This window comes from Telmatherina bonti (genome assembly GCF_933228915.1).
Source record: "Telmatherina bonti genome assembly, chromosome: 23".
NCBI lineage: Eukaryota > Metazoa > Chordata > Actinopteri > Atheriniformes > Telmatherinidae > Telmatherina > Telmatherina bonti.
Genome location: NC_136632.1, coordinates 13431611 through 13503699, shown reverse-complemented (window position 1 = coordinate 13503699; position 72089 = coordinate 13431611). Strand labels below are relative to the sequence as shown.

At 39.3% G+C, this 72089-nt stretch overlaps 1 protein-coding gene across 2 annotated transcripts; it reads left to right on the top strand.

The window, feature by feature from the left end:
• Positions 1–16394: 16394 nt before the first annotated feature.
• On the top strand, positions 16395–40055 carry mdfic (MyoD family inhibitor domain containing). Of its 2 annotated transcripts, none has more exons than XM_079262962.1 (5): positions 16395–16572; positions 16873–17043; positions 18745–18855; positions 32421–32813; positions 38141–40055. In XM_079262962.1, the coding sequence occupies exons 2-5, from the start codon at positions 16956–16958 to the stop codon at positions 38389–38391; spliced, it is 843 nt and encodes a 280-aa protein (XP_079119088.1). In that variant the 5' UTR covers positions 16395–16572; positions 16873–16955; the 3' UTR covers positions 38392–40055. The 2 variants fall into 2 exon arrangements, with proteins under 2 accessions (XP_079119088.1, XP_079119089.1); XM_079262963.1 differs by having other exon boundaries at positions 16840–17043.
• The last annotated feature ends 32034 nt before the right edge of the window (positions 40056–72089 follow it).

Here is a 72089-nt window from a genome sequence, read left to right as displayed (position 1 = left end):
GTTTTATTGATGTGAAGGCTAATTTCCAGATCCAGTCTTTGTGTTGCAGCTCAGGTGTTTCTGTGTGTGTTGGAGCAGATGTGGGTGCAAGTGAGTCCCCTCCTGTGCAGCCAGGAGTAAGAAAACTTTTAGAGAGCATGTCAGTCATCTAAAAAGCCTTTCAGAAATAGAGGAAGGAGGCCAGCATTTAACAATTTAACACTGTTAAATTGTTGGAGTATATAAGCACATATACATATCTATATCTATATATATCTATATATATATCTATATATATCTATCTATATATATATAAATATATATATCTATATATCTATATATAGATATATATAGATATATATATATAATCTTCAACCCTTCTTTCTTCTTTCATTTAATAGTACAAATCTAATTTGTCTTTGCATGCGATTGGCCATATTTTGTGCTCATCAAACTGAAGTCCTGCCTGTGCTCTCAACAGATGTGAGGAGGAGAGGCTGACAATTCCAGTCTTCTCTGTTTTTCTCCTAAAATCCACTTCATTCATAAATGGCAGTTTACTATTATGGGAAAAAAAATTACTCTGGACAAAAATCCAATGCTGCTTGATGTACAAATGCTATTTTAAACTTAGATAAAAACACCTTTTACTTCAGCAATCTGTGGTTTTTCACTTTATTTTATATTTTCACTTTGTTTTATATAATCCTGTAAAGCTGACAGACAAAATACCATGTAAATACATGCCTTTGTGTTAAGTAAAGTACTCAACAAGTACTCAAGTCCATTTGAGTATATCTTCCCACATACTGTCTCCTTTTTCTCATATTGAGAGTACAGGCTTATTTCTTTTATGGCTTGTTTCTAAAAGAAGACATTAAATAATGGGACTATTTTGATGAGTAGTTTTTTTTTTTCGCTAAATAATTTCACCTCAACATTTAACTGTGCATCATCCTACCTGTGTCTCAAGCAACAAACCCTGCAGCAGAACATTCCAATACTTGTGGACAAGCACCATTATCACCGTCTAAACCAGACATCCGTCACAGGAAGTCTGCTTCCAGCTCACTGCCTATTTGATGTTTTTAAACAATTTATATTTGTTATCATATCAAAGAGGAGGCATGTGACTATCAAACACTGCGAGCGCAGGCTCTTGGCCGAGGGGCCCTCTCAACCAGCCACACCGCATTCCTTATTCTTTTTTATCTCTCTTGGTTTTTTGACTAATGTCAGTAACAGCTACCGGTAATAAAATGCTTGTTAGAGTTTGCGCCGTTGCCTCGCAGCGTCGGCTTTGATACATTGTCAGGCCATTTGCCAGTGTTTCCTGATTACCTCGCCCGCCAACTGCATGTTTATTGATTGGGAGTTAATAAAGCGAGGGGCCTCCGCTTATTTCGTCTTCGCCCGCTTTCCGAAAGGTGAAGCTTCCTTTTGATGTGGAGGCAATATATTGTCAGGCAACATAAATGCATGTGTTGTCATGTCAGCTTTGCTCCGAGCCCCCCCCCTGTTTGCATTGAGCATGCGGCGCTGCGCGGAGGCACATTGTGATGGCTCTTATTGTCATTGTTGGGGAATGAAAAGGTGCGAGCGAAAAACAAATGGTGCCAATTACTTACATTTCCTGCAGGCGGTCTGGGTGACTCTGTTTTGCTGTCTGTAATGTTGACATGTGATGCTGCAATATATCTTTGCATCTGTCTTTATGTGTTAATGCTTTTATGTCTGTGTGTGTGTAGGATCATCACAGAGCACCTGTCATCTCTGGATCTGTTTATCTCCTGGTTTCCATAGCATAACCCCCCCCCCCATAATCTTTCTATACTGTCCATCCCCTTGACAGTCAGTATGGTGATTCCATCGCTTACCAGCTGATTGTCTTTTGTCTTCTGTCCTTTCTCGCATCTCCCTCTGCTGTGTATTCTGTTTCCTTCCCCAGATGCAGACTGGCTTGGATGGTTTTCTGTCTCCTCCTCTAGCTGACTCTTACCAACCCCCCCCACCCGCCCATGGCCCGAACTCCGCCGAGCCGCCAGTCATGTCAAATCAAAATAACACCTTTAAAAAATTCAGTCAACATTACCCCTACAAACAGCGAGGGCCTCCTTGTTGTCTATTCATGTATGCAGGTGTACAATGTATCATGGAGGAGATGCACTCTGAGCGCGAGGCAGCCAGACATGGTAGTTCTATCAAAATTTGATGTATTCATTCATAGTCACTAGTAAACTCTGTTTGTTTGCAGATAAGCGGGCTGTTTACCAGGGGCCGGGCCGACAGGAAAGCAGGCAGGCACATGCAGATCAGTTTCTTATCGGACAAGAGGTGGCCCCGCACCTGCTGGCCGTGCAACCCCTGCTGGGTCCCTGGTGGAACGCAAGCCGTGGAATACAACAATGTGGCCTTGTCCTTCTGCCATCTTCCTGTTTATCTTGATGTGTGCGTGTATTTATGTGTGCACTGCAGAGGCAAACACCATATGTGCTTGGCTTAAGAATTGGCCTTCATCTTCTTCATTCATTCCCCCCTATCTCCTCTTTCTTTTTCTTTTTCTTTTTTTTTGTGCAGTAGCCTATTTACATCCTTGTTTGGTGTCACTTTCTCGGGTTCAAACCAAAGCGCTGTAGCCTCAGGCTGGACCCAAGGCTTGTGTATCATTGTGTTTGCTGATCACTTTCACCGCATATCATTCTTTATTTATTTGTTATGATAAAAAAAGACCCGGTTGTGCTTGTATAGGCAATCTAAAATAATAAGTAAATAGAGCGTACTTAAGCTTGCTTTCCTGTTTTTTATTTTTCTTCTACTTCACCCTTCTCCTTGTTCACTTCATGTCATCCCCTCCTCATCCTCAATCTCACCCCCATTTCAAAGTACCAACATCCTGTTCTTTGGAGTGAACCCAAAAATTCAACATGCCAAAATGCATTAAGAACATGAAAACATTTCTGTTTACAACATCAAGGTTGTGTCAATTAAAGCTGATAAATTATTCACACATTTATCTTGCCCCACCATGCTGAGGGAATTTTTAATCAAGCCTCCTATTTGCTTTAAATTAGCACTTTCAAGTGTGTATTCGTGTAAAATCCCTGGTATCATTAAAGATTTATCAGCTGAAAATCTGTTCAGGACGGTTTTGCTGTTAATTGGCAAAGAGGCGAGCAGTGGTTTTTACACTCATCTGCAACAAGTGCCACTGTGCTGGGTGGATGCAGCGTACAAACAGAAGCATCATGCAAATTGTTTTTGGTCAACAAGCCACATCTTTATTTATTATTATGTCAATGTCAGTGGATGTGACTTTTCTTGCTCTTATTTGTGGTTTCCATCAGAGCCTATTCATCAACTTTCTGTGCAATGCATGCGTTAAACTTTGTTCTCCATTTGGCTCAGTGTTAAATAAATGTAAATTGAAGTTACTTGGAAAAATCTCTGCAGGCATATTGACAGAATACCCTCTCCCTGTAGCAGAGAATTTCTTTTTTTTCTCTTGCATGCTACCATGAATTGATAGTGTTTGTGTTTTCTGAGACCTCCCGCATTGATACCTCTACCTGTGCTTTGTGCGTTTGCATTCAAGTCTTTATTTATGTGTCAGTTTTATGATCTCTGGTAAATCTATAACGCGGGGGCTCCAAAGCTCTAGTAAACAATGTGGGCTTTAGAAATCTGAAATACAAGCCCCAACATCACGTCACTAAAAGATCCAGCAACCCTAGAGTACATCAAAGTAACACTGAACTGTCCACAATCATTGTGGACAAAAGGAGAAATCATACATAAAACTTGATTTGACAAAAATACATTTGAGGCTAAATAGCAATTTGATTATAGAATTTTTTTAAACCAATATCAGTTTTTAAACATGCAAAACAGTTGTGTAAATTAAAATTTCCATCGAAAACAGAAAAAAATAGTCTCCAATAGTACTAAAAAAGGTTACCAGAGTTCAAGTTGGAGCTTTTGCAGTACAGTTATTAGCTAAAACATGTGTAAAAAAAAATCTAATTCCATAAAACTAATATCTATGAAAGGTCTGCCATTGAGACAGCAGTTCTTTATGTTAATCTCTAAACTTTCACACGAAAAGTAAATGAATGAAGCCATAGTAAAGCCTATCTTATCTACCTACAGGGCAAAAACAACCAGGGAGAAAGCCTCTAAATGTCTGCTGTACCTTGAGGAACTCCTTAGGCCTCATAACTTTCAGAGTCTCTTGAACTGTTTGTTTTATAAAAAAAGAAATCCCTTTTTTTTAACTGTCAGTAGCATTGCACTGCATAGTATTTCTCTTCCTTTTTGTTTTTGTAGAGTGGGTTGGTGTTGTTAGAGGTGTGGTTGTTGCAGCAAGTGGAGTATCCTTATTCCCTTCATCAACAAGGATTCATAGACTTCGTTTTCTCTTCACTTTTGCTGAATCATTCTTCTAACATAACTATTTTCTAGCTTACTTTGTCCTCTTCTACCTCCAGTGATGTTTGTCATCCTACTGTGTTGCTGCTTAACTCTTGTCGGAAACCCTTTCTGGAAAAAAAAAACCAAAACAACCAAAACAAAATAAATCTCTTCCCCTGTCTGCTCATTTGAGCATCACCAGATTATCTTAAAAACATTAAATAAACACCTGTTTGAACCTTTTTCCAAGTCTGAGTCTACATTCTTAAGTGAAAAATCAAAGTAAATACTTGATAACTTCTCAGAAATTAAGACATAAAATGCTTCTGCGCCAATATATTCCATGAGAAATATCTACAAATTAGCTAAAGGGAAACTAAAGACTTTATTTAGAATTTGAAGTAGGAGTAACGCATCAGTATTTTTATGAGTCCTTTGCTACTTATTTGAACACACATAAGTTAAAACTGCATCTGACGTTTAACTTGATCTCAGTTGTTTTGACTCAAATGACCACTTAAGGTGTGAGTATGTAAAAGCTGAAATTATTTTTTATGGACAACACATTATCACTGGATCAGAGCAAAACCATCTTGAAGCATTGAACAAAGTTTTCGTCAAACCGGTCAAAGTAATATAATTCAAGTAGCATTTAAGAATAAATCAACTGGTATAATAGCATGCTACTCTTGACCAGATGGCAACCACATGTCTGTCTAAGGTTTCTGGGAGGTTAGACTGAAGTCAAAGAGCAGATATGCAATCCACACGCAAGCCCAGCTGGCTTAGTTTCTTCCTATACTGTAAAAAAACAAAATTTCACACACCTTTCTCCCTTTTTTCTTTCCCCCTCTTTCTTCTCATAAAAGTTAAATATCCCTCAGCAACAGATTGGAGGAAATGGTGGCACAGCCCTTTCCATTATCCTCTTCACATTTGTGAGCGGTGTTTTTGGGCATGTTTGAAGCATTTTGAAGCCATATCACAGATGACATGTTGTGTGAATATTTTCATACAGCTCTCCTTTGTAATGCAAATGGCCGTGACTCTGTCAATAAGTAAGGCAGACGCATGCCGAATGGATAGCCTGAAACTTTAGTTGGTGCACAGTTTTGACTGCTGTGAAAGATTGTAATGTTAACTGCTTGTGATGGTGAGGGGTGGGGGGAGTTTGTTTTAGGGCTTCACTGATTCTACTCAACCACACTCGCACATGATTTACAAATAGACTCCCATGCACACACATACACACACATGTCTTGTGGGTTCTCACGTTTGTGCTTCACTGATCCCTTTCACAACTAAACCCCCCAACATATACACATGCTCATTCACACACTGCGCTTGCAGGCCTCCCCATTGCCCAAAGAACCTGCAGCACATCTGTCTACACCGCGTACCCTCCTCCTCCTACTGCTGCTGCTCCTGCTCTGCTCGTCTAACCACGGCCAGGTGTTTGCCCGTAGCCGCACAGCTCTTCATCTCCAGGCTGCCAGACCGATGCTGATGTAATTGCTCTCTCCGCTGATCCATGAAAACAGAGGGAACAGAGAGGCAGAATATAAAAAAAAAAAAAAAAAGCAGAGAAACGACTGAGAGAGACGTTCTGTGTTGCAAAGCCAGAAAAAAAATAAAAGGCTGGAAGTCTGTGACATGCATGCACAGTGGTGTAGGTGGTGAGGAAGGATCATGTGCGACTATTTTATAGAGGGTGGAGTGTGAAGCTCTCTGTGTGTGTTTATAAGAAGGTCAGGGATAAGGTGGGTGTCAAAGCAGCCATGATTTTTGTACAAGTCTGTTTCCAGGTGTGCCATCTTCACACGCCTCTCTCGAACGAGACAAAGCAAGCTGCCCTGACAGAGTATGTTGTGTTATTAGAGCGCATGTTGTGACGGTGATGTCAATTAATGTATTCATGATATTTATATATTTAAATATATTTATAAGGGGTTAAACCCACAGGGGAAGGTTGCTTCCATTTTCCTAATGACATGCAAATGGGGTGTAATGTTGTGTTCCATTTCAGGCCTTTGCCTGTGAGTTGTGTGGTGTTATGGGAATAATCAGTTGGTATGTGATCCTGAAGAAAGGTTGACATGTCATCAGAAATCAGGAATTGTAAACTAAGTTCGAGTTTGGATCTTTCACATAAAAATAAGTTTGTAATTTCACTTCGATATTGTGACTCACATCTGGATACACCTGAAGTGCACACACACAGTCACGGGAGTTTTAATCATCTGTATTACACGGAGTCTGTAATCAAGAATTACAAGTGCATCCAGGCAGTGTATTGCACAAATTATTCATGTTTCTGGATTGATTGTGTATCCTGGAAAGAGCTGGAGGGCTCAAAATGATTCACTTCGACGAAATTATATAAGGATAAAATGAAGTGATAATATTGCATTTTAAATTTCACCTGCCAGCTCCGCAGTATCACACAACAGTAAGTTAATAATGCTATACAGCCACCGCTGCAGATCATTAAAATTTTCCTCAGCAAGGCAGCTAATTCGTCAAGCATATCCTATTTATTTCATCATGAAACAAACAACAGCATTCATTTAATGAGCAGAAATTGCAACACTTAGCTGGGATCCCCTGGAGTTTTGAATCAAGTGTTAGATTAGATTAAGGTTTCCTCCCTATGTGGCTAACCTGTGGCACAGTGATGAGATGATTCTGTATCAAATTAGTGAATCAGAGGGAAAAAGCCTCCTGCTGTTAAAGATCTAATTATTGCAAACACAATAAACAGCTTGATTGTTTTTAATGTCTACCACTTACACACATCATGGAGCTTTATGGAGTCTGAAAGTACTTTTCACTGAGTCATATATCAACTTGTTAAACGTTGCAATTTTTTTCATGGTATTTTTTGTCTTTAAAACTGAGTGACATAAAGTTCATACTGTTTTTTTAAAAAATAGTTTTCTATTACAGTCATATTTATATAAACATATAAAGTGATTTTGTTTCAATACAATGCCTATTAGCACCAGTGAAGGCACTTTTTTTTGGGCGGTAGAGGGTGGGTTTCTAAATTCTGTATTTAGAAACTGATATATTTGCCTCACTTCATAATACATAACCTTACCACAAAAATAACAGAACAGAAGGACTTGATTTGCAGGCCTGTAAATGAAATCCACATGAACAACTCTGACCCTTTCAAATTTATAATGTCTTCTTGAAAATTTAAACTAATCTCAACTTTTCATTGCAAAATGAAGCTGTGCATGCAAAAACAGACAGACAGACATGCAGACTAACCCTAATGCAGCGAGGGAAAGTGGAAAAAAATGACAACAATGACAATGCCAACTGAGGGAGTTTCACCCCCAGTAAACTTAGAGAGCTGCAGGTTTAAACAATGCACCTAGACAACAAATGGATTTTCATAATAATCCAAAAGTCTGTCAAAATTTCCTAAAAAAACACACAATCACCTATAAAAGCCTACTATTCTGCCTACTATTCTGCAGATGGAAAATGAACATGGAGACTTGGAGGTCAAACAGAAGCAACCTGCCATCTTAAATAAATGAGATTAAACATTTGATATCGAAAACTAAAATAATAAACCAAAAACACAGATGCATGATAAATCCATAAACAAAAGCAAACCATAAACATTAAAAGACAAGCTTTGTCTGTGGGACCACCAGCACAAGCCCAGCTGTACGCTAGAGCAAAGAGCTGATAGTCGGTAGAATCAGCTGACCAAACCGGGATGCTAACATCAATGTAGCAGGACAGTTCAGCACAAACTTCACGTGAAAAAGAAAATAAACAAAAAAACACATATTGTGACAATTACTCAGGAGTCTGTCTAGACATGAAACAATATTTATGTGTATTTGTGTTTTTTTTTTTAAAAAAGTGCTTTTCATCATTAGAGTCAGATTTATTGTTGTTCTTCTCTGAGCTAGGCTAGGCTAACTGGGTAGCTCGATGAAGAACACCCCAGTTTTCAGTTTTCTCATTCGACTGTTGCCCAGAAAGAAGCTGAAAGTATATACCAAAATATCCCATTACTTTTGATTAAAAGTCCTAAAATTGTTTGTTTTAAACATGATTTGATCTTTGATAAGCATTAATCTGTAAATTCTGAACACATGCCCACTTGATCCCAAGCTCAGACTTTGTTGAAGAGTTTTGTTCAGTTTTTCCTTCTTTTTCTAATCTACCATGTGGGGATTTGAGGTTCATTTTCTTCTATTCTCAAAAATAAATGGATGTAACATTCAACAGAGCAAAAACTCTGCTCATTCAGCGTGAGTAAATATTTCTCTAGGAATAAATTGATTCTTGATTTTAATTCATGTGTTAACTGTTGAAGTGAGCTTGTGACTTTAGACCGCCTCTTTTGTGTGTCTAACTTTAATTAATTGTCATCACTATCATTGCTGTCCAGCTGATTGGTTTGCTCACCATTTACAGTACCCTCTCTCCAAATCTCATCCTCTCCAGCAACGCTGACATTTGGAGAATTCTTGATTAACATAATTAGACAAGTTTGATGGGAGATTTAGAAAATCCCCCTTTTCTCCCATCCTGACTTGTTTCCATGCATGTCTTGCAATCTTCACTTTAATGCTTTGAGTCCATGGATTAGTGGTGACATTTATAAAGACATATTTAACCACAAGATACTTATAAAGTATTTTCAATCCTGTGTCAGTGTTTACTTTATGGACTACACTATCACTTCGCAATGTGTTTTCCCCCTTTTCACTATGATAATGTTCATAGAAAAAGAAAACCTGAGGAGCAAGAGTGTATTAAGAGACAAAGGGGGAAATAAAGAGACGCAGATCGACTCTGGCATGCTGTTATTTTTTCTATGAAGGAGACCAAGGAGAGCTCCAGTGGTTTATTGATTTTCAGAACTGCTTTGCTCTCATTGTTATCCCAGGGTGCTGAGCACTCTTCATCGGACACACGCAACACCTCAGGCTGTGATCCTTGTCTGAGACATCCCAGCTCTCACAACAGGTCCTTCCCACATCACACAGCCCTGCATCCCATTCATACCCATTCATGCTTATGTCTCAATAGCTTCCACTCGGGAGGTAGCATTCAACCATATGGGAAATATGGGCATAGAGGCGCATACTCACATGTTTGAATTTTATTGTGCATGTGTGCAGGGAATATACTCCTTTACTCCTTTTTCCAGATGAGAGGATTAGAGTGTAATTCCACTGTGTTAAGCGGGGTCTGCTGTGGTTTGGTGGAGGTGCAAGATCACATAAACAAAAAAAAAAAAGATTTTATTTTCACAGATTGACACTTCTCAAACTCAACTTGGATGTTTACCCAGCATGCATTAGCTCATGCTAACAGCAAAAAAAAAAAAAAAAAAAAAAAAAAGAGAAAAATGAAAGCTGCATCACACATCTGTTTTCTGCCTTACTCATCATGCTTTCATCAAATGAGTGAAAATAACAAATCACAGCGCTTTCATAATGTCCACCAGCTCTTTTTCAAACCCGGTCGGTGTGAAATGATGTCAGGGCTTCTGTTCACCTTTAGCTTGGGTTTGTCTTTAATTATTGTCAGGGAGGAACACACAGCCCAGCTCATCAACTGGATAAATATTTGACCGCTATTCCATAAATTGGCATAGGGGGTTTTGTTTTAACGGCGCATTCTGCCCAAGCCACACATCGTGCAGCTGGCGATGCACACTGAATTGCCTCTCTGCAGGTGACTGCAGCCAGTCTCTGCATGAGGTAAATTAAAACTCAAATTTCTGTTCTGAAAAAGAGAGATTTCATACACTTCCTGAATTTGTCCTATTTAATTATAACCTATGTCAAAGCATAATTTAGGAAGCTTAGGCAGGGCATCCAATTAATCAAGAAATAGGTACGTTTGTGGACTGTAAAGGCGCGTGAGCATGTGTGTGTGTGTGTGTATGTGTGTGTGAGAGAGAGAGAGAAAGGATAAGTTTGGGTGCGTGTGTTTGTGGGTGGCTCTGGGTAAATTTGATTTGCCTCAACCCGGGGGGTTTCACTAACAGGACTCAGGGGTACGTGCTGGCACCAAGAAAGCTCAAAGCAGGACAAACAGGGTATGAGGCATCATGCCTTAACAAATAAGGATCCAACTGTGATTTTAGCCAGTGTTGCTTTAGCTTGGCTTATGGTTTATGCTAATGGCAAATCTGGGAAGGATCATAGAAATCCAAACAGTCTTGCATTTTTTGATTATCATTCCACGTTGGACAACAAAGGCAGCAAAGGACGAAAAAGACTCACATCTTCAGCAATCAGAAATGTTACAAATTATGGGAAATACAGCATAGTGTCATTTTTGTGTGATGCAGATGCAATAATAATGTACTGTTCTGAATAAATATGATCCATAAGGGTCAGAATTATTGACTACACAAACATTGCGCCGTATTGTCACAACAATGTAGGTCTGACTGGCATCTGTGTAATGTGAAATAGTGTTTATTCACCTATTATTGCAGTCTCAAGAGGTTTGCCATGGTGCTGAAAATAAAAACTAAGTGGCTAATAAGAAAAAGATATGGTGCTGACAATGTAGGTGAGTGTATCAGCATGTGAGTACTTATGTTTGTCACATTTAGTGGTTTGCATTTAGATTTAAGTTATAACCAGATTTTAACTTTTTCTATTTTTTACAGTTTCAGTTTCCACATATCATCAACATATCAGCATATGGCAGGGCAGTGAGCCTCAGTGATAGGTCGAACGCAGCTGCTGTCTCAGTGGCTTTAGATGATTGTCAATAAAGTTAAATGAATCGCAGATGCCTGTCAGCTTTGATCTCATATTCTTCGATGAGCCGGCGGTAGCCCTCTTGAGCCCTCCAAGGCTGCGGTGCAGGCATCTTCCTAACATGTGGACTTTCAAATCGCCTGGCGCAAGTTGCTGCAATAACCTGCCAAGTTTTGTATTTAATGTCAGTTTTAATCGTCAATCACCGGCTATTCTCTTTCTTTAAGCCGAGGAATACATATTTATGAGGTCTGGTGCTTTTCTGCGAACATTTGCTAATGATTACGGGCAGTCTTCTCACCTGAAACTCAATTCCAGATGTGCAACTTTACAACCACAAAATCCACGCTTCGGCTCCCAAAACTTTTGTTCCATGAGAAACAGGGGTGTGTATTCACATTTAAGCTCAAATCTATTGCAGAAACAGGCTTCATTCTGATCACAGAGAGCCTTTTCTTTAATTAGACCATCGGTTTATTGTATGTCACATTAGTGTTCACTTTGCAACCAGACTGATTTAAACCGCCAAACACAAAGTCGGCTTTCTTTGACAGTTGGACCAATAAAATGCTGAATGTTTTGATCAGACAGGCTCAAAAAATCCTTTTTGCTGCGGGGAAGGAAAAGAAGACTTGCCATCATGCTATTAATCATGTGAGGGCGTCAAGGTTCAGCTGGTGTCACGATCAGCTTCAAAATGCTTTACTTATTAAGTTCTTCTTATTCCGCATGGATTTCTGTGTAAAATCTTTGAAGGTTTGATCAGGTACAGGTGCTGGTTCTTGCTGTTCAAAGCGACACCTCAAACTCTTTTGCCTGGCCATTAAAGTCGAGGCAAGGGCCAACTTCTGCATCCCTATTAGAGCCACAGCCTGCGAAGGCATAAGCTTATTAGAGCTAATTACAAATGGTCAGTCCTGCAGTCATTTCTCATATATATATTTTGGTGTGCAAGCTTATAAAAAGAAGTACCTTCACAATTAATCAAGTATATACAAAGTGAAAACTTTGCTAAAAAGAAAAACAGTGCTGAAATTGGGTTCATACAAGTGTTTTAAACAGTGCTTTGCATTGTAGGGAATAATATTCACTTTTGTTCCAGGACTTATGGATTAATCATATATATTGCTGGAGCAAGTAATTGGTTCTCATAGTGTCACTGTAAGGATAACACACACACAAAGACACACAATTACTTTTGAATTTCAGGTCTGGAACAAAAACGTTGAGACTGCAAAGCATTTATGACTTCATAATGTAGTCATTTTCCCCCTCAACCCCCCCATCCTCCCTTTAACTCCTGCAACTATTAGTAATATGTAAAATGTGGTTTTGCATTATCCTGTTAAACAAGCGTGAATGTTCCCATGAAAGGAGATATTATGAAGGCAGTATATGTTGCTGTAAAATTTCCGAAAACCTTTCTGCATTGATATGGACAAGACTCTTTAACCCCATGTAACACCATACCTTCAGAAAACCTGGCTTTTGTGGCTGATAATTCATTAGACAATGTTGTATTTCATGCCATACTGATTTGCAATACAGATTTGCCTGACATTTCCTCTGTGCCATTCTGGTGCATTCTGGCCCAGAGAAGGTGACACCTCCTCTGGATAATGGTAACATCAATTTATTTATCATTTTTTATCATGCTTCAAGGATTTTTATCACTGATTTGTTAAAATCATAAAGAACCTGTACATATCATCAAAGACCATGCCTTTGTGGATGTTCCTTTTGTTCCAAAATCATGACACTTGTTGACACCAGATGCAATATTACAATTTTTTCATCACTAAATTGGCTCCATCTCAACTCTTTTTTTTGAGTATGTTGGCCTGAAATGTGGAGATACATGTTGGAACTGGCAACAAAAAAGAACTTAAATATCCTGGGCTCATGTTGTGTGAAATGAACAATGATTTAGTGAGCTACTTTTCAATTCTGTGCCACAATGTCTCAACTTATTCTGATTTATAAGTTGGAAGAGTTTACAAGGGGCTTGTTTTTTTTTCACCTTTTAAGGTAATTTGCAGCTGGCTACATCTCTGTATTCTTTATAATAAAAAAAAAAAAGCATATCCTAAAAATATCAGGCCATTGGATGTGTTCCATTCTGTCAGGAAAATACCTTCAAGATAAGCAAGCTACAGTTTAAAATGTCTGGTCTACTGCAACGTGGGAGAGGAAAGACATGGGAGCTTGCAGTTGCATTGTTTGTTTGGGACCAGATTCCCTTTTCTGTCTTTTTTTTTTTTTTTTTTTTTTTTTCCAGGAAAGCAGGATTAGGCTTGTCGGCAGCGTGTGCACCCACTGAGCCGAGCTTCTCTTCGCCACTACACACTCCAGCAATCAGGCAGGCTGCCAAACAAACAGATGAAGTCAACAGAGAGATGCTTCCTAGTGCCTTCTGAGATGTGACTACAGCAGATGCAATGCTGACACCAGCAGTTGACACAGTGTGACAACCCACTGTGTCTACACAGCCAGTTCCACTTTGACTTATTTTGAAAAAAAGAGAGAGGAAAGGAGGGAGCGGGGGTGACACTATGCACATGATCACACACAAGATAATGTTTGTCAGCAGCAACAGCAGCGCCAGTATGTAAGAGAGACAAAGACTGACAAGAGGGGTTGATTTCACGGTGCAGTCATGTTGCATGTAGAGTCCTTGAAAGATTTCCTTTTGACGGGGAGGCGGGGTGCAGAGATTTTGTTCTGATCATCATTCATTCTCTAAGGTGAGTTATGGTCATTACACGGGTCAAAATCCCATTACTTAGATGCAATTTTTAACCACAATTTTTTTGTCATATTGCCCCGTCTGAAAACTCCACATGGCCACCCAGACAGGGATGCTGAAAGCGCTGCATGCCGGTTAATGGAGTTCTTGGTTTTGAGAAGCTCTAGGGGATGGAGAGAGGGAGTATCTGTATCCAGGTAATTACAGTCTGAGGGGGCACAGAGGTCCTCTGTGATTACACATCAGCCCTGTAATGGATTCAACACTTACAGACGTTGAGAGAGAGAGAGAGAAAGAGAGAGAGAGAGAGAGAGAGAAACACATTCCTTACCTTTCCCATCGTGACGGCAGGGGAAGATGGCAAGGTAGGGCGGGGTAGGTAGGTATATCTGCAAGATGGATTATGTGGGGTTTGCCGAGTTCAACATTGACACAGATTCATCGTAAATCATTATGCTGGGGACCCGGAGTGATTTCTGCATTAGGAGCAGAAAATGGAGTTCATCCAGTCAATGAGGGAGGGCATATTTCACATCAATCACCTCCACTCTCATGTTACCAAGGCTTAAATCTCACTTATACTGTTACCAATAGGGTTCAATGGCTATGATGGCAATCAGCCAGATTCTACACGAATGGCACTCCACTGACTATACGGTGGGTAAAGCATGGAGATTTCAGGCTTTTTTATGAAAAGTAAATTAGATGGAAAAATAACAAAACAGATCATGTTTCTGGTCAGTTGGTTGAAATTATAATTCTGCAATTAGTCAGACATCTTAAAAATGGTTAGTATGTGTTGACAAACTTTACAGCTGCTGCGATTTGCTCATATGTAGGCTCAGATCATCACAACTTTAGATACTGGATGTTTCGTATGAGTCCAAGGTGGAGCAAAATGAAAGTTTAACCTTTGCATTTTATCACAGTTTATTGTAATATTTTTTTAGCTTTACTGACACTTTGTATAAAGACACAGTATGTGAACCTCTTTAAAAAGTACTGAGGTGGTTAGCTTTTTTATCGGAAGAAAGCAGGTTTCCTCTTTTCATGACAATGAGGTTAAAGAATATTTAAAACAGTCTCACGCTACAGTGTGTTTCAGTCATGTTGGTTAACGGCACAGAACTCACAAATGTCAGAGTAATGACTTGCAATAATGCTTAAAACATTTGTAGCGGAGCAAATATGTGATGGGAAGGACTTCCAGTGGAGGAATTAAGAGGAAAGGGCCCCAGGGCACTGACATGTAAAAAGCCTTCACACCTTCCTACACAGAGGTTTGACTGAAAGTGACACAAAAGCCACGCCAAAAGCCTTATTTCTGCTGTCTTTGTGGATTTATGTGGTAACTTTAGTCTTACTGGATCTGTATGTTTTTAATCTTTCTTTGCTTTTTTTCATTTGTAACACCTTCTTTGGTTTGCCTAACTGGTTGTTTTAATCAGTCTTAGTTGCTATATTAGCCATTTTTTAATGTTTTCTTAAATCATATCAGTTATTTTTTTTTGTTTTTTTCTTTAGATTTATTTATTTATTTTTTGTTATTTTTAGTTTTTATTGCTTTTTATGACCTATGTTATAAAGTGTGAGGAACTGCACATCTCTTTTAAATATGCCTGTTATTGATTCGAGTAATTTTAAGTTTCTTGATAGCTGTTTTGAGTCATTACACGTTTTTGTGTAGTTTTGTGTAGTTATTTTGAACTATTCTCTGTCACTAGTCACTGTATATGTTCTGAGTTTCAATGAAGTTATTTTGAGCCATTTTGTTTAAGTTGTTGTGATCTCCTCTATTTGTTTTAAGTTATTGTGTATACTTTAATGTTGTTTTGAGTTTCTTTACATTGATTAAAAGTGAGTTTGAGAGTCCCTCAGTGGCTTTAGTCTTCTGTTTTGAGTAATTTTTTGGGGGATTTAAGTCTCTGTACTTTTTTGAGCCATTTTGCACGTTGTTTTAAGTCTCCTTTTAGCTATATATAGAGAATTTATTTCTTTATAGTTTGTTTTTAAGAATTTCTGTTATTGTTTTGAACATTTGTGCAACTATTTAAAAAATTTTTTTTTTACATGTTCATAAACATTTTTGCAGATTAATGCCTTTCTGAAACAATATGTTTCTAATTTTTGGTATACAATGTAAAAGAAAGCTAGTGAATGTCATGATTTGGATGTCACTTTGCCCTCAGTAAGCATTTTAATGTTTACTCCAGTTTGTCCAGTCAGCAACTTTCGGATTACAGTTTAAAACTTTAGAAAGAAAAGGCACAAGTTGACTCAATTCTTTATTTCTTTCAGTTTATTTATCATTGATATTTGGGGGAATATATTCAGTGATGGTTTCCTTTCTCTGAGCTGCCAAAGGAAGCGAAAGGGAGTGAAAAGTGGCTTTACTGGCTGCACTGCAGGAATCCGGATATGATGAAAATGTTTCAGACTCTGCTAGTAAACTACCGCCGCTGAGCGTCGAAGTCGTTGCGAGGATCACATTAATGCTTCTCAACAGTAAAATAACTGGACCAAACAGGACTGGAAAATTGAGACTCAAAGTTTGGGCGAAGTTTTGGACGGTAGTTCACTGTTTCACCCAGTTTCTTTATCTTTCTTTCGAACGTCGCGAGGAAAAGTTTGAAGAATGGGGATAAGTCAGATTTGAAGCAAGGGAGTTGTCATGTTTGGAAGGTAAGTAGCGTTTACATGAACAATATGCCCGCTTTCCCCCCCATGTTTTAATGATAAAGAGGAGGGAGCACGCGCGAGCAAATGAGCTGCATGTGGAGTCTGAAACAAGTTTATGTAAAAAGCGCGTGAAGGGAAATTTCCATGAAGTTTTTTTTTTTTTTTTTTTTTTTCTGGCTCGACGTCACTCATTTCGGCGTGTGAATAAAACAGACCTCTTTCTCAACTTGAGTAATGACTTTGCATGGTTTTTTGCTTTTTGTCTTCAAGCCTGCGTTGGTAATGAGACGTTGGTTTTCACAGCACTGAAGGCTGAGGAAAGGGAGGAACTTCTGCTGTGTTTTTTTCTCTCCTCCCCCCACCCCCCCAAAGAAGACAACTGTCTCATGTCCAAGGAGACTGTCCTCTCTCCAGATGGGCCGGCGGGAAAGGGCCCAGGGCAAGAGACAAGTCCCCTGCTGCCGGCTTCCCAAGGTAAGACATAACAAGACAGGTCACTGGTAGCATTCAATTTACCTGTTTAGTTCAGGTGTGGTGGCATTGAGAAGGTCACAAAAGGGCTTATACCACAGCTTATTGGCTGTATTGGTCAGATTTTTTGTGTGTGACAAGCCAAAGTGTTTGTGTGTGTGTGTACATGACTCATGTGTAGACATGTGAATGTTAATGCAATACATATTTTTCTCTCTTCTGGTGCACTAGTAATGAAACTGAGCTGTTAATACCAGTGACTTACTTATTCTGGAATAACCCATTTTATTTAGACCGTCACATGAGAGAAAAGAGTAAAATGCATTTATCGATTGTTGTCTCAGTGTATATCAGTGTGGGTGGGGAAGTTTCTGCCTTGACTTTTTTAAATTGTACTCATGCGACTTCTAGTATACGCCAGTGTCTGTGCTCTGGTGTTAAGCCTCGATAATGTTTGTGCATTTTCCCCCAATAAAGTCTGAAGAAAACGCCCTGGTGACTGTTAACAGCAACCACAGCCAATTATAGTTTTTAATTAACTTTCTAGCTCGCCCCTAAAATTATCACAGTAAAATAAGCTTACCCCCACACCCGCTTTTTTCATTTTTCTTCAAACAAGCAATGAACCGTTAACCATTCTATTTATACCAAGCATCATTATGGCACTGTCAGAAAATACTGAAGTGGGACAAAGTAAGCAATCCATAAGACTGTTGGATTGTGGATGGATTTTTTTTTTTTTTTTTTTTTTTTTTTGCAGGACTTTCCCAGTCACATGCAGTTCAGACTATATTCCCCCCTTCTTGGGGGACTATGGATGTACTGTGAACAGACCAATTTATTTCTAACTGTTATTACTAAACACTGCTATGCCTCACTCACACAGCACCGCTGCAGCTCCTAGCTGAGATATGTCATATTTATGTAGAATTTTTGGCCCCCACCCAGCTGTTCCACTCCTACATCTGTCACTGCTTACAAACAGGATGATTGTTGCAGCAGAGGAAAGGCTTTGCTACTCATCTTTCTCTAGTTTTTTTTCACCAGTAGCTTCAGTACGGCACTAAAAAATCCTGCACTTCTTGAGTAAACTGCAAGCTCCGAGAGGACATAACCAAACCAGTGAATATGGTCGTTGTTGATGGTTTATTTTCTGAACAAAGCAGCAGTGTGCAATGAGCAAAAAGGAGGACATGGACACGGCTTATAGAGATGAGTGCAAGTGTCTCTCATGTCTTTGCTCAGCTATCAGGTTGTGTTTTTTTTTATTTTTCTTTTTGTTTTTTGTTTTTTGGCCAACATACTTTTTCCAATTTTGATGAATGCAGTCTTTATGGCAAGTAAAAGAAGCTTGGCAGGTAAAGTGCACCCGGGAGCAAAAGGAGAGAAAATGAGATCCAGAGCTCTGGCAATGCCTTTACCTGAACCGCCCCACCATGTTATGCAGCTCGCCAGTGGATTGTTTTTTCTGGCATGAATCGAAATAGCGGCCTCCGCACCCGCAGCTCCTCCAACTGTCCCTGAGATTTTGTCCAATCTGGGAAAACAAATGTGAATTTTAACATCTGCTTTTGAACAAAATTCACATACACATAGAAGAGTTTATTCTGTAAACAACCAAATGTTTTTTTTTTTCACAAGTCACTGTGTATCATCTTTTTATCCAGTAAAGCCATGTTTAACATTCAATTCTTGCAACCCTAGATGCTTGTGACAGCGATTCATCAGGAAGAACATTGTCTCCCAGGAAACCACCCACTGGAGAACAAAGTCACGTGACGGAGGAGAAGCCTAATTATTGCAAGCCTGTAAGAAGTAAGTTTTAACGACCTGGGAAAGCTGTGGGCGGACAGCAGAACATCTTGCTGTTATTTTTAATGATAAACAACAATGTGTCACTTAATTGGAGAGAGTGAAAATGATTAACATGGTTTGCTTGCATGGTCGGATGGAGCTTAACTGCAGCAAGTGATTAGCAATGTTTGATTGAACATTTAAACGGCTATAATTTTGCTGTTGTTTTTTTTTGACAACAGTCCACCTGTCAAGTGTAGCTGTTATTATGACAGCTCCATGCATGAGTCAGGATCAGATGGCCAACGAACATATAAGCTTCACCGTTTTCAATTAAAGCAATATCGAGATAGCAGCGAAGCCTCTTTGGATGCAAATGTAACATTTGTGTTCTTTTATTCTGCCATAAAGACCAGGACATGGCTCATTCGGCCATTTTTTTTTTTTTTTAACTTCTCCTTCCAAAGCCCCAGTTCTGTGTTTTGGAAGTGAGGAAATCCTGTTTGTGGTTCTGGCATTGGCTGTTTTTACACACTGATTGACTTAAGCCGCAGTGTTTTTACACTTTACCAAACATTTACCTATTGGAGAAGAATTGTGCCAGCTGCTGGAGGAATTTCTTCTTCTTTTTTCCTTTTTTTTTTTTTTTTTGAAATATGTAGCTCCAGACTAGTCATATCTTTGACAAAGTTCCCCCTGCTTTAGTCGTGTTAGTTGCAGGTCTGTATAAATACTTGCACAAGAATTCTACCTGGTTCTAATAAATAAACTGCAAGTAACAAAACAAAATGCACTTAAAGCTGTGTGTGTCATCATCCTTAAAGGAGTGGGACTCGTCAACAAGTGCAAATAGCAGCTGATTGCTTCCATAGTAAGGATTGCCCTTTCATTTAACACTTGACGACAGTTCCCTTGTTTGTAAGTTGTTCACTTTTCCAGGGTAACTTTTCCTTCCCTTTTTCTTTACTTTTTTTGGGAAGGGGGTAATAAGCTTAATGATTTGCCAGTGGCTTGTTTACTGAAATAGCATGGAAAAGACATTTAGAGAAAAAGAAAAGAAGTTTTCTGTCAGCAGGTTTTTTTTCCCCTTGCTTGGCAGGTGTGTGGAGTATTGCACTTCTGGAGGGAGGCAAGCTTTGTTTTCATCTCAGAAGATAAGCCCTTGTGACAACAGTTTTGCGTTGTAATTGATGTTGCCTCCCTCCAACATTCACACACTAACTCGTTTTTTTCTTCTTCTCTTTTTGATACCTAAAAACAGAGTGGAAGGCTGGTAGGGGGAGATGAATAACACCTCTTACGGGCATTTGCTAAGTGCTACATTTCTGTTATATTGTTTATCGCCTTATGCAAAAGTCTTGAGCCAACTGTCATTTTGTTGTGTGTGTGTGTTTACATATATGTATGTATATATATGTATATATATATATATATATATATATATATACACACACACACACAGTATATATGAGAGAGAGATATTTACATATAAAATTTATTTTTCTGAAGGATCCAGACTTTTTCTTTGAACAGTGGCTGCTTTTTCACACATTTTCAGTCCAGTTTTTGTACCTGACTTTTTCAGAAGAATATAGTCTTTTTATTTGATCAAGCCACTCAACAATGACCTGTTCATTCAAACACAAAAAGGGCACAGAACTCAAAGGATGAGATGGTAAGATGTCGCATCAGAAACATCTTAGCCACCAGTTAGGAATTGTATCTTTAAGCACGTTTTTATCAAGAAGCTGTCACATAGTCATGTCATTTGTTGCTATTTCTTAAATTGCATTTGCTAAAAAAATAAGTCAGTGCCTCAGTTTGAGAAGCACAAAATTCTATATTTGTCCCCAGCAAAGTAATTCATAAGGAAAAGCGCAAGTGGAGGCCAAATATCAGATGGTCAGAAGCAGATGGGCGATATGTGCAAGTGATGTTTTTAATAAATAGGAATTGTATTCCAGGAAAATAATCTGAAACCAGACATAAGAGATGTAACTGGGTCTTCAGTTAATCCATCCACCAGAAGGGTGGCTGATGAAAGCAATTATTAAAGAGTGACAAAAGAAGTGCACTGAAAAACAGTGGCAACAGGTCTGATGGAGGGATGAATTGTCCTTCGACCTTCACCTTAACCAGGGAGTAGTGTGCAATCATTAAGAAAAGCTATGGAAGGAAAGTCCTTCAAGAAACCCGAAGAACTATTCCTGAAGACTTTTTAAAGTAAATTCCAAGTTTGTTCCAGATGGTTTAGGATGGGATTGAGAATGTAGGTGATCATACTAAATATTTACTTTCAAGCTTGAAAGAATAGTTGGAAATCTGTTATTAAGTATCAGTTTATGCTTGAATCAAATAACTGCACATACGTCCTGTTTTCCTGGCAGTAAATAAACAAATCAGGGGTAACTCAAGATTTTGTGCACTGTGATGGAAGTTTTTCTGCATCTGTGTGTGTATGTGTGTTTGGGGTTAAGTCATTGATGTCAAGTGACTCAGGGACGGCTTAAGATGGCCGATTTATGTCCTCAGCTCTCACGGGCTTACTGTAGTTTTGTTGTGTTGAGGGAACCAGTCTGCTTACTGCTGGAGGTAATTGAGAGCACTCCTCACCACAGAAACAGGAAATCAATAAGAAATCATCTCCCTGCCTACATCTCGGCTCTCGCGTCCCCTTACCCCCGCGTGATGAAAAGCTTATGTACTGTGATTTTCTTTTTCCAAGAGGAAGCCCATTGTGATATTTTGATAACAGTACTGCTGGTGTTTCAGTTCTGATCACATTGTTTTGACAAGTCGTCCACTTTATCACCGGTTCCTCTTGAAACAGGAACAGAAACATGGCGGAGGTTCTATAGCAATGATGATGTTCGTCATGGGGTACGGGATGAGGTTACAGGAAAGCGTAGCCATTACAGTTATGCCTTACTGCTGAAAAAAAAACTTTTCGGGACACACGTTGTTAAATTTGGAAAAAGTGTGATTTGTTTTTGAGACTGCTGTAAATTGTTGGACAGAAAAAGTGCAACTCTGTCCTTCCTGTAAGGACTTGCCAGTAAGAAGTTCCTCTGTAGCTCTGCCATGCCGTGGGAGAACGTTGGGTCTTGTTGAAGGTTGGGTGGCATTCCTCAATAGACTATTCTAGGTTTTTAGACTGCTGAGATCTCCTGTAAATAGATTATTTTCTCTGAAACCTTTAAATCAAAATAAATTCCACTAGCTTGTAAGTTTAATCCTTAACCAATTGGCAAATACTTTTTAAATGTGTCTGTGGTTGATAAAGATGACCTGACTGGCTTCTGAGGAACAGGTCTGTTTCTTTCCTCTTCTTCTTTTTTTCTGTAATCTTAGTGAAACTTTAGTACATTCAGAAGGTCGAATAACATATTTTTTTTTTAAATAAAGGCATTTGTCTGGTCTTTGTGTGAATCTCTGATTTGGTTCTTTGGTGGCACACAGTGGATTTTATTACTGGTGGAAAGAGTTGACCTTTCAGAAGTGAATTTGTGACCCTCCAATAAATGCAGTAAAGGGATTGTTTAATGGGATAGATTCCCCCATGTTCCCTTGTGATGGCAAGAAAATGGAAAAAAAAAATCAAATTTTGTATTCAACATTTTCAATATAGATTGTATTCTAATCTGTGTGTAGAAGAGCAAATTCTACCTTATTTTCCATTTCTGCACTGAAATATGTTCCTGTCATCATTTTTATCCTGTCATTTTTGCCTCATCAGTCTTAAAAAAGAGCTTCAAGTACAACAAGACTTTTACCCCTTATGTCACTTTGCATTTGCCTGGATCTTTTGCCACTCATTAGAACTGCATGCTGATTGTTGTTGTGCAAAATTCATATCTTTAATGTAAAGCATAGACCTGTTATAAACTGGACCATAATTTTCAAGTGATTACTTTGCAGTGGGTCATGGAATCAAAAACTGTATAAATAGGGTGAAATGCTAGTGTAGAGGTTGATTAAAATGGCCATTGTAATTCTACCTCTGTTGTAATTATTTGCTCATTGTCTTGGTGCAGATAGATTTCATATGGGAAATTTGAAGTGTGTTAATTAGCATATTTTACTCAAATTGCCCAAGTCTATTCATTATTAATTTTTTTTTTTTTTTGAAGATACTCAAAATACTTGAGCTGTATGATTAGATATGCATACCTTAATTCATAGACTGCAGTCTTTTAAGTTCATGTTCAATGCAAAGGAACATGTATTGATTCTGATTGCAGCATATTTCTTTTTTCTTTCCTGGGGGACAATTTAAGTTATTTAACACCAGCTGACCTCTGTGGTTGCAGGGTTTTTATTTTTTTTTGTAATAGATATCTAAAACGGTTGAACATGGATTCAGATCTTTTACCTTAATTAAAGAAGTGATAGCATGTAATGGGAGCACTTAAAAGGCTGCTCATATCATATAGTGTGGCAAGCATTGGTGAAGTTGGACAGCTTGGCTCATGCCTGCCACCTCCCCAACTGGAGCCCCACATGACCGTGTCAGTGTCTCTCACAAGCCACTTACAGAGAGGGGGAGAGAAGAGAAATCAACTAGTTCAAATGACAGCAGTGCAGGGGGGATTACTTGGCCCCTAACAGGGTTTTGACACCAACATTAAGGTTAAAACCCTTTTCTATTATGAGATCTCTGCTGATGTTGGCCCTGCTAGCCCTGAACCCCTCAAGCTTCCAACTCCTTGCCCCCTCGGTGTTTGCAGGTTCAGTGCCTCTCTGCTAGGTCATTCTGCGAGGGCCCCCTGATCAGTGGAGGGTGACCAGGGACCAGTGGCTGGCTCTCGTCCAGCTGCACAGACAGCCACAGCTGACACAACCAACCCCTCACTTCTCTTTCAGGCTAGAGCTAAAATCAATACAGGCGTCTCTGTGTTTTAAAAGCCACTCAGAGGCAGACGAGTACCTCTGTCCCAAAGGCTGATCTCGCAGCTTAAGGCTTTGATTGGCATCCTGAAGATGCAAGGCGCTGACCCACAGCTGTCCCATTAGCAGAGGGTTAATGCTGAGATTGATACTGAGCAAATAAAGGAACTAGGTGTGGGGGTATTTTGATAGACTGCCGATCCCCTTTTTGACCCAGAGTCAGACCGTAGCTGTATTTTGGTTTTTACTAAGTGGCCCTACTGCCCAGTCCTCATCTCGGACTTCACTGTTATCGGTATTCATGGATTCTCTACAGATTCAGCATTTTTATGCTTGTTGTTTTCAACCCCCCCCCCCCCCCCCCCCCCTTTCTTTTTTTTCTTAAAAAAGAAAAGAAAATATGCCTGTGCGCATGTCTGTATGCCTGCCTTTGTATTTCAAACAAGCATGCTTCCTGTGGAAGGAGGTTTTGAACCTGGGTGGAATATTTGAGTCATCGATGTAACTGAAACAGAAAATACCCCGTTCCCCTCGTTCCCTCCCTTTTCTTTCCCTGCTGTTCGCTCCTGCTCCGTTGATCTGTTTTTGTTTTGAGTCGTCTGTCAGGCAGAGGGTGGAGCACGTTTTTGGGGTATGAAGCCTGGCAGCTCCCTCAGGCCTGCTCTGAGTCAAGTCATAATTGATCTTTCTAGAAATTGTGGTAGCTAGCTGTGTAAGGACTAAATTTGAGCAAGATGTGCAGCTTTGAAAAAGACTGTAGTCGACTTGTGCTGTCTTTAATCGAAGTATTTCTCTACTGTTGGAAACAGATGAAAAAAAAAAGTGTTTGACAAACCTTAATGCAGAAACGGGCTCATTTCGGAAAGAATACAGCTGTTTAGTGCCATTCTTGTGCAGTCTGATTGCCTTTTGACTTGTGCTGCATTACAAGTGGTGAAATTAACACTGTGCCAACAGTGGAGACCAGAGACTTCTGGTCACCAGAGCCTTTGGGGAAGTGAGGGGTGGGGGGTGAGTACAGATGACTTTCCCTCAAGATGATTCATGTGAGAGAAAATGGCATCTCATAGGGAGATTCAGTAATTTAGATCACAGCCAAACATATTAATCTCAGAGAACGTTTCATTTTTAAAATCAAAGAATAATTGATGACACCCCACCCTACCTTAACACCTTATAACGTCCCACCCACACACCCCTTCTTCCCAGCACACGCACATCTTTCCACTTGTGCTAAGAGGTTCATTTTGTCAAATCAAGCTCTCGTCTTTCAAGATGCCTTTGCCACTGTTAAATGTAATTAAGCAGAACAAGGTCCGAGGGGGTTAATTTTTTTTTTTTTTTTCCCACTCAATCAGCAATCAAATGACTAAATCCCTGACATGCTTCTTCTCTTTGTGTTTGATAGAAGCAGCAGTATTGATGGAAGTGAAAGAAGTGTTGCTTCCCCTGCTGTACATTAAACGAGTCGGATTTGAACAAACGTCACAGCAAATTGAAACAAGGAGGGGAAAGTGCCACTGAAAGCCAGTTGAGGAATATTCCCCGACTGTCCCGCATTGGCGCGAAGAAGCAGACAAAATATGATGTTTCCTGCTTAAATGAGATGCAGAGCCGTCTGATCAGCCCTGACAGGTGACGAGAGTTAATAGAGTTCTGTTGCAGGCTATCACACACACACACACACACACACACACACACACACACACACACACACACACACGCGCGCGCGGCATGTCACTTCTGCTGATGAGGATCCAATATCGGAGCAGGTAATTTAGCTTTCTTCAGTGGTCATCATCATCTGTACATCACCATTTTATCTAGGATAAATACAAAACATTGTGTGGCTGTGTTGGAACTGACAGCACCAGGATTGCTCTGCGATGTCCAAAGTCACCCCCCCACCCACCCCCTCTAGTCTAGGCTGTAGATGAAGCCACTGAGTTTGCATGTCAGCCGCATCCTGGCATAGACATCTAATTTTCTTCTCATATGCCAGTTCATAGTTGATAAGTCACTCCATTTCTACTTTACAGATATCTGCTTGATATTGATATGAATCACATGTTTTTTTTTTTTTTTTTTTGTGATAGGGCACTTGAATGTTGTTGCATTAGTGACTTGTCTAACTAGTCCTCCTGCACGATAAAGAAAGTCCTTGTCTGGGAGTTTAGAAGGTCAGGCTGTAAACGAGGCTTTGATGCACCCAAGGAAAATTTCAATCAGAGCCCTTTTGTAATAACATTCATTGTACTATTTTCCTCTCTCTGTGCATCCCTCTCTTGCTCTCTGCAGCATAATTCCCCTGGTTTTACGTCTATAAATACGGACAGGGAGGATGTATAATTTCTAATGAGAAAATATATCCCTTTGGATTGAAAAGCAGGGGCTGTTCCACGCCGCTGTTTGTTAGGAGGAGAGATGATACCTCAGGCTGTTTTGGAAGCGAGACGTTGAGGAAGAGGAGGAGGAGGAGGAGGAGGGTGGTGCTGTTGGTAAGAGGAGTCGGGCTAGGTCGTTGCACATTTACAAATTAGCATTTCAGTCATGCAGGTGCGTGGCCAGTTAAGCAGAAAATATACATGTTTTTCTAATACTAGGCATGAAAAGGATAAACAAAACACTGACCCTGTTAGTGAGATTAGCATTTCAGAGCTAACTGCTGCTGTGTGCGCTACTTGTTTGTGTTTGGCGCTCCCAATCAGAACTTAAGGTGACACCTCTCCTCCTACATTCCACGCAGCGTTAACTCACAGACTCATCTGGTTGTGTAATAATGGCTATTAGGGGGATGACTACAAGATCTGGATTGTGGCGTTTTATTTGGAGGAAGTGATGTGACATTTGAATCACTGTATGCTGTGTATGATGGGCATTCTAATAAGCCTGAGCAAACACCTTTCGTCTCTCCTCTCTCATTCCCTCTGTCTCAGGGGCATTAATATTAAAAAGAACTGAGCTTTGGTAACACAGATTTTGCGTGATTGTTCAATCTGCTCCTGGCTTTACCTGCAACTCTTCCTGTATTTGTGTGCAAATGAGAATCTCCATACTGCCCTGTTTGACCTTTTTGGTGGTATATCTTCATGTTCTCAACTATTTCAGAGTTCTTGTTTATACAGCTTTGTTTCAGTTGACATGCATGTATGCATATTTCCCCCTGGTAGGTCTACCTGCGCGCACGTGTGTGTGTATGTTTGTGTGTCATGCAGTAGGCCTTTTTCTTCTTTCCTGTCTTCTGGGTACAATTTCCAGTCCCCTCCTGTAGGACCTATTTTCTGTGACAAAAACGAAGGTGTTTATACAGTATATGCAGTTTTACATACAGAGCGATCCCCCCGCACAGCTCTGGTGCAGCTCCTGCTCTCTCCGGGCGCTCTTCTACTCGGTCCCTGTGTGGCGCAGCCACTGAAGACTCTGTGACAAATGGCAATTATATTTGTGTGTTCTTCATGAATCCATCAAACACTGGCCTTTTAAAAATGCTCCCCAGATATTTGAGGCTGTCAGCTACTAGTAGCTGGGACCAAATTGGGATGCTGCTTAGACAGTCAAGAAGCACTCACCCCCTAGTTTCCCCTGTGATGTGTGTGACAGCGTGTGTAGGGGAATACCATGTTTTATTCAACTACAAATGTACACTCTCAACAGTTGTTGATGTGCTAGAAATAGGGCAGTTACAAGTCCAATTTGAAGTGTGTGTGTGTGTATGTCCAGTTCTTCTTCCCGTTCGGCTGTGTGCACTCAGTTATCTTAAGATACCTTCCTGTTTCTACAAGCTTAAGGCACCACTTGTCTTTTTTTTTGTCCCAACTTGCTGTGATCAAATTGTACGACGCTTGTTGTTCTTGGCATTGTGCAGTAGCTATGTGTTTCTGACGCTCTTTCAGGATTTATTAATAGGTTCAGTTATTATTTGTATAAATCCGTGTTATCCTTGGATGTGGAATCAAACTGTTCAGAAACGTCATTAGTGGATGTGCAATACAGAAATATTAATTTTATCCCTATTAAGTTGATTTTAGATGCGCTCCTGACATAATTGTAAGGAAAACGTTAGCATGGAGGGCTCTTTTAAAACGAGTAATAAACCATTTTAGCATTTACTTTCTTTTTGCGACTGTTCATTTACCTCTTATTTTAGAGGAAAATGTAGTTTTTTTTTTTTTGTTGTATTTTTTAGATGAATTGTGATGTTGAAGATTCAGAAATGATGTAGACATTTAAAAAATAAATCTTACTAACTTAATAACACAAAGTTTAGGAATTCAAAAGGTGGAACAGGGAATTGTGGAAGTGCAGCATGTAGACCGTCTATGGCATTACAAAACTGACACAATAGCTATGGAGTCTGGCTGACACCTTCTGCACTAAAGCTAATGTGCTAATCCAGTTCATTTGGAGAATCTGAATGTACAGATGAATTCTGGTCCATCAACAAGCAGTTTGCTTGAAATGAACTGAAAACATGAAGTGGATTAAAGGGTATTGTGGGTTTAATGCAGGGATTTCTGGGTAAACCCAACAAAAATTTTAGCACTTTCAGAGCAAGTTTGGGTTGAGGGAACTAGCTCACAGTCAGAGTTGGAAGAATGTGGTAAAAATTTTAACACCAAGTGAAAATAATTTTCAGTAGATGTGTTTTCTCCTTGTTTTGGGAAAAAAAAGTTGTCCTGCATTAACCAATAGGTAGGCAAGTTTTCTTCTGTGTTGTTTGATATGACAAATATAAGAAACCATGATGCATATTTCCACTATTAAAGTTGCAGAGGTCATTAGCCTTGTAAATGTGGAGCCTTTTCCACATTTGGTTTGAAATCATCCCAATTTAAGATTTCAGGGCAGCTGTTTACATGGGAGATCTATTCCGATCTGGTGTGTGCATACACTAACAATTAAGCCGAATGGTCCTGTATGACATCCGCTGAAAGATGTTTACATCACTGGATTTAAGATGAAGAGGTCTACAGAATGATTGTGATAGTTGTGGAATTTGCAGTACTTTCAAGCAGCAGTTTATAAATCATTGCACTCCTACTGCAAACAGAGGAAAAGCCATAGAGATATTCATTCATTCATTATCCTAACTGCTTAGTCTGATTTAAGGGTCGTGGGGAAGCTGGAGCCTATCCCAGCAGTCTTTGGGCAAAAGGCAGGATACACCCTGGACAACTCGCCAGTCCATCGCACGGCTGCACAGAGTCAAACAACCACTCACGCTCACACTGATTCCGAGGGGCAATTTAGAGTAACCAATCAACCTAACATGCATGTCTTTGGAGGATGGGAGGAAGCCGGAGTACCCGGAGAGAACCCACACATACACAGGGAGAACATGCAAACTCCGCCATCGAGATAGTTTGTATTGACAAATAAACTCTGACGCTGTCTATGGTATTTTTGTTTGCCGCCATATTGCAAAGTAGAAAAACATTGCGCATTTACATCTAGTCAGAGCATGTTCTGTAAGAATGCATCATGGCAGCTATTTGATTCGGTGTTTACGTGATGCCACGATTGGCTTGGGAAAAGGAATATTCTACCCCTGTGAAACAGAAGAAAAATCCTTTCAGTTGGACACTTTTTATACAGAATGAGGCGTATACATGAATCATTTTCATTCCAATAATGCTTTCCAACCGATTGCAGTTGGTATATTTGGCTCCATGTAAAAGTTAGCATGTGATCCTATCAGTGATGTTCACATCTCAAAGCTATAAATACTTAAGATAAGAACTGCAAAGTCATTGTGGGACTGAATACAGGTTACACACTTTCCCATTGCCCTCAGAATCCAGATGTCAGCTGGTGTTTTTTTTGGTTTTGTTTATTTTGTCAGGTCTTTAGCGCCACAGCCTTTATTAAATGAATACCACTGGTATTCTCATGTTTTATGAAATCCTTTAGTTTTTGCATGGACTTGCCCCACGCCTCTAAACTATGTAAATGAATAGAATTTAAATATAAATTCTCAAAACTCCTATTTCTCTAAGATGTTATGATAATGTAATGACTGGTTTCTTTCATTTGTGGAAAAGGGATTCGAATATTTTAGGTGTTAGTCAACCTGTAAACCAATATTTAATTTTAAAGATAAATCACTAAGGTCAGATTATAGTTTTCTCACTAGGCTAAGAGTTCTTGGATGTCCCTGCTTACAAACGCTGCACAATTTCCTCAAATCTTCCCATTTTCCTCTTTTTTTTTTTTTTTCTCATTATCTCTTCATTTGTCTCATGGTGACTGTACAAGTCTGTCATTGCCATCTTTGACAGAATCATCATTATTATGATCAATGATTATGAATATTGCTCCAATGTGTCCATTAATCTTAGTCACCATGTTCATCAGGTTAAAAATAAAGACTGCGACTGCGTAAAGGATATCCAAGGACCTGTCACCGGAGAGCACAACTCTTTGGAGCCGAACCACTTCTTTGGGCTTTGCAGTTTGTCTGAAACCTGAACTGCTGCTTATGTACTCTGGGTTTTTACATGGTGGTTTCTTAATAAGTATTTATACTTTAGTAAATTAAAAGCTTGACTTCCTCAAAAGGAAAGGTAATTATCCCTCCCAGTCTTTTTTGGCCTTTTTATGCACAAATGTCTATATGCTTGTGAGGATCCATGCGGCTGGTTCGCTTGACCTAAATGGGGAAAAATGACTGTTATTATGTTGTTATAATACTACAATTGATTTAAGGAACTGTCATAGTCCAGAGATTTATTTCCTGTGTTTAAGTCACTACATAAGGATTATTATTATTTTTATTTTTATTCTTATCATTATTATACTTTTTTTTCTTTTCCCAAATGGATAGGACTCCATTCACAGTACCCAATAAAGTATGGACACACTTTTCAGTTGGATGGTGTTTAACAGGAAAGTACGTCTAAACATTTGATTTGTACTCTATATGTTAATATTTTTCCCATCAGCCTCTCTAATGCCAGTTTATACATCAACATATGTAAAAATTAGGAATATAGGTAGCTTGTCAAGTCATGTGTGATTCTTGTTTATCACAGTTCTGTCGTTTACTGCCTTTTCCTGACTGGAAAACCAAGAAATCACAATGTTATAGGAAAAAAATGGCAAGGCACGTGTATTAAAAATGGGCGAAAAACAGCTACAGATGTAGTCCATTGTGAACCATCTAGTTAGAAAGCCTCAGTTTCTCCCCACATTGTCATGGGCAGGCTGCGCGGCTTTTGTCTTTTACAGAAGAAAATCCATCAACCTGGCCTTAAATCACTGCATAATGAATTCTAGCGTGTGCTACCCAGTTGTCTAATTCAAATTGCATGGAATCCTGATCCCTCAAGTCTATATTTGTTTATTGAAGCAGCATGCAGAAGCCTGAATGAGGAGAAGGCAAAACCCACTGTGTGTATTTAATTGCTTTGTTTTACATCCACATTCACGTCCGGCCTCTCCCAGGGTGATGTGTTGTTAAAAAGTGCAAGGCCCCGATTCCCACACTCTGCTCTCTTGTTAACAATAATTGCACTTGTTGGTGAGCTGACACAAAGAAAATAGAGATGGAAAGAAATTACCAGCATCATATTAACTTCCTTGTTTGCATCTACTTTGGAAAATATCTTGATTTCTGGACAGCTGTGTAACCTCTAAACAAGTCTGTTTCACTCCACCGCTGTTAAATCCACCAGAATTCAAATCACGGCCGTGAAGGCAACATATAGTCAACGTATTTAAAAAGCGTATTAAATGGTGAAAAGAGAATAAGTGTGGTTCACACAGGGAAACTTTAAAAGAGACGAATAATTCACTAAATCTGGCAGCACATGCACACGGGCTCTGATGCAGAGAGAAGGTAATGCAGGAGTAACTCCCAGTAGAGCTGAATGTGCAGGTGTTCCTCACAGTTAAATGCCACCTCCTTTGCTCACTCACATCCTTTCCCTTCCTTCTTATCAGACAGGTTGCTGTCTCCTGACTTTCTGTGGCTGTCACACACTTAGAAAGACTAGCTGAGGCCATTTCTGAGCTTTCAGAAGAAAAGAAAAAAAAGAAAAAAAAAGATCATTACTGGTGCAGACAGCAGCCATATTCTATATGTACACTATCACAGGGCTCCTTCTTCTTTTTTAGACTGAATTAATCTCACCTCACACTGTCTTAACTTACCAAGGCAATGCTCCCAACACGTCTGTCTGACTACATGGCTGGCTTTTGTGATCTTGTCATGTTTCAGGTTATATGTCTGTGCGCTTCTCCCTGTCGTTCCAGGGTGAAATATTTGCTGTGTGATCGATATTATCATGTTAGAAAACGGTGGCACGATTTGCAGATTTGGCGTAGAAAGGTGTGCCTTCATTTCTGTATTCAGTTTTCAGGAACAGAACATCACAAGCTACAGTGACTTTGTATGTGAACAAAATCCAAGGAGCACAGATAAACTTTAATGAAGAGACTCTGCTGCTCCTCTCTGAAAATACACAGAATAGGAGGTAAGTTAATAAATATACACAAACGAGGAAGTAAGTTATTCAAATAAAAAAAACAACTCATTTTTCTCTTCCTTGCAAATAAATATTTTCAATCCTCTTCATTCACATTCAAATGATGTTTATAATTGTCTAATTGCCACCAATTATGTCATATGATGAAAGGCAGGATATCATAAATATCATAAACACATAAAAATTGTGTCTTTTCTGTGTCTCCCCTCCCAGCTCAACCTCAGTCTGAGTCTGATCTTAAGCTCTCTGAAGCTTCTGAGGGAGACTCTGCCAAGGACCAGAATGGCTTTCGCCATGGCAACGCTGGCACACCCACACTGAATAACAGCAATGGAATCCACCCTGCCGTCGGCGGCGCTGGGGCCACGCGGACTTGCTCCTGTGGTGCCAACATCAGCACGAGTGCTGCGGGAATGTCGGGGCCAGGAACCAGTGCGGCGGCGGCGACGACCGCACCAATGATGGAGCAGCCCCGGAGGCAGCCTCCCACACCCGTGTCGCACAGGGTGCAGCGGAAATTGAGGTCCAGCTTGTCAGTCAACAGCGACAGCAGCAGACGCAGCAAAGGCAGTTCCACAGGCTCACAGAAACCTCCTTTGCCAGAGGGTGAGTATCCACACACAAGGGAGCGATGATTGTAAGTAAAAGAGAGGAAAGCAAAAGAACACTCAGTTGCATCCTAACTTTGCTAACATGTAAATGGTGGCTTGCATGCCTCCATCTCTTCATCTCATCTACTTAAAAAGCATGGATTCATTTCAGCTGCTCTTGCAGTGGCTCAAGCTGCATGATTGAGTCAGGGCTATTTGCACAGTAATTTGTTCATCAGTTGTCAAAAACACCTCATAACACTTAGAGCAAATTTAACTTGTCGAGCAATTTACTCATTCCTGCTCCGATACGAAGAGCGCGGCAGATCAATCTTTTTAAAATGCCAAGCATTTCTTCGTTGTAGAAAATGAGTCATTCTGCTCTGTCCAGTACTTTTTAATGTAACTGGACACTGTTAAAAAAATTTTTTTGACTTATTTGTATTTGTTCTGAGAAATCTGAACAGCATCAAACAAAGTATTCTGAAGAGGCATTAGTGAAAGAACATAAGAAATTGATAATAAATTCTTGCCTTCTCTCACCTTTTAATGATGGCTGTGCATGACCTCACATATTTATCACTCCTGCCAAGCAAATGACATCTTATCTGTCTCCTGTGGCTTTTATTTTGCTTAACAATAAGTCAGACGGCTTCCCTTGCCATGCAGGGAAGCCGTCACTTTGTCAGGTGCGAGGCCGAGGTGAGTCCAGTAATGAAGGCGGCGGGCCGGTCCTCTTCCAACGGGGAGAGAGGTGCGACCGTCTAACGAGGCCTGAGAGCACGGGGTGCCTATTATAAGTCGTGACCAGCCTTCTTTGGGCCCCTCATGGCCCCTCACACCTCTCTGGGCCCTTTTTGGCGCTCCCTACATCCCGTCAGCAACACCTTGGCCCTCATTAACAGGGTCCTGCTGTCTCTCTCCTCCAACTACTGTACTCCATGGCTGTGGATTTATTTATGGACTTGTGTTCTCTTTCTTTAAAGAAGTAAGGCCGTCCCTGCTTATTCATTCAACCCAAGGTCTTTGGTGTTTTATCTCATTATGTGGCTTTTTTACGCCACATTTGCATGGAAAATAAGTAATTTCATGCGTTTCTCTTCCTTTTTTTTTTTAATCTTCAAAAGATCACCACAGTCAGGTGGAGATCAGGTTTAATGGAAGGGAAAAGTGGGAAAGCTGCATTTTTATTTGACCACGCTTGCAATGTGCACACAAACAAAACAAAAAACCCTTGCACACAACCACAGCATCTTGCAGGTAAAAGGGGGAATGCACCCACCAGAGATGCTCTACATGCATCATCTTTTCAATGTCTTAATTGGTAAAGAACAGAATAGAGCGCAGAAAAATAAAACAGCAACAGCTCAACAAGTCTCATTATGGCTTTTGTGTTGCTTATGTGAAGATGCAAGAGCTCTCAGAATCAATATGTTCGCTCTCGACTATTTATTTCCCCTCGGAAAACAGCCAAGCTGTTGTGTTTGAATGTTTACACGGATTAACATAATCTGTTTGCCTGTGAAATTAGCCTCCTAAACAGCCCCCTGATCACAGGAAATAAAAGGCGTTAGCAGAAGCTAGCTCTGGGGAATCTGTTGCTCTGTGTTTTTCTTGGCACACGCTGTTGGCACCAGGGCAAATCTGCAATAACACGGTAGCTTTTGTGGAGTAATTTACCACACTGCTTTTCTGTGGCAGTGTGGGCTGTCTTAGCTCCTGCCAACCACTTTGTGTCTTTTTGTTAATTGCATTTAATCACTTCAGACCTTCAAGCTGCTTCAGCCACATTTATAGATTTTTATTTTTTTTTCCCTGGGTTTCAGCGCAGTTTTAAGCCCTTGCCTGCGCTATAAACCTTGATCTGTTTGTGTGTGTGTGTGTGTGTGTGTGTGTGTGTGTGTTGCGTAAGATCGAGTCATCTTCCCTCAGTCATACATTATAAACAGACTTGCTTTTAAGTTGCATGTTGTGGACCATCAGTATCCAGCCCACATCCTCTCCTCTCTTTATCCATGTGTGCCTTCTGTGCACTCTGTTGGCCACCAAGGCTTTGTCTGATCAGTCTCTCCCCCTCTTTATCTCGAGCTATCTCTCTCCCTCTTTGTGAGTTTGAATGTTTTGCACAGCTTGCTGCTCTGAGGCCCATCCAGCTTGTTTTGTGTCATGCCGCTCCCCCTTTTTTGATGTTAGCTTTCCAGATGTCTCTTACTATTTCCTCAGAGGCGCCGGACGCCGCTTTTGGCCCAGCAAACTCTGGGCTTCATCTCTGCTCGCTGACATTAAACAGGAGCATTGTCAGTCTATGCTGCTCTGCCTGTGTGTTGGTTGGTTTCACTCCGTCTCTGTCTGCCTTTCTGTCTGTCTCTCTGTGTTTTCATGGAGATGTGCCTCGCGTCCAGCTCTCTTGTGTACAATGCACGGCCCTCCATGCTTCCCCTCCTCCTTGCTGGCTTCTGTAAGATCCAGACTAATCGCTGGTGTTGAATTATACATCCAAGTGAATAGCTGAGATGGCTGGCCACTGCTTAATGCATGTGTACTGTGTTTGTATCGTATTCGCAGTGTGCTGTTACATTCTCAATACTGGCATGGCTATACCCTCTGGGTCCGTCAGAGTTTGTTAGGCTGGACTTTGAGGTTTTGTGCATGTGGCTGTGGCCAAGTAGTGTTAATAACAGATGCACCGACTGCAACTTTAACAGCCGTTTTCAATTTGTGTCAAGTTTCTGACCAATTGATTACAAATTTGTCCATTATTTTTTTCTGTCGGTGAGCTAATACATAATAGTCAATCGTTTTTCTTGTATGTCTTAGGTAAAAATTAGTCTTTTATTTTGAAATTTACTATAAATATGTTTACTTTTTTTCTCCTAAATAGCTTAAGGTTGAAGCGGCCTTTACTCTCCGGGCCTCAGCTTGCTGCAAAGATCTTTTAGATTTTTTTTGTCAATAAAATCCAAGTGCAAAGAAATATGTTAAACTCTGCACCCGATTTTAAGTCCCAAGCTGTTTATTTTTCTTTTCCTCACTAAAATAAGAAGACAAACATTTTCATTGTATTTTTCTTGAGTAAATTAAAGTATTTAAACATTTAAGGAAAAAATGAAAGAAATGAACATTCATGTTAAGGATCTGTGATTCAGTATTGATCAAAAATAACTGTTCCGTATATGGAGACAGCCCTACATCGCCGTAGATGCCAATCAACACACAGTGTGGAATTGCTTTTCGTGTGCCAGTTTGAAACAAACCCACAACCTGCCCACCAGCCTTCACGTTCAGCCTTGTAGGATACATTCTCATGCATCTTCCATCACTGCCAGTGTTATGGCCTTAGATAAGGATAATAAGATGCATTCAAACTTCAGGCGCCCTCGCAGACACAGACACACGCGCGCGCACTAGCTCGTTTCATGTTCCCTTCTCTATCTTGTTTGTATCATAGTCAGTCGGTGCTTCTGGTCAGCTTTGCGGCCCTCAGCACTGCAAAATTAGGAAAAAAAAATCCCCTCTACTTTGATTAATCAAACATGAACATTCAGCGGCCCTCGGCTTGCCTTCCCAGTCCATCCTCCACGCTCTCCTCCTTTTGCTTTTCCATCTAACCCAATCAGTAACAGCCCCTTCTGACATCTCAAGATGGGCTGATGAAAGTTATGCAAATGTGGCCTGTTTGTAATGCTATTTTTCTGCATCCATCCACATCATGTCTTTTAAACACTCCAAAGCAGTGATACATTACTGGCCTTGGATCAAAAAGGAGGCCGCTTCAGGGAGCGGGTACCAGGCAGGCGCAGTTCCAGAAAGGTATTTAGGGAGGCTTAGTGACTTGGCTGCAACAAAAGTGTGGAGAAGCTGGACACGTTTTTGGATTTTTGTTGTTCTGCAACACAAATAGTTTAATTTTGAGTTAAACTTTTTAGTATTTTGAAAAAGAAACCTTTTGCTGTTATTGAAATCACAGGGTTAAAGCACGCCATAGTTAATGTTGTGTTGGCATTGAGCTTTTTCACCCTGCAAAACTTTGTCCAGACAAGATAAAATGAAGAAAAAGAATGAAATCACTGCCATTGTCCTTCTGTACCAGTTCCTCCCCTGCTCTCATCGGCTACATTTCCATCAACAGCAGTATTCAACTAAAATTCAAATTTACCTCATAAGTCCATCTAATAAATAATCAGGTTAAGGTGATCAGAAATTGATTGTATTGTCAAGTATTACTTTGAGTAAAGTCTTAGTATTGCATATTTCCGGTTCTGTCAAGCCAGCTGCCAGATTTTGGTACATGAGGACTGAACCAAAGTAGGCGGTGATGAGTGTCTAGGACCCTAACCTACTAAATATCTGTAAGGTCCTGGATGGCAGGTCGACCCGATGCCTAAATTTGTAGTGACAATCATTCATGTGTTCAGACACAAATGATTTTTTTTTTTTCTTTTTACTGGCTTGCACCTGCACTACTGCTGAAAATGACATTATCTAATTGAAAGCGAGAAATTAGACTGGCACCTGAAATGTGTAAATTAGAGCTAAAGAATTGGGATGAGACAAATTACAACTAGAACATTTTTTTTCCCCACAAGGTGCATTTTTGTGCATAAAATCTACTAAAGAAAAATGTTTTAATTCTGAAAGTCTTAGAACAATTAGTAACATACTATGAATGTGCAGTTTGTGCTAAACTTTATATTTTCCTAGTTTCATTGCTTATTTAAACTGCATTGGAAATGCTTCAATGAAACATGTGCCTAATTGAGCAGACAGAGGACTTATGGCGGTTAATGGGCACATTAAGAACTTAAAGGGGAACTCTCAATTGCTGTGAAACAACAAGCTGAAACTCGCAAATGTGGTGTGCGGAGAGGTTAAATGTTAATCAGAGGTGTAAGCGTTGCCAGCATTAATTCACCTATTTTGCCAGGATGAGACTCTTTGACTTTGTTTTCTTTTAATCATCCTTGTTTAATCAACCTTGCACTTTGCATTATAATGCAACAGTTATTTAATACTCTCTGAATTAAAACTGCGTGAGATTTCATTTTCTTGAATTTTTCTTGTTTTTCTTTAAAGCCCCCAGTTTGCTACAGTTATCATCCCTTTGCAACACCCTTGCCCTGCTTCTTCTTTCAGTTTGCATCATTCACTAACACAGCTTTTTATTTTTATTAACGTTGGTAAACCCCAAACTCAGTTTACTTTTTATTGTTTTACAATTTCTAATTAAAAAAAAAAAAAAAAGTCAAACTTTCTTTTTTTTGTTCTTTGTTTTTGTTCTGATTCCGTCCACACACACTCATCACTTCACAACTTGTGACCCTGACTGGCTTGACTCGGACCCAGACTGCTGCGTTCACTGCATCTTGGCGTGCCTTTTCTGTGAGTTCCTGACGCTTTGCAACATGGTGGTGGCCCAGGCTTCATGCGGCGCGTGCACATCAGAAGCATGCTGCTGCTGCTGCTGCACCGACGACCTGGGTGATGACTGCAACTGCCCCTGCGACATGGACTGTGGCATCATGGACGCCTGCTGCGAGTCTTCAGATTGCCTGGAAATCTGTATGGAGTGCTGCGGCATCTGCTTTCCCACATAAGGAGGCCTCTGATGGTTTGGACCGGGGTGGAAACCTGGATGAAAAATATGGAAGGAAACTGCTGCTTTTGTCACTTTGAATTCAGCAGAAAGAGGGAAGTGTGTGTGTGTGTGTGTGTGTGTCTGTGAGTGTGTGCGTATGTGTGTGATAGTGATCTTTGCATGTGTGTTAGCATAGCTGGTTTTTGACACTGGGTTTCTCCATCAAAACCAGCTTAGCGCAGGCTAGAAGTAATTCCACATGTTAAGTCTTCAATGTATTGTAATGACAAGTATTGTATCCATTGTGGAAAAGTATTACCAAAGTTATTGTTACTTCAAGAATTGTCATGTTGTTCCTCATCTTGCCTCTACCTAGTCATTTTGGACCAAGAAAATCACACATTTTCAAAAAGATGACATATTCTTTTTTTTTTTTTTTTTCGCCAGTGTTTTTTGTCCATGATTGCATATGTAGTACTGTAAAACACTGTTAAGGTTTATGTGATGATAGTTAAAAAATCTAAATTGCATACTGTAGTTTTGCAACCCAGTCATCCATTTATTCATATCTGCTGTAGAAAAGTTAAAACTGGTGAAATCTACAAGGTGATTCAGGACTAAACATGATCCGTAAGGCTGTTTGGACAAAACAAGTATTTATTCTGCTTTCTACCTTCTTTTGAAAAAGAAAAAAAAAAATGTTACAAGAAAAGAAATAAAACTGCACAAACTGGTTTATAAGCTTGATTGATTGCAAAATTTTTACCAAGAGCTGGAAAGTTTTTTTCAAATCCTTATTTTTCTACAGAATCTCATCTCACATCTTAGTGGTTTGCTCAGATTTACAGCCTTGGTTTTTGCTGGAAATACAGCACATTAAAAAATAAAAATCATAAAACATTCCAACCAACTTGCTGTATAATAGTTTGCATTAGGAAATGTAATGTGTACAGCTTTTTTTTTTTTTTTTTAAATTTTTTATGAGTCCTTTTATGTCATCCTTCAATGAATAGGCTTTGTCAGCTACATATGGTACAAGTCTCTTCTGTGATGCTATTTTACACGCGCAAGTATGACTTGTTGAACTGCACCCTGTTCATCAGGGCGGCAATAGGGAATTAAAAAATGGTGACCCTAGTTTCCATTTAAGCGGCTTTTGAGTATCAAGCCCAATGACTCATAATACATAAAAGGAATTATGAAGTGTCATGTTGAAATGGTAAACTAATGCAGGGTAAAGGCAGTTTTCTTCTCTTTTTTTTCTGTCCCTTAATTCTGCGTATCTGAGATGAGTTTATAGTGAATCACCAGCAAAGTCATTTTCTTGTCTTGGAGATCTGCTTTGATGTTGTTTAAGTGATGATACTTAATGCTGGCCCTCATTAGCACTGCTTACTAAATGGGTACACCCTCCAAAAAAATGAAAAATAAGTGTCCCTCCCCACTGCCATTAAAGATAATGTTCCGTCTTGCTCGGCTGTTCGGCCGAGGATACTCTGTGTGCAAGGAGAGTTGGATGGATGCATCCTCATGTGGAAAGAGTAAACCTTTTTGTCATGTTTATCCTTAGTTCAAACTACACCTTTTTAGTGTCAAAACACTATATAGATAATGTGAAGAATTTATCTAAAAGGAAATATAGTATGTATTCTCTTCTTGTACTCTACTGTCCCATTTCTGCTGTCCCCTTAACTTGATCCTTTTTATGTTGATGCATCATTGCTTACCTGGAGATCATAGCTTGTTGAATTAGTTTTGCACACTATGTAAAATCTAAGAACCATTTTTAAAATAAAAAAAATACCAAAACAGCGATGGTTTCATTTGTTTTTCTGCAAACATTGTGTCCATGACTAAATGACTAAAACTCTGTCTCGAGCATTTTGACATTCATTTTATTGTAGTATTTCGATTAGAAAATGAGTGACATGTTAGTTGATATGCTGAAAATTATATCAAGTTTTACAAGATTGGCTGAAAATTATTTCAGCAAAAAGTTATATTTCGTGATTACTGCTTTCCAGAACTTATGATATATTGCCTTTTTTCGTGTAGTTTATAAAAACTAATATTGTTTTACTTTTTCACTTGGTTTGCACCAAATTATTAAATGAACTTCATTTCCACTGGGTCACAGGTGATCCAGTTTTACACTTTTTTTTCCCCATCTAGTGGTAATTAAGGGGTTATTATGTATATTTGATAAATATAATGAGTTGCGGCAAACCGCTGGAAGTCACACACATAGTCAACCATAATACTTCCACCCTCGTGCATTAGAATTGGGATATGTGTCATCAACGAGAAGCTCTGTGATTTATTCAAACTTTTATATTTGAGCATTTTGTTCGGAGCTGCTAACTTAAAACGGCCTGGTCTTGAGATTTTGTGTTGTGAATCTGCAAAGCTTTTTTCATTGTCAAATTTCCCAAGAAGGTTAAATCTCTGCAGTCTAATTTTAAGTTTTCTTCATCCAAACATTTAAAGAAAAATAATTTTTTCCTCAAAGTTTCCTATAAATTGATGAGTTGTATAATCTTCATGCAGCAAAGTATTTATTAGAAATAACTGGGAAATCCTTCATATGCATAGATGTGCATGTGTTAACCATTTCGGTTTCTAAAACAAAACTGCAGCTGTAAGATGAAACCCCATCAATTTCTGTGCAGTTAATTGAAAATAATTAGCCCAATTAAGCAGAGTCCAGATCTCTAAATGAGCTGTAACTTTTTCTTCTTGACCTGGCATCAGCAAATCCACAATCCGAGTTATTTGGATGTTGACATCTACAGTCTGCACCCTCTCGTGGTCGTCTGGCCGGCTGTCTGGTAGTAGTAACAGCATCTACATCAGTATGTATACATGACCAACAATCATGGAGGTCATCAGGGAACAGGGACCACCTGCTGGCTGGAACAGCAGTCTGACCTTTAGCCAACATTATCTTATGTTCACCCCTCAATTAACCTCCATGCCAGCCTCCCTGCTGGAAAAGCAGAGAGAAGGGTCTCCTTATTGTAATCTCTTTTTATTTTTCTCTCATCATTTTATGCGTGGGTAGACCCTGACCTCAGGAAATTACCGTCTTATTTCACTAATGCGTCGGGGAAAATATTGCTGTCTTTAAAAGTCTGTAATCATGCAGGAGTTGTACTTTTTTTTTTTTTTTTTTCTCTTTCACTTTGCTTCACATTGGCAGAACAAGAAGAAGGCTGAAAATTTAGAAAACTCCAGGTGGAGTGTGCAATGACCTTTTCAGAAAGTCTTCCACATTTCAGCTCCTCTAATCAATCCCCCTCTGATCGCTCACTGTGAGCTGGATTGTAATGTCACAATTAGAGCTGCTCCATTGTTTCTGTTTGCCGTCTGGGGAGAAATTCGGCACTTCTCTGATCCCAAGGTAATTTTCTTTTACAGTTTTAAATAAATTAGAGCGAGGCTGTGGCCTCCCTGTCTGACTAGCCATGCATCCATCCATTCCTCCTCCTTGCTCAATTGGGTGGGATACTCTTTTGCTCAGAAAACACGTCTCCTATACCTGAGCCATAAGAAGAGATGAATGCTGCTGCTGTTGTTTTGTGTAAGAAAAAAGAAGAAACAGCTGTATGAATGTTTTGTCCTTGTGTTAGTTATATACTATAAGGTTATAATTATGGAAAATAGAAGTAATTGATTGGGACAAGAATGTGTGACAGTAATGTGTATCAATTTTTTTCTTTAATATGGAACATTTATTTCTTTAATTTAGTTCCCTCCCCCCACCTCATAGTCAGTCCATAACAGCTGTCATAACCCAGCTGCTGCAACTTTCTTTAATCACTTTGATGCATTGATATTGTTTAGTGAGTTATTAAAAAGGTAAGAAAACTCAGCATCTGGGTGCAATTTTTGCACACTGAACACCCACATTGCTGCACTAAAAGCACATTTTTAACCATGTCGCAGATAAATGGCACTTACATTCATCACATCTTTTTTGTTTTTTTTCCCCCGCTTTCATTCATGTCAAAGTTAGCAAAGATTTGACCTCTGTTTAGACTTGCAGCATGACATTAAAATAAGATGAGACAATCTTTCAGAGGGCTGAAAAAAAAAAAGGAATAAGAGAGTTCAAGTAATGTCAGTTTCAATTAATCTCTTCAGGTAGTGGCCCCATTAGCCCTCTCACACATGGGCCTGGTTTACAATGCAAATAGGGTCATTACCTGAGAACGCTAATTGACTTTGACAAGAGGCCGGAAAAGCTGCACATCTCACACCACGTGTTATTTGTTTGCTTATGATTTTTCTGGCACAGACGATTGATGTTATTGCAAATGTAAAAAGTGCATTAGGATTCTAAGAAATTTAAAAAAAAATTTTTTTTTTTTCTTTTCCAAAATATATTTCTTTGTTTATATACTACAAGCAAGTATCACTCCATACTGGTGGAAATTTGTATACTTTGCATTTTCTCACCAACAATTCAACACATACAAATTACATCAGTCTCAGAACAGAGCTTCTGAAATGAAATGTAAATGATTTCCAAGGGAAAGATTTGTATTCTTTGTTCCCCATCTCAACCCAGAAATGCAACGTGTGATCGTGCTCATACCTTAAATATTTAAAGACCCCCTTTTGCTAAAGCTTAGCTGTCATACTGTACATGGGCCTCTGACTGCTTCTAATCTCCTTGTTACCTGGAGGCGTCACCACGGTGATGCAAAGATAACGTGGCAGTCAGTGAAAACCCCTGGATGGGGCACAGTGAGGTTCAAAGTTTCTGCCATGCATTTTGCCCCGAGAAGAAGCCGCCGACAACATCTGCCTGTGAGAACAAGAGAATCAGGGAGAAATGAAAAGACAAAAAGAGACGCTGAGATCAATCATTTTCAAGAAAAAAACCTTTATCCCTCACATCCTCTAGATATTGTGGCATCCTTAAAACTGTACATGCAGGCAGCATATTTTTTTTGTTGAGGCTTCGGAATTCATGGTGTGTTTGTGTGCTTCTCAAAAGGGAGCTTTGTGTTTCGTGGAAGCCTTTCAGAAAGAAACAGAAGTCGGAGTCCTAAACCTGTAAATAAGACATCAGCTTAAAGTTGTGCGCTCAACTTTTTTCTATTTTCCCTTCGCCTCTGCATCTGAAAGGCGATGGACCATGGGAGAAGCAAATTGAGAGGGACGTGTGAATCGGGGATGCCTGTTTATTTGCTTGTACATGCTCCTTGAGCTATAAATTAGATGTCACCATTGTTACATGTCATTTGCTGACGTGGACGTGTTGCAGTCTCCCAAGCAGCACTTCTGATTGTTTGTTCTTGGCATCATTTAATTGAACGCGTACTCCACTGGCCTGAAGTCATCTGGATCTTATGAGTGATTGGCAGGTTGTTTAGCAGGCTTGCTTGTTATGTTGTTTATGCAGGCGTATGTACTCGCATGCATCTTTTGTTTTGCAGTGTTGCAAATTCAAATAATTCATTTCTCTTATCTTTCATAGTCTCTATATTTCCTTATTTACATCAGACTTTAATTTCCCACTAAAAAGTGCTTGAAATTGAGCATAAGCACAAATGGAGAACTTTCCGTTTTGGAGAGGATGTTTATGGAACCAGGCTGTGTCCTCTTAACCTAACTTGGCCAAGCCAACCCATCCATACAAAGAGACAAGGTTCGCATCGAGCCGACCTCCCTCCATGTAGAAAGAAAACATGGATCAAGGTCTTAATAACAGCAGCCATTGTGGCAAATATATAGGACTCAACTTTCCGCATGGAGCATCCTCTTCACATTGAGTTAACATGACTGACAGGCAGAGCCTCCCATACACACACACACACACACACACACACACACACACACACACACACACACACACACACAAAATAGCTTTGTAACAAGAGGGAAAAAACAAGATCAAATAATCATGTTCATTGAGCATTTTTCATATATTGTTCAAAGGCAACCTTGAAGCTTTTTTTTTTTTTCCGTTCTATCGTCCTGCTTTTTTTTTTGTGCTTTTTTTTTCAAACAATATAACTTGTCAGATCTGTTACATTGTTATCTTGCTGAACACCCCGTTATGAAAAAAAAAAAAAAAAAAAAAAAAAAAAGTGACTCAGTTATGAGGCTTGTCTCTTCCAGCTTCCCCGCAAACAACAACAACCACAACAGTGGCAAATAAAACCCCAGATGTTTTGCCTTAATGTGTTTATTTGCCTGTCATGTGTCTTTAATTGTTTCATCTGTTACAGATATACACATCTCCTGTTGCATCTTTGTTTACACGCTCTTTAGCAACAAACTGCTATGGTGACAGGTTGTTTGTGATGATGAGTAGAGCGCTGTGTAGATTAAAAGAAGGGGAACTCTGGCACTGGCAGGGTGTTCGGTACACATGCCGCAGGGAATTTGACGCGGTTCGTGCAGAGTTTACAGGTGTGCCTTCAACATCTGCTGCAGTAGAACTATAAATTAATGTTTGTTCTCTGAGGGTTCAGAGCAACCTTTTTTTTTTTTTTTTTTTTTTTAAATGTAACATTGCGACATAAAAAAGATGTAAGGGGGGTTATTTTTGCTCACAAATTAAGACTGACAAATAAAATAAAATACCTTTGTGACTCTGCCATGGTGTGCAGAGTCATGTTAAAAAGAAAGTGCATCCGTTTTCAATTCAGTCAGGGATCAACATAAGCTGAAACAAAAACACGTTATTATACATTATTATTTATACAGAATCAGTGTTTGAAATCTAAAATAAATCCTCTGATTCACTCGCTTGTAGAGCCACTTGCTGTTGCTGATGTCTTTGGGATCATTGCTCCAGTTTGGGGCAAACTTCAGCTGTTGGATGAAGACTTCACATTGGACTCCAGTATACTTAAGCATACAGAAAAACCCATACTTAACTCAATGATTGCAAGGTACCTGGGTTTGATAACTGCAAAACAAACGCACCCATCCACCCCTCCTCTGCTGTGCTTGACAGTTGGCATTCGGTAGTTGTGTTAGGTTTTTTTTACCGGCTGTTATGCTGTGCATTGTGATCAAACAACACATTAGTCTCTTTTCTTTAAAGGACATCGACCCAGAAGTCCTGTGCTCAATTGTGATGTCTCTGAACTTGCTGGGACATCCACTCCAAGTGTTTTGAATTGTTTCTCATTACTTGGAAACAATCGCAAGGCACTTCTCAGATTGATGATGTTCTTGTTGTTCCTCTTTCAGCTTGTCCCCCAGAAGGGGTTGCAACAGCGACTCATTGCACAGTTGAATTGGCACATGTTTTACACCAGATGTCCTTCCTGGCGCAACCCTCTGCATTTATCCAAGCCTTGGATCGGCCCTCTGAGAACAATCTTGTCCCCCCTAAGAGCTGCAGCAGCATACTTCCCAAATGAATGAATATCAATAATTATTTCTCCACATGCATGTCTGACTTATTTCTTCCTCTGCAATACTTCTGAAGGCTCCAAACCAGGAAACTTGGGTGTTTCTGACTATCATTCAAGTACAATAGATCAGTAGCATCTTGCTGTTACCTGCCTTCTTCATTTTTTTTATTTTGCTTACCTTTTTTTGAAAAGCATATAAATTAGCAGAAGAAACCTAAAGTATAGCACTGATTTACAGACTGGAGTGTTGAAAAACAAATCAGAAATTCCATGTCTGCGATTGTTCAAAGTTACATATTCCATCTCGAGTCCATTGGTGATTATAAATACTGTATGTTTGCTCCTCTTTAAGAGAATAGTCCTGGGGAGCCACCTAAATAAGACAACTTGCCTATTTTTGAAGTGATCTGGAAACAGAAGTTGAAGTTCTAGCTACCTCTTTGAGTCAGAAAGAGAGACAGCGAGCAAGACGCAGAACAAGCGAGGAAGGAGGAGGAGAAGGCTTCATATGGAAGATGCCACATCTCATATGTTCCAAGGTGATAAAGTGCAGATATCTTCCCTTAAAGAATTTGTACCCTGCAGACATATGTGAGATTTATGTGTCTTTCTTTCCTTTCCTTTCCTTTCCACCCCATTCTTCAAAATTCAAACACGTTGCAACAAAAGACAGTTTGAAATATTCTCAGCCCCCGAAAGAATATCCAAGACGACCGAGCTCGCAGGTTAAAAATGTATATGCAAATGCAGGCTACATTAGAGCATGCACAGGTTGTTAATAAATTAACACGTGGCAGAAATAATTCAGTTTAGCGTGATAATTCTTGGGTGTGAGCTGTCAGCTGTCGCATTGTTCTGGATAGAAAGTGACGCTGAAATGGCAACACGAGCAGTGAACTGTGATGTTTTAGTGTACCTTCATTCTCAGCACTCTGACACAATAACTGCCTTTTGCTTGCCTGGCTCTGCTTCTTTTTTTTTTTTTTTTTCTTTTTGTAATTTCTGAGGAACAAAAGGTTTAATTAAGGATGGTTTTCAAAGAGAGGCTGACACGAAGCATGCACGCATGCATATAATCTCAGATGAGGTGCGCATTCATGAGGATAAATCGTCTCGGGAGTCGAACATACACACTTTCAGTGTTATAGAACAACATGCATCTCAGCTGTAGTTTAAATGCTTTAAATTTCTTCCCCTTTAGCATCTGTGGCTGCTAAGCTGCTGATTGTAGGAAGGCATCTTGACGTTCCTAAGCAGAGATGGTATATGATGAGTGCACTTCCTCTCTTCGCCTCATACTGGAGATTTGCATAGCAGGAACCCAGGGAGCTGACATTCTGTTTATGTAGCTCAAGGTGCTGAGGATATGTGAAGTGTCAAGTGACTCACAGTCAAGTTTTTAATAAGTGCCATTTGTTCAATCTGCTGTTTAAACACTCGTCGCCTCTCTATATCCTTAAAGACTGTATGCCCTGCTATCTTTTAATTAAGTCTCAAGCTAATGTGCCACTTAATTGACTAATCTTGGAGATTTTGTTTTCTCTAATTTACTTGAAAAAGCATCACCAGCTAAGCTTTTTAATATTGGTCTGATGGGGGGGTGGATACTTAGTGGATGTCTCAGAAGTGAGGGCACGGGTAGAGAAACTACTTAAAGGGGAAACAAAGTACTGTTAACTCCTTTTAATTCTTATTAGGCTTGACAGCAGGCTGATTGCTAACTAGGCCATCGTGTTTGTTTTTTCTTTTGCAGGTATGCACGCAGATTTTCTGTGTGCGATTGCACATCCGTGGCTAAGTTCTCTGTTTGAACTTTATATTAGCAGCTCTGTGTGTTACTGTGAGAGCAGAAGAGAGTCCTGTGTGGTGGGTTACGAGGAGGGGAAGCAGAGGCCCGATCTCTTCTGGTGCCTGGTGAAACAAAAGGCGAAATCCACAGTAAATTTTTCCAGCTGCTTTGCCAAATGTTCACAGAGGAACATTCAGCTATGGCCGGACTCCTCCAGTATGTGTATACATATGTGCATTTAGACTTAAATGATTTCCCAGATGATGCCAAATACACACACACACACACACGTATATGTATAGGTATGAGCATAGATACATACATATATTTAATCTTGCATTTCTGTTTAGGCATTTGTTCTTTACTTGTTCTTATTGCCATGCTCTCTGAAAAAAATAGTGTTTTTATGTAGCTTATTGAAGCATCTGCTTGCTCCTAGCTATTCCTATAGAGATCAAATGGAAATGGCATTGAGATAGCGATAAACTACAGAGATAAGTGGTGGAGATCTGCAGTAAGGTTGTCATGTAGACAAAAGCAGCCGGCCAAGGATCTGGTTCAAGGAGGAAGTGCAAGGCCAGGCCTGCTGTCATGTCACCACATGCAGGAGTCGTGATTAAATGGAAAAGTGGCGTCAGTGCAGGATGATAGGACAGCAGAGTAAAAGTCCTGTAAACAATGACTCACTCCGCTAGCTAGCAAAAGAGGGGAGGAGAGGGAAGGAAGAGAAGGAAGGCAGCCAAAAGTAGTTCAAATGTGTGTTTGTGTATGTGAGAGTCAGAGAAAGAGCCGAGACAGTATGTAGCCCCAGACAATCGGGCCTCTGTCAGGAAGTCTCAACAGTCTTTTGATTTTATTTTGTTGCTCAGACAATCACATACACTTTTGCACACATACTAGTGCTTGTAATTGAAGCAGGAACGCACAGAAAGACATGATGAATATTCACAAATGGTTGTGTAACTGCATATGTTTTTGTTTTAATAGGTTTAGTCTTTTATTATTATTGATTTATAATGGAAATTTGGCAGCTCACCACTTGTCCAGCATGTAAAGAACACAAACAGGTTCTTTTAAAATAAGTTTTTATGTCTGAAAAGTGAAGCCATGAGGAAAATACCTTATAACTGACTCTCCATTGTATCAAATGACTTATAGCGGTCAACTTCTAGAGCTGCGTTTATTACCCCATCAATATTAACTCTGTGAAAACTTTCCCGAGTTTGTCGTAGAGCTCTTTGTCTGACCCATCCATAAATGCGAAAGAAGCTTTTTTGCAGATGAACATGTATCTGAGCTGTTATTGTGATTGTGCTGGCTAATTTTTCCATCTTGATTTTTTTTTTTTTATAAACATGACACATCTTCACAAAAACTCTGTGGAGACAATGATCCAATCGGACTCTGCAAGAAAAGTGCAAGCAGTGCAGAGTAGTGTCCTACAGAGCAGCATCTGAGTGGCTTATAAATGAGAAACACAAATTCCCAAAGACGTGCTTTGATCTGCTTTGGGGGCAGAGTGAATTCTTTCAATGTTTACAAGTTTACACCTTTGACCAGTTATTTAAATATGAATTTTGACATAAACTTCTCTTGGTAACCCTTAAAGCATGCTACTTAGATAGCTATAATGTGTATACAATACCCACCCTGAGATCATTCTTAATTGGCTGTTTTATTCTGAAAAACTTTCATTGCCCCTTTTATTTAGCTTGGACTGTTGGTACTGATCCATCTTTTTGGCACAATGTCACAGAGAGTCCTCTGTTCAGCTGGCACAGGTTGATAGAACGCATTACAGAAATGCAGAAGTAACATAACGGCCAGGTGTGGTAAATAGCGTTGGTCTGTTCCTCTTTGTTTTGTTCCTTGAGGCACTAAAAGTTGTTACTAAAACAAACTCTTACCAATATTTGTATATTTATTTTAGTGATGGGAGCATCATTGTATGGTTACTGTTGGCCTACTGGGAACTTTCCAACTTCTGTTTGGAGATAAAAGGAAGTTTGTTGTTGTTTTTTTTAGTTGAGATATAAAATATTAAAAAGCTAGTAGAGGTGAATCATCTTTTCTTTGTTTTGATTTACAACCGCTACTGAGAAATTGCTGTTAACAGTATAATAAAAAAAAGCCATGTTATTTGGCTTCCTATGTTTGAGACACAGCGAATAAAGACCATTTTAAGTGAACATTCGTTGGAAATGCAAAAATGAGGAAGCTGGATATTTATACTCTTAGCTGTTTCTGGAAAATAATATTAGGTGGTAAATTTTAACTGCACAAAATAAGATTTTTTTTAGAACTTATTTCAAGCAGCACCAGACACTTAAATAGTTAGTTCAACTCAACTTCATTTGTGTTGCAGCAGTTAACAAAAAAGGCATATCAACAGACATGATCAATTCACAAACTGTCCAGACTCATTTTTTGTCACAATATTTTTTCCCTTATTTTGTAGTACGAACAATAAAAGATCTATAACCCCCAATCTCCCCCCACCACCAAAAAAGGGAAACAAAATCTCGGCAAATCATAAATACATAAATATAAACCACAATAATTTTCATCCATCAAAATCCATAACTTAATCTCAATAGAACCTAAATACCAATATCAAGTGTTGAAACTGAGATAGTTCATGAAAGCTCAGTTGGAAAGCTGGAGCAGGGGTAACAATAGACTGGAAAAGCAGTAGGCATATTTCAGAAACAACTGGAGCCACATTTCACAACTGATTGGGTTAAAAAGCAACAGGTCAGTAACATGACTGGGGATTAAAGAGGTATTTCAGACTCTCAAATGTAACGATGAGGACAGGCTCACAAATCTTCAACGAGCCTTTTAAAAACTGTCGATTTCAGAAAAGGTTCCTCAACATAACATCAGGAACTGTTCCAGAAATCCCCGTCTGTGAACAGAGTTCATGCATGCATTCGACTAATGCAGCTTAAAGCTTTATCATGCAAAGAAGAGACTATATATGAACTGATTGTTCCATCTGGCTTTCTGGGTGCCTGAATGATCAACAATTCTTATGTTTACAATCTAAAAACACCACTTTCTTCTCTGGGTTAAAGCTCACTAAAATGGTCCGAGGCAAAGTGGAAAACTGTTCTGCGGTCAAATGAATGGAAAAGTCAAATTTTGTTTGGAAACTATGAGCGCCGTGTCCACAAAGAGGAGGACAGATCATCTACCTTGTACGTGGACAGTTCAAAAGCCTTCATCTCTGATTGTGTACCATATAGTGGTGTACTGTATAGCTGTATCGTGGTACGGGCGGTTTACACATCTGTATGGTCGCTTAGGTGGAGGAGAACTTGCCTTGGGCTGTTGGCGGGACCTTGTGCGGGCGACCCCTTGAGATGGGGTTTACTGACTTAGGATCCTCTGTATTCAGCTACAAGTTTTCTTTCTATTGTTGTTTTTTCATTTTATTTCAAATTTTTCTGTTTTCATGTGTTATGACACACAATATGTGGGTGTGTACATGTACCTGAATGTATGTGTGTAAATGTTTGGGGGAAGGCGTGTGGAGTGTTTTTAAATGTGTAAAGCACTTTCTGTTTTGTTTTTAAAAGATGAAAAGTACTTGATAAGTAAAATTTGATTGATCAATGTTAAAAAGCACATGGCTGCCATTCAGCATATTTCAGCTAGACAGCTGCACCAATCATTCCTCAGAATGGTATGACTTCACAGGAGAGCGTGGAACCTGAACTGTCCAAAAATTAAACGTCATAGTTTCAACATTAGATGCGTTTTTATTATGTTCTATTAGGAATAATATGTGGGTTAAAAAGATTTACTTATCATTGCTTTCTGTTTTGATCTACATTTTACACAGCATCCCATCTCTTTTGGAAGTGGGGTTGTGCTCAAAAGAGCCAAATTTTTTGTAGTCTTATTCCATGAAAAATCGTGGATATCATTCTTATTATCTCGTCACCAAAACACGATTCTAAAAGCAAGGTTCACGCCAAATTGGGAATTCTGTATTCTGTCAAACCCTTTTCCACAAACAGTGCTTTACTACAGTCAGACACATCATATGCCAACAATACAACACAAGCACATACACACACCCAATCCAATAAATAATTAAATCTCCAGTGGCTGCCCTCAGAACTACAGTGATACATTAATTGGGCAAAATTAGCATGAATTAAAGCAAATAAGTGTAACATGTAATTTATTACTTATCAAGCGTAGTTTAGCAGAGGAAGGCTCCGATTTCCCCCAAGATTGCTTTAACAGCTATAATGCATTTCTTAATTTACTCTGTGGAAAATCAATTTTTTTCAGAGTTCATTAGGCACCAATATGTTACAATGCTGCTCCCCTGAGAACCCAGCTACAAAAAACATTATGCAAATTCCTGCCAGTGCATCTGTATGTAAATAGCAACCAAGTCCACAGTCAATTCTCTATGGAAAGCTTTGTTAGCAGGCCCTTTGTTTCTAAGCATGAACCTTGTTCATGATAGTCTGAAAATTAGGAAATGGCTGCATATGACAGGTAAGAGCAAACATCCACTTTCTTCCACCTACAAACTGCACCTGGGATGAGATTTATTCTTTGTCCAGTTTTACGAAGCCTTCTTGTACCATCACATCAGTCTTCCTAGGCCTTCATTGGATTTTTATTTTTATTTTTTTTTAAATGTGTGACATACTTCTTTGGTTAGAATTTGATGAGCAGATCTTTTGTGAGGTGTTTTTGGTTTTTATCCACATACACAGTTCGTCACTGGACCAGTTGACCAGTCCTATTCTCAGTTTTGGGTGATTAGGGACCAGGTTAAATTGGCAGCCTCTACACTATTGAAATTGTTTAGGTAATATTTGAACAGGCAGCTACAATTACTGGTGTACATTAATATTTCTACTAATAGCCAGTGGGTTTTCACACAGATTCCATTACTGTATTTATGTAAAAGAATTATTCACCATCATAAAAGGATTATGTTGTTCATTTGCACTTTAAGCGGGAGATAATGCTTGAAATTAGATATAAGTACAGATTTTATTCTGGCCACATATAAAAACACTTTCTTTGTGTGGTTAAAAATTATGATAAAGACCGTAGATCGATATGAATCACCTAGAAGGCTTTACCACTGTTGGTGGAGTGCGTCAATCCTTTAATGTTTAGGTCCTGTAGAGTTTTGTTGACTTAAGGTCCGTCTTCGCAGTCAAACAACAATCTTAATTGTATTTATTCCTTACAAAATGCTATTTTTATCTCATAACCTGCTTTTCCATTTCCATACTTTGTTTGGAAAATGTTACAAATCAAATAATCTTTTAAAGCACATCAAAACACAAATTTAAGCATGTGTAAAATTACTTGCATTTAAATGCATAAAGCTTTGACGCTTACCCACATTTTGTCTGCACCATCGTAGACACAGACAGATCCAAAGATATGAAGGAGCAAAACTGAAAAGTCACAGATAGATGGACTTAAGCCCTACAAAATATTTATGTTATTGGAACAATTCTATGGTGAGCTTTGATGATTGCATCGTGTGAACAGTCCTTCCTGATCTTTCATTGACTTTGAGAAGTACCAAGTGGCTTTAGTCAGCCAGCAGAATCCCAGTTTAAATGCTCTTTGTCAGGTTTGTTATGCTGGCTTTTATAGACTTCTACTGTAAGCTACATTTTAGTTTGATCTTTTTCACTTGGTGGAACTCAAGTTGTTCCAAAGGTGGATTTAGCTGTGAACATGTTACGAGCAAACAGGATCACAGCTGCTATGTGGAACATCCCTCAGCACTGTCATATTTCCTGTTTTGCAGGAAAGTGTTACCCAGTGTGGGAATGATTGCAACCCATCCTTTGTTTTGTTTTCCACTTGTCTTTGTGCCACTAGGATACAGTAGTCTACTTTGTCTATTTAGCTATCAGCCAAACTTCATTTCATTGTTTCATTTTCTAGCGATGATACATTTTACTCTCTGTCAGTTAATTGAGCTGTTGTTTATCAAGACTATTTTAAAGGTTATATTTAAACTCGCTGAGGAATTTCTCTGTAAGTTATATATTAGCAATGCCTTTTTTTAGAACACACTAATCACTTATTGTGTAGTTGAAATAAAGTGAAAGCAAAAAAAAGCAATATTACAGTTTTGTCATAGTCTGCTTTTATTACTTTGTGTTGTTTCTTTTCTTTTTAATCCCACGAGGGCTTCTAATGCTAATTGTATTTTTATGAAAATGTAAACTGAAACAATCAAACTGACAAGAGCCTTGTCTGTTTTTCTTCTATTGTGCAGGTTTGTTTGTGTGTAATGTGCTTTGAAGCAAACTTTGTGAAGATTTTGTCTGCTGTTACCCGCCTTTTAGTTTCTATAATTAAGTGTCTCTTCAACACTCATTAGTGAAGTGATTTTAAATAAATTTTTGACGTGCATTAAAAGTAGTTCTGCAGGTCACACAAAATACAAATGTGATGAGACCACGAAAAAAAAAAAAGCCAAACCATCACAACTCAAAAGCACTGTTGACCAACAGAGAAGTCAGCAAAATGCGAAACATCCTTTTGTACTACATATTTTATTTGCTGATTGTTTTTTATTTATGTTTTCATGGTCTCACTTTTCTTTTTGTTTCGTAAGAACTTTGATTTTTTTCATACCATGAACATTTTAAAGACAACTGAATTTTTGCCATTTTTTCTGTTACGTGCCCCCTATTGATGGCTTATTCTGCATCCATCTTGTATCCTACCTGAACTGTTACCTTGCTTCAGCCAGCAAAAGACGACTTTACGATAAACCCGTGTTTTGTCCCTTTCTCTCTTTTAATTCAAACAGCGTTTCTTTGCTGAATCGGCCACGATGCACGTTCAAAACAACCAGTGCATTTTCTAGGATGAAGCAAAAGTACAACGTCATGTAGCATCCGGATGAAAAATTTCTCAACCTTGGCACAGCTTTAGAAATCCACATGATAGATGTCATTTTGTCATCAAACAAGTCCAGAACACAGAGTTTTCTGGGCTTTAAAGTTAACGAATGCATCTTTAATACGGGCATGTTTATTCCTGCATTGACTCACATTGTTTGAATGTTGGGAAAACTCATTTCTTTTGATTTGGATGCCTAATAAAAGGTCTCTTTTTGAAGATCTCGCCTAGTGTGACCCGTGCACCAAGCCTATTGTTCATTGCACGCTGCAGAGTATTTGTAATGGATTGTAATGTGCACAGCAGACAAGACAGAAGCATAAACACTAGAAGAAAATGTAATCATTCAAAGAACACAGTAACACCCCACTCCTTGCTGTGACTACAATTCTTCTCACATTACCAGAGACAAAAATGAGCTGCTGTCCTAGTTTACATCCCAAAAGGGCCTCATCTCGCCATACACAGCTTCCTGTGCACTGTAGTGTGTGTTTGTTTTTTAGCCGTGTCTGTGTATCACAACTCGGTGTTTGAATTGGAGGCATCCTCCACAGTTCCCTCTGGGAAACATCAAGTATTAAATGCCATTCCCTGGCATGCTTGTTTGAGTAATTTACGCTCAAACAAATGTCACTTCTCGTCTCCAGGTGGTCCTTTCTGCCACGTCTCCGCGTACAAGCCGACACAGAGACGTGTGCTTTTGATGGCTCCACCTGAGAGATTTGCCCAAATGAATGTGCTTTTTCCCCAAAGTGGTTTCCGGAGTTTCCGCTCTGGGCTTGTTTACCACTAAATGTTTTTGTGATTCCTCTAAGCAGCAACATGAGACTCTGTGTTTTAAGTTCCTTTTTTATTTTTTCTTTTAGTCACAAGGAAGACAGTGTTTGCTGTTGAGTCCCCCCGCCCTTCCCTGTGCTCTCCAAAATGGTTGGATAGTGGCTGTCAGTAAACAAAGTGTAGTTCCCATTAACCTCTGATTCCCTCTGAGAAATCCACAAACAAGTTGAGTGCCAGACGACCTCAGACAAACGGCACACACACACGCTGACACACACGCGCTGACACACACGCGCTCATGTCCTGAAGAACAATATGGAAATATTCGTCCTTCCTCCCTTCCCATGGTTAGCCCTGGTGCTCTTGCCGTCTGTTTTGCCTAATTGCTTTAACACTAGCCTGGCATGCTAATTGCACTGGGCCCCCTGTCACCACATCATTTACATGGCCTGCTTGATTTGAAATTTAATCTGCTTGAAGGGTTTGTGTTTCATGCTCACTTTAAATCCTAATGCTCTGTGGGATTTAAAAACAGTTACAGTAAATCCTTGTGTATTTGTTTGGAAACGTGGCGTTTAAATGAGAAACTTTTTTGTCATATTCGATCACATCTTTCAGTTGTTGAACCCGCTGCACTCCTAAATAAAACTTTGTAATGCCACTTTGGTTTTTTTTTTTTTTTTTTTTTTTTTTTTTTTTACTCAAGGATGAAATCAAAGCGGAATATTGATGAAGACAGTGGGCAGTGCTGTGTCTGGATGCCGGGCAGAGGAAACTTGTGAATCAGATGGGAGTACATGGTGTGTTGGCTGGACGTCTCTACTGCAGATGGCCTTTTTGATGTGGAGCTGAAAGAGAGTTCGACAGACAGAAACAGAGAGGGCTTACGCCGTGTAGTGAGCTCACACAGTGCAATTTCAATCAAAGGCCAAAAGTGATTTCAATTTCTTAGAAGATATGCGCAACCCGTTTCTGCACTCGCAGAGCTTCCTGCACTTGTTTTCCATCCAGATGTGGCTTTTTCTGCTTCACCTGGACCGCAACACGACACCTTTCTGGAGATTTTCCAGTTGTGTAGTTTCCATTATAAAGTTTAAAATTCCTTAGAACAGAAAGAAGAATAAAGAAAACTTCATTGTCATTCAGACTTCATATTAAATCTGTGTTTTCTCAAAAAGGAGGATGTGACCGCAGGTTTATGAGTCATTGTTATGGATAACTTGTCTCATTGCTTGAGCTGATAGACCATAAGGAGCTTCTGCACAATTTGAAATAGTTGCCCTTTCTCTGATCTGGGCTCATGTCCCAGGCATGATTAGACTTTCCTCTGGTGTTTTTATTGGATCACTTTTGGAATTTCTTTTTTCCAAATGTCACCTTTTACGAAGCAGCGACTGTGAGTCCTTCGAGAACAGTCAAAATTCCTTTAACAACTGCAAAAAGTTTGCGATAATAACTGTCTTGAGCAAGAATGATAGCTTACTAAACATTCATGCATACACTCATGAACACATTACACACCGGAAAGGTTGTTCATGTGAGGACGGAGGCACAAATGAACCACATTGTCTTATTGTGCCATTTTCTTATGTTTTCAAATCGAAGCTTTCCTTTTGTGCCCCTTATTTTTTTCTGTTTTTTCTTTTACGCACACAACTTCAACCAAAACAGAGAGAATACAGTCAATATTAAGTCAATTATAAATATGCATAATCTACACAATTTAAAAATCCTGTCAATCATAAAGATGTAGGGGGATAAGCTCGCAGCAGCTGCTTGGTCCGGATGTGATTTGCATGCCACAGAAAGCCTCAGCTTGCCATCCCCGTTTTGTTTTTGACTTTGCATGCCTACTTGTTCTCAGTGCAGATTAAATATAGAAGTTTTGTTCTCGTTGAGGATAGATGTTTTTTTCTTTTTCTTTCTCTCTCTCTGTCTTTCTCAAACACATACACATGCTGGCACACACAACACAGAGGCAGTATTGACGCGCAATGCTGATGGCGATTCATTATTGAAAAGGAAATCGTCTCAATATGACTGGAGTTTGTTATGGGAAGCTTTGTTCTCGTCATCCATATTGCAGGGCATCTTTGTCAGTCAGCACTCTGAGATCCTTTTCTTCTCGCTGTGTTTGTGTGTAGAAGAGAAACTTCTCCACTGTCTGAAGTGTTTGTCAGTGTTGCTGTCCTAATAACTATCTGCCTTATTTTTCCACTTGATAGAAAAGTGATATACTATTTGGCTCAGTTTATTCTAGCAGTTGGCTTCTGTTTGCTATTTCGCCACTTTGGCCTTTTTAACCCACCTAGAGCATTTTTGGTGCATTTTTTGACTTTATTTTTTTTTTTTTTTTTTTGTCAAGCCATGATTATATTAGTCAGTAAAAATACCTGTTTTCCTGATTACCTTCTGTTTTTTGTTGACATGCATTTGGTATTTGGATTAATTTATGGCCTTTGCTGCGACACAAATATATGCAGAATATGTGCAAGGAAAGATCAAGTTAAAGGCATTGCTTTTTTTGTTCATAACGTCATAAAATAAGAGTTAAGAGTTTATTTATGATTTTTGAGCAGTGATAAGGAATATATGTTCAGTAGATACATGTGGGTTTTAATTACAGCCCAGTTCAGCTGTACGTTTCGATACCAACATCATACTTTCTGGCTTGGGATTTGCTCATTAGCGGTCCGTTTATATTGTTCTGACAAATGTATTATTATTTTTAATATATATATATATATATATATATATATATATATATATATATATTAGAACATAAGAATAATAATTACTTCAAACAAATCTGATCTATACCAGGTTTTAGTGAATACAACCTCAGATCTTCTGACAGAAAAATGCCTCTTGTCATTCTAAACCTAAGTCAAAACGCAGAAGCAGTGTGTTGTGACAAAGTTCGATGTAAGAAGACTCCATAATTCACTTACTTGTTAAACCTTTTACCGTAATCAGTTTTTTTCCTGTCATACAGATGGCCTCAAACATGGCGTTAAAATACTTTGGCATACAGAGATCATTGGTTGACTCAGTGACAATAAGTGTGACAATAAGAGGGCCTTCACACCAGGATAGTTTGCTAGATTCAGTCCGATTGTGGACTTGGTTGAGTTCGGAGTTTGCAACATTCTTCTGGAATGAGTTTGCTTTCTTACTACTAAAACAAATCAGATCTTTTAAACGACATATTACACTACACATAACAAGACAAAAAAACAAAAGACTATCAATTTATTTTTAAGGTGGTTTAAGCTACATATTTTCTGATATGTGTGTATCTGTGTGTCATCTGGGTAAGACTTGATGTGTGCAGTACAGAAAACATTCAGAGAGAAATGACAATCTGTGGTTTAAGTCAGATCAACAACATCAGACTGTTTAGTGTTTACAAGAAGAACAAAGCATAAACCTGTTCTAGAGGAAACTTCACTGTTTTAGCCTCAGGTTGCATCATAGCTTGATGTAATATGTCGTGTGTTCCTCATCTGAGGCAGAATTTATAACCCATTTTTATTTTTGTAGTATTTCTGCCTTTTTTAATAATTGTAAATGAAAAACACAGAGAGTAAATTTCTTCAAGTTAGATTTAGGGCTGGACAGTTTTGAGAAAGAAAAAAAAAAAAAAAAATCATTTAAGCTTTTAAATTCCAGCTCCCCTTCAGTGTTCACACAGAAATATATCAATAACATAAGATGAAGAATTACCACAAAAAGCTGCTCTATATTCTAACATTAAGGACGAGGAGTTAAGCTATGACCAGCTTCACGTACGATGTGTGAGATGTAACCTGAAGCCAAAACACTAAAGCCTGAAGGTTACATTTCCTCAGTCTGCCACAGTCATATACTTTGTCCTTGTAGTAAAAACAGTATGATGTTATTTATCTTATTGACACCACATTTATCTCGACATGCTTTCTGTTTTGCACAGTGAAATACAGTAAGCACAGCGTCACACCCCGATGCACACATATAAATTTGCATGCACATACAGGTGAGTGCACGGGATCCAGCAGACAGGCATGTCAGAAGATATGTCATTTTGACCGCTTGAAAATTAGACATAAATGGTTGTTTTTAAAAACATTTTGAAGGAGGTGGAAACACTCTGTTTGAGAACTTAACATCTGTTGTGAAAATGCAGCTAAACAAGAAAAATCCAGCATTTTTGTAGTGATTGTTTGGCTGTGTTGGGGTTTAAAATGGATTAAAACATTTTTGCAGGTTTTCATCAATGCTGGTACTTAATTTCAGATGTGAACTTTAAGAATATATTTAGAACGACTCCACTCAGTAAAAGTGTCTTAATTCACTTAATCAGAACATTTTAGGAGCTGGACTGTTTTCTGTTCTCTGTGTTTTTTGTTACAGTATTTCAGTCATTTATAGAAAATCAGTCTGGGATGAGGTTTGATAAAGAGTATAGCTGTCACATGACATTTAAATACCAATTGCACAAGAAAAACCTAAGAAATTACAACCGAAGGGAGATTTTGTTCTTTCATATAGATTTGCAGTTTTTTTTTAAAAATATAATTTTACAATCTATGTCCTAAATATAATATTTCTATTCCATCTACTTTTGTTTTTTGCATTCTTTTTTGTTGTGTTTTTTCTTTTGGTTTTGCACCACCACTCCAAGACAACTCCTTGTATAAATAAACTTATAGACAATAAAGTCCCATTCTGATTCTGGGTTTGTAAAACCATGCACGCTGCAGGTTTGAAACCTGGATCAGGTGCTATGTAACATGGAAACAAATTGTTCTCCTTTCTGATTTGCTAAAAGCAACATTTTAAATTGCAATTTCACAGCCCTAGTTTTGCTGCAGATGTTGGCAGAGACATAAGGCCCATATAATAAGAATGAGGTGTTTAAAAGCCACTGCTGTTTCAGGTCTTTCCTGTTCTCCTTTGTTTTGACATTATCTCATAACTTCTTGCCTTGCGATTCAAAGATTAACTGATTAGGTTTTTAATCTAGGCTTTTGGTGTCCGTATGATAATAAACTTGTGATTATAAGGATCGTCTTTGCTGCTAAATCGTAGATAAGTAAAGGACGCAGGTTGACCAATTTGTATTCTGTCACATAGATCTTCATTTAACATTAAATTTAGTTAAAAACCCCATTAGAAATTGTAAATGACATATTGTGCTCCCTGGAAAAATAATTAATCATTTGTTTTACTGGATTCCTCTCACTAAACATAATGATCATTTAAACCACTCAAAGTCCTGAATCAGCTTTGTGGCAAAGCCTGGAAATATAATAACCATCAAATATTTCTATTAAAATCTATAAAACCATCTACCAAAGTCACATTTATACTCTCATCAACATTCCCCTGATTGTCACTTTGGCTTAGCATCCACTTGATTTCATCATTTATTCAGTACGCAGGATGTATCTCTGCGCCAGTATGTTGCACGTGAGTGCAAGTGCGCGTGTGTGTGTGTGTGTGTGTGTGTGTGTGTCTGCATCGTTGTGTGGGTAGGTGAACTTGCAATGTGTCCCCTCATAAGAGTGCTTGTTGTGTGGCATTCTCTCTTGATTTCATGCTTTACTGATGGAAAATTAGGCCCTGGCGTATCTCTGCATGAAGAGGAGGTGTAGGAGGAGGAGGAGTGCTGATGGTTGCTTTTATTGCCTCAGGACAATCTCCCCGACAACAAGAAAAATAGAGCAATGAGTAGGGAGGGAGGCTGTGTCATTGGCTGCTAATGCACTCTAAACAAGATGATGAGATACACTGAATCCCCAACGTGACGCCATGAAGCCTCACAAAATGAACAGATCTTTCTGACTTGTTCTTAAACACTTCCCGCATCCTTTTTTTTTTTTTTTTCTCTCTCTCTTCTATTCACCACATTGTTGCAAAGTGCAGTTATGAGCCTGGCATTGTAAAACATTTTAAATGTGCTCTGTCTCTTTCTTTTTTTTGTGTGTGTGTTGTGGTTTTGAATGGCATGTCGAAGCGTCGGAGAGTTCATTTGCATCTTTTTTCCCTTGTTTTTGCCTTTTTGCCTGTCTGTTGCCCAATGAAGCTCTGAGGATAAAGTGCTTAAAGGACTGCAGGCACTTCACTTGAGTTGTTTGGTTGTTCAAAGATATGCCACAGTACACCGCCAGTTAAAATGCAGCTCAGCCCACTGTCATATGTGTGAGGAGCATATTTTGGGGGGGGTATTAATCCCACTGTGTTATGTAAGCTGAATAAGAGCCTCGCACATTGCTGGGTGACTGTTGTCATCTTGTCACAAAGATCAAACGGCGTACAAATTTGTTTGATAAAATTTGATTAAAAAAAATAACCGGCATTTTTCATTCTTCATTGCACAGGAAATGTGTGTTTGATTCTTCTTCTTTGGCCTCTGGCACACATTTGTCATATGTTTAGCTGTTTAACGCAGCTGCAATGCATGTACATGACTCATACCCACACTGTGAGATCCTAAATCTTTAGAAATAAATGGTCCAATAGATGCTATAATTACCAATGACCTCGCTGCATTGTGGACAAGTTTTGTGTTGTTGTTTGTTATTCCTGATGCTCCCAGCTCAGGGTTCAAAAAAGCATGTACTTCATTGATGCTCTGCAGGCTGTTTTAAAATCCTCATGATGTCTCAGCGTTAGACTTGATGGTGTATTTTTTTTTTATATTCTAGTTAGCATTACCCGTCTTTAGCTCAGTTGTGGGCATAAACGCTGCTTTCGCCACTCTGAACGGGACATCTGCCAGGCAACTGGGTGAGCTGGTTGACGTGCTGGTTAAATGGTGTGTAGAGTCTGGCTCACTCCACGCACCGCCAGCGTAGAAATGATGGGGACCCACTCTGACATTTTATCTCTGACATTGACAGGAAAATCTGGCCTTGACTGCGAATGTAGTGGCAGCTGGACCTCAAGTCCTGCAAAATTGTGAATAGAAAGGGACGATTGATTTTTATAGACATTTTTATTTGATCCACGGACCTGCATGCAGATGTAATTCCAACTTTAATGTTGGGAGTTTATCTTTGTCTCCTAACATTTGAGCTCCTAACATTTTCCCAACTGAGTTTCTTTAATTCCTAAAACATGCCTTTGTTATTGGAAGAAAAGTGTGTAAAATGACAAATATTTAATGGAGATTTGCTTATTTAGAGTACTGGATCTGGCCAGTGAGCACATATGGTGGTCTCTGGCTCACATGTTGTTCTGTATTTGTAATGTTGAGTGCACAACAAGGTTAAATCCTAAAATGGCAAGTTTATGGTGGTTAGGGTAATACACAAAGGAATGAATGGCCTCTGAAGTGATGGAAAATCTGTGTGTGTGTGTGTGTGTGTGTGTGTGTTTGGGCAGATGTGCATGTATCCTGAAAATCAACAACTTCAGACTTTGTAGTGGAGCTGCACCAGTCCGTGGTTCCTCTTCTGGGCCTCTGCTATTATGTAACTTTGTGGGGTTTTCCATTGATATGATTGGCCCAGAAAAAAAACTGCGTGTGTGTGTTTTTTTAAAATTTTTTTTTAATTATTTTCTAATCTGACATGTATCTGAGTTTTTGTCAGCGTGTCACATGTTGAATTTCAGTACTGCTGACTGTAACCTTTGAATAAAAAGAAAAATGTCGTTAGCAGAACAGAAAACAAAGTGGACACCTACATCACAGTAACCATGACGCACATTTTATGTCATCAGAAGCAAAAAAAGAGAAGAAGTTGGAGCTTTGAAGGGTTTTTAGTGTTAGTCTGCACAGAGATTGGAGGGTGAGAAAGTCTTTTGCGGTTGAAAGGAAATAAGTCTGTTACTCATCCATCATAAACAAGAGGAAAAAAGAAGAGAGAAAAGGCAGACAGAGTGCATGGCCGGGTCTGCATGTTCAACACCTGGGGCACTTAGAGCAGTGACGCACACAGAACAGAGCTGTGGTGGCTGGCAAACAGCAGCCACATCTGGACCAGTTTGCAATCAGGGAGGGACCTGACCGAGCCGACTGCTTTTACTGGACTGCATTTGATGTGGTGTGTAACTTCTGCTCACTTTTGTGTGAGAGGTGTGGAGTGGCCAAAACTGACTGCAACATGTCTACTCTGCTTCTCAGCCCAGAAGTTGGAAAAAAAAATACAAGATTTGGCAAAAAAAAAAAGAAGAAAAAACAAGGAATTTAGGAGAAAGATGGCATAGAAAAACCATAAATGCATCTGTAGGTCATCTCTGCTTCTTCTTTTTTTTTCTTTCTTTCTTTTCCAGTCCACACTCCTGTAATTGAAGCTGGAATAAGTTCTGGATCTTAGATTAACAATCTTAAGTGTTCGGTCGAGCCTGTGCGCTTCCCACCTGCAGCAATCGCTGAAACTCTAATATTCTATTTCCACAAAGTAATGACTGAGGAAGTTAAGGGAATCTAACTCATTCCAACCCAACTGAGTCCACAGATAAATCAATATTCACAGATGGAACCTAATATTTGGTGTGGAATAAAGCTGTTTTGTATGATCTCATAATCAAATTGAGCAGAAAAGAAGAACTTTTATGAGATGGAGGGAAAGACATTTGAACCTCAAAGGCACAGACCACCACTGTGAGCCAAGACTTAATTACAATGACCTTACAACAGGGCAGTAGCCTGAAGCCGAGCATTCAGGCTAACCAAGCACCCCCACCAGCACACAATACACCCCCTGCTGCCCTCAGACCTGATAAATGAGTTCTACGCCTTGATTGCTGCATCAAGACCTAGAGTGGGAAAGGGGTAGAGTTATGATGGAGGGAGGGAATAAAAGCAAGAGGAGGGGAAGAGGAGGAAAAAGAACAAGAAATCCAGCGCAGTGCCTGATTTCAATTAGAAAATACAACACACAACATTTGAGTAGTTTTTGTTGAAATTGTATATTAGTGGCAACAAGTACCAGCTATTATTTAGCTTTTATTCAATCAACAAAACGTTATTATTAAAGTCAAATGAAACATATCCATCGCCACAAGAGTGCATAATGCACTTTGTGATTTCCTGCTAACGTGCACCCTGGTGATGAGATAACAAACAAACAGCGCTCAAACAGAACAGGCATGAACACACAGGACAGATAAAGAATGTATTCAGATTCAGTCACTCAGATCATATGATTCTAGCCACTTTTCTCTGGCAGTCTGATAAATGCTTTCTTGGCTACACTAAATCTGTGTACACGCGTAGCTGAAAAAACCTTTAGTCCACATCACCTTGTCTTTAAAAAAAAAAAATCTGCTCACACCTAACTGCATCAGCATTTTAAGTCCAGTCAGAGGGCATCCGTGTCGTTCATAAGTGTAAACACTGTGATGTTGAGCATTTTTTGTGTCAAGCAGTGACCTTACCCTAGGTTTAGGTTTCCAAACCTAAAACCCGGTTATGTATGTCCACAGGCAAATGCACAAACATAGTATTTGAAAGTTTTTGAAAGAATAACTTTTAATACTGTAAATCTGCTATTTTGTCTGCATGACAGGTCAAATCAGAGAAAAATATCTGTGTTTTGTGAGATACTCTGCTACATGTGGACAAGGCCTAGAGGACAGACGTAAATCAAGTCAAATCAATCTTTATTTGTATAGAACTTCTCATACAAATGCGTATCGAAGTGCTTAACAACATAAAAATAAATATCAGTTTCACTCTTATAAAACACACGTTACCCACACAAGCACACAACCAACCCTTCCTCTGAACATTTTTTCCAATTAAAAACTAATAACTACAGGATTCTGTCTCTATACCTGGCTTCTATATCTGTGTTGACACTGCTGCGAGGAACCGACATCTGGGGAATCCGTCCATGTCAGGAGCCTCCCCAGGAATGACCAACAGAGATGCAGCCTCATATCGCCAACAGTTTCTTGGACTTTGGATGACTACCTATAAAAATGCCTTCCTGTAATTTAGAAAGCTGCTCATATGTCCCTGGTTAGTCCAGGAATATGTTTATGGTTGAGGATAAAAGTTCTTCTCAGTCACAACTTTAAATTTCTTTTAAGTTAACTTTTTTTTTCTTTTCTTTTCTTTTTTTTTAAACCAGGAGACTTTTAACTTTCTCAAGAGTCAGTCCTGCAATCATCCACACACTGACAGACTGACAGACTCCCAACATTTACAATTTACATTCCTTCCTCTCCATCTCTATTTCTAAGAATCACTGGCTGCCACAAGTTGAACTTGATTAAGTGTTTGTAGGTATTGCCTTGGGCCTTGTCTCCTGCAGATAAGAAGCAATAATCCATGTGTGTGTGTGTTATTGTATGTTTTCTGGAGGATTCTGTAACTGCATGCCATGGGACTGAGAAACAGTTTAAAATTCACAACTTCATTTTCAGCTGGGAAAATAAAGTGAAATTAAAGTATCATTAAGTTTCTAGTCCTCACTCTCAGTTTTTGAATGAGGCTTTAAACGAGCCCCCTTTTCTCCTTCGTCGATTGCTTGCTGGTTTTTCTAGCGACAAAACAAATCGGATTTTAGCACAAGGAGTTAATATCAGACCGTCATCTCTGTTTAAGATCAAAACAAGCGATGAGTGGATTATTTTTCCGTTCCTGGAAGCAGATCTGTCTTAGCAGAATCTCCCTTTTAGGAAGTGTTCCCATGTTTGACAGCATGCCAGTCTTAACAAAGGGGAAATGCTGAGTTCCCTTTAATAGATCTATATTCATTTTCAAATGAGTTGATTAGCCAGCACAATGTCATTGGATTCAGGGGCCCATTACACATTTATGATGGTAAATTACTGAACATTTACAATCCAAATGAAATTTCATGAGGAGGGGATATTGAAAATATGAAGGGAGAGAGACACTTTGCGTTCATCCCTGTAGCCTTGCCTCATTGCACCTCCCCCCCCCCCCCCGACTCTCTCTTCCTCTTTCTCCCAACCCATACTCTTTTTTTTTTTTTTTTTTTCTTCCTGTCTCTCCCTCAACTCTCGTCAGTTTCTTTCTCATGTATCACATCAGTGCCCCCTGTGGTCCAACCGGGCATCACATAGAGGTCCGTAGCCTGGTTTACTCACACAGCTCTGTCACTGACACATAAGGGAGTCCTTGTTTTTGAGCTGCCGTTCAAATGATGTCGATTTATCTCCAGGTGAGTTTACATGTTAATTTCTTGAGGAAAAAAGGCGGAAGGATGCGGACAAATTGCAGTGGTAAATGTATATCTTGAGCTGAGAAGCTTGTTCCCCTTCTGTCTTTGGTTTAGTGTAACATATAGGTTCAAACGTCCTATAGATTCCCAAGCAAACACCTCTCCTCTCCAATCAGCGCCGTGCACTCTGCAGCCCTGTCACTGCATCCGCATCAATATTTTATTTGGGCAAATTTGCAGTGACATGCATTAGTACAATTAGGGGCAAGTTTTTACTCGAATTCCCATCTTCAACACAGAGAGCGAGTGATAAAGGGAGGCTAAACTCGCCCTCTCGCTCGCTCGCTTTCCTGCTCTTCCTCTCTTTCTCTCCAGCACGGCTTGTTCGTTCCTCAGCTCTCCACCTCTAAATAATTCATCATCCAATCAATCATTTTCTCTTTGTTTTGGGCCCCAGTGCCTGAGATGAAACGGCCCGCTGCCAAAGCTGCTTTGCCTCATCTGAGGCCTGGAAAACATGATCTGCTGCTGAGATTACAACACACACACACACACACACACACACACACACACACTCGCACACATACAAACTAAAATGCACCTAGCACTGAAATGTGGGTATTCACAGTTGGGACTCCTACACATTAAAACGGATGGAATAAGCAGCTGCACGTGCAGTTATACACTGACGCAAACTAAAGATGTTAATACTTTTTAAAGCATGTGGGAAAAAATAGACTTTTCTTCACACTGTAACCAAACAACAGCAAATGAATCCATCTCTTGAAGAAATTAATCTATATGTTTGCATTTAGAGGAAGAAATAGTGACTCACTTTTCCTCTTGTACACGGTGCGAACAGGCATATATGTATTTATTTTTGCATCTGGAGTTTGATTTTCCGACTCAATAGATCATTATTTGCCTTTAACGCCGTTAAAGATAAAGCCTTTCTAGTTTTTTAATGGCATGCCATTGCAAGGGGAGCTCTGTAATAGAACACAGACTGTGTGTCTGATCTCCCAGCTGTAACACTCGGGTTTGGTTAGCTTATCTAAAGGGCCTGTCTCCGCCTTAAAGCCTGTGTGGAGGCAGCCTTAATAGGGGGAAATGTCTTGGACAAGTGATTTGAAGATATTTTGCTTCATCCCTTTGGAGCGCTCTGCAGGTGATGCCGCGAATGTCTCCTTTGTTTGATGTCGAACAACACAGATCCGTTATTGAGTGATAGCTCCGAATGCAGGAAAAGTGAGACCCTACTTGCCCCCCTCCCATCCTTCTTCCCCTCTTTTTTTGAGCTACATCAGAGAAAACTGACATCTATTATGGTAAAGAAAAGACAAGTGTTTGAAAATTTCTAGTATGCACAGTGTGGAAGTGTCAGGGTTCTTTTCCTTTTCCTTTTTTTTGTTTTGGTCTCTTTTTGTTAACAAGGTGGTTTTAAGTCAAGCATGTCTACATGAACTCTGTTGGAAAGAGCATGAAAGGATGCTGCTAGCCCATCATGGTAATATTTTAGCCCCCTTAAAAGTCACCATAAGTCCCTTGTGTCCATCTAACAAGAGGAGATTAAACCCACAGACTATGAGCTCAGATTTAGGCGTTGTTATCAGCTCACTCACACCTAACTTTTGTCACTAAGACTCCAAAGGTCTGTGTAGGTTATAAAATAATCAGAACCGTACTTCAAGATTTCTAACTTATATGTTTTGTTTCTGTACTTTTAAGTTGTTTTGTTTCTCTCAAGTGTGTGCAGGCAGGTGAAATGTTGTCCTTGTATCTTCAATCAACACCTGTTTTTCAGGATTTTACAGCAAAAACACTCTCTCCATGTAAATTTTGGGGTATTGGTATTAATTCACTGTCATATAACCACATCCGTTGACTCAGGCACAAGTCGGCCTGGATGGAAGCTTCAACTAAATTCCTAAAAAAGAAAAAAAAGACTGTAAAAATGCTAATTCTTCTCTTAAAAAGAAGAACAGTTTACCCCTGAAGCTTGTAGTGTAGATACCACTTATTTCCCCACACATGAAATCTAATAGCCTTGTTGAAATGTGCCGCGAGGGACTCGCACACAGTGAATGCACGTCTGAAGTCTGATAAATAGCAGAGGCGGATGAGGAGACATTAACTGTAAGCGTCCCGGGCTCTGTAAAAAAAAAAAAAAAAAAAAAGACAAACTGCTTTATTTATCAGGTTGGCAGAGAAGCATTATCAAGACAGGCAGAGGGGCTGCAGGAGTAAATAAAACACTGTGGCAACGTGGGAAAAGACAAAAAAAACAACAAAGTGTGGAGTTAAAGGAAGAGTATTTAAAGAGATGAATGAGAGTAGAGGAGTGAGAGGTAGAGGGAACAGGCAGCAAGTGTCAGGCGTAGAGTTGAAGGATCACCCAGGGCCTAGTAATCATGTCCCGTAGAGCTCCACGTCAAGCAGCCCTGGAGTGAATGAGCGATCACACCTACCTGCCCCTCTCACTCATTTCTTCACTATCTCCCTCTCTTTCTCTCTCTCACACACACGCACACTAAAAAACACTACGTGCGGCAAGTGTAATATCTGCCCACTTCATGAAATAAATTGGCCACCTACCAAAGACAGCAAGAGTCAGATTAGCTCCGGTGAGAAGTCAGCTATCGTAATTATTGTTACAGAAAGTGTCGAGAAACTGTTCAAATGTGTCATTCCAAAACATGGCCTTGGTGCGCGCGCCCCCTAAATTGTAAGATATTTATTAACAATTACGAATTAATTGGAGAAAATATTTGGTTCATATGCGCGGCGGTGTAATGTAGGCAGGAAAATGTGATGAGTTCTTGGTTTTTATAAGAATATCATTAACCCTCGTGTAATTAACCTCGTTCAAAAATTAACCACATGTTATTATCAAACCAAGCAAATAATTGAAGCAGCAGCTTAATTTACAATTTGACAATTTCTTTCCTCTTTTTTTTTTTCACCCTCCGTCTTTCATGTATTCCTTTAATAAAAGAGGAAATGGAGAGAAACATTTAACAGCGTTGACTTTAATGAACATGTAGTGTGGTGAGAGGGAGAGGCAGAATTATCCAACATTAATAGCATCTGTGGTCCATCCTGCCAAACTGAACAAGGTTGTCCCAAAGAGCCTAACCCTCCCCCTTCTCCCCCCTTTATAAGGAGGAAATGCATGAAGCAGGGCCTCCCATACTTTCTTCAAGACACAGACAGAAGCCATCAGGGAATAATACGAGGCTTTGGCCCTTGTGGAACACAACCAGTCTTATGTATGGGTTGTACAGACCACCTAAGTCTTGTAAGTCAAGGCTTAGCTAAAGAAAAGAGAAGAAAGGATTCAGAATATGTGTGGTAGGAGGGTGTACAATATGCTAAAAGGAAAATGGGCAAACCCTATATGGAACATTATTTTAAGAGGCAGTTTTGCTGCGCTGCACTTGGATAACTTTAATGTAAAAAGTACATCTGTACCGTCCTGTCCAGTTATATCACACGGGTTTGAGAAATGCAATGATATTCAATGCCTACCTCACAAAATTTACTTTTGTGATTCTGCAATGACTTCCGGGCTTAATGACACTGATATGGGCCTCAACATGAGAATAACTTCTTTTTTTTTTTTTTTTTTTTTTACTGTATTTAAAAACCAGATTATATGACAGAAAAGAAAGAAAGGGTAGTTATAAGTAAAAGGATGGTGACGATTGATGGTGATTTTAATATGCTGCAGCTTCGAGGAAAAGTATGAAGAATTTTGTGGCATGTATCAGCAAAATATCACCAAACTCTCTTACTTTTAATTGTACCCAATTAGAATCATAAGGACAATGAGTTAGTATGCATAGTATGTAAGAATATAACATCAAAAGTAACTTAGTGTTTAAAGTATGAACCCTCTTTGCTATCCCGTTCCTTTAGTCTTCTAAACCTTTCTATGTTTTGACTTTACCTCACAACCTGTTCTAGGCTTAATAATCTGCAGTTCTACACAGAATAACAGACAAAATAGCCCTTAAACAGTGCTCTAAGTATGACATTTAACAGATGAAAATCAAATCAAGCGTTTTGATAGAATACATATGGCCGAAAAAGTTGTGGAAATATTATTCATAATCTTACAACACTAAAGTTATTGATAGCAGGTCTTCAAACCCACATAGCCAGCATCGTCTTTAGAGCGACAGATTTACCCAAGCTGCAAGCTAGCAGCAGTTGTTTTGATACTGATTGCATCGCTAGTGGTGTGGAGTTGCAATCAAGGAAAATATGAAGCACTGTTCTTTTTCCACCTCACAGGCTGTTAATATTACCGAGAGACAACATGCATTTCACTGTGATGCCGCTCTTGCCTTTCTCGCTCATGGATTTAAAGTAATGCAAAAATGTGGTAGCCTTGCAAAATTGTGTTACTGCTTTCTCTGCACAAACAAAATAATAAAGAACAAATGACATGCATTCATTCATTTCATATACTTTTGCTGAGTAACTATTTATTCAAGGCCAAGAATATTTTGTTATTTTAAGGCAACCGGCTCCATTGTTAACATAATTGTTCACATACTCAACTTGATACTGTGCGGCTTCTTATGGATGGGGCCTGATGGGAGAACTATGACTGGATGCAGTTTCTGAATATGTAGGGGGTAAAGAAAATGACAAACATGTTGACAATACAGGAGGCCATGCCATGTATCCTCTTTAAAGTTTTTTGTCATTTTAATTGCTAGCTCTTCTACCCTACATCTTACAAACTCAGTTCCTATGCTGCCTCTCCTGGTTTTTCCACATATTGCAGCTTCCAAGTTCATTCTCATTTCTATGTGTACAAACTTTGCATCAAACAAATGCAAAGTAGACAAGGCAGCCATGATAATCGTGCATATGCATAATTAAAAGAAAGAATATTTTCATCCTTGGTGTTTGGTTCTCTACCTTCTCATGAATCACTGGCAGGTTGATAAAATGATTCATCGTGCTTTGGTCAGAGATTAGAACTGGAACTTTATCCACTTGTTCAACTGAAACTTGTAATGATAGTAAATAATGTGAGCATACACATTTATGTTGCTCTTAGATACTATAAATTTGAAGTTTAAGCCCACAACATTCCTGTCTGCAACACTTTAGAAGCAAATAGTGTCTAAATTCCTGTCGTCATTGAAGACCGCAAAAGACTGCAAAGTAAGATGTCTCTGAGTTGTGGTTCTGCAAAAGTAAAAAGTATTAACCCACACTGACTTGACCCATACTTGATCCCACTTCAGCTGTGATTCACCAAGGAATCCCCATCCCTCAATCCGTCAGGGGAGAAGGAGTGGCTGTCCGCCAAATCTGCCTCATCACTGACCTCAATAGTCTGCCACGCTGATTCTTCAGGACAGATGTTTAACTGCCATACAAAACTCCATGGCTCACTGCCTATTCAATCACTCATGTGACAGTTAACGGGCCTTGGTGGCTAATGATTTTCTGTCATGTTCAGTCCACGCTGCGGAACACGAGGATTAAATATCGGCTGACGATGGACACATCAACTACCACAATGGCCCCTTGTTCATCAGCCAAACCTCGCCCTCGCCAGTTATACCTCCGAAGCAAAGTGAAGTATGGCCCCACCTTGAGGGTCCACTTTGTTATCATCCTGCTGTGTGCTGCTAATATCATATGCTTCACAGGCAAATTTGCGAAGTTCTCAAGAAGTATAATCTTGATTGAGAAGATGACAAGCTGCTTTGTC

Bases quoted from the DNA above. Each gene is read 5' to 3' on its own strand.
- mdfic (XM_079262962.1), top strand. From the start codon at position 16,956: ATGTCCAAGGAGACTGTCCTCTCTCCAGATGGGCCGGCGGGAAAGGGC. The intron at 18,856-32,420 runs GTAAGTTTTAAC...CTCCCCTCCCAG, and splicing joins TTATTGCAAGCCTGTAAGAA to CTCAACCTCAGTCTGAGTCT. The intron at 32,814-38,140 runs GTGAGTATCCAC...ACTCGGACCCAG, and splicing joins GAAACCTCCTTTGCCAGAGG to ACTGCTGCGTTCACTGCATC.